The 72,089-nt window shown below is 35.9% G+C and overlaps 4 protein-coding genes across 4 annotated transcripts; 3 read left to right on the top strand and 1 right to left on the bottom strand.

The window, feature by feature from the left end:
- Positions 1–6,247: 6,247 nt before the first annotated feature.
- Positions 6,248–7,701, bottom strand: LOC133800248 (uncharacterized). The gene is made up of 2 exons (XM_062238202.1): positions 6,732–7,701; positions 6,248–6,354 (listed from the first exon to the last, which is right to left on the bottom strand). Exons 1-2 carry the CDS (start codon positions 7,699–7,701, stop codon positions 6,248–6,250), a joined length of 1,077 nt encoding a protein of 358 aa, XP_062094186.1.
- Positions 7,702–28,135: 20,434 nt separating this feature from the next.
- On the top strand, positions 28,136–31,407 carry LOC133800881 (serine hydroxymethyltransferase 3, chloroplastic). The gene is made up of 11 exons (XM_062238970.1): positions 28,136–28,538; positions 28,628–28,823; positions 28,912–29,086; positions 29,170–29,287; positions 29,395–29,507; positions 29,625–29,747; positions 29,976–30,080; positions 30,169–30,255; positions 30,333–30,440; positions 30,605–30,677; positions 30,800–31,407. Exons 1-11 carry the CDS (start codon positions 28,313–28,315, stop codon positions 31,072–31,074), a joined length of 1,599 nt encoding a protein of 532 aa, XP_062094954.1. The 5' UTR covers positions 28,136–28,312; the 3' UTR covers positions 31,075–31,407.
- Positions 31,408–36,756: 5,349 nt separating this feature from the next.
- On the top strand, positions 36,757–40,310 carry LOC133800880 (glycine cleavage system H protein 2, mitochondrial). The gene is made up of 3 exons (XM_062238969.1): positions 36,757–36,943; positions 38,136–38,395; positions 39,948–40,310. Exons 1-3 carry the CDS (start codon positions 36,865–36,867, stop codon positions 40,074–40,076), a joined length of 468 nt encoding a protein of 155 aa, XP_062094953.1. The 5' UTR covers positions 36,757–36,864; the 3' UTR covers positions 40,077–40,310.
- Positions 40,311–45,211: 4,901 nt separating this feature from the next.
- LOC133800247 (uncharacterized) lies at positions 45,212–54,003 on the top strand. The gene is made up of 8 exons (XM_062238201.1): positions 45,212–45,270; positions 45,442–45,644; positions 45,787–45,904; positions 46,449–46,602; positions 52,602–52,628; positions 53,008–53,094; positions 53,182–53,234; positions 53,631–54,003. Exons 1-7 carry the CDS (start codon positions 45,212–45,214, stop codon positions 53,230–53,232), a joined length of 699 nt encoding a protein of 232 aa, XP_062094185.1. The 3' UTR covers positions 53,233–53,234; positions 53,631–54,003.
- The last annotated feature ends 18,086 nt before the right edge of the window (positions 54,004–72,089 follow it).

Here is a 72,089-nt window from a genome sequence, read left to right as displayed (position 1 = left end):
CATAAGATAACATATAAGACATATAACATATGCATTTCTATCATATTTTCCTTACCAAAGTTACCGGGATAAGAGGACAGCATTGGGACTTTTGGAACACTCCTAAAACCATATATAACAGGGTGAGTAGATTGAAGAAAAAGTAATGAAAAGAATGGAAGGCATGGAATGACTAAACCTTTGAGAAACATACTTACCAAAAACTTATGAGCAAGTTCTTAGATTTCCTAACCAAAATAAGAATAAGGTTAGAAGACTGAGTAGAAGACTATGAGAAGGAAAGATAATATGAAACCAATGAACTAGAGAGTGTGGAAATACCTTGAAGACTTGTAGACCAATCTAAACCTCGAACCGAAATACTATGAAATCTTACTTCCCAAAGTGTTTGATAAGCTTATGGTGATCAAGCTTATGATTCCCCAACCCAGGTGTTTACACTCTCACACTCACTTAGTACTTGCAGCCTCTGAACTTAGAGCAGAAGATGAATAATGGCTGGGTACTAGGTCCTATTTATAGAGTTTAGGAATGAAAAGATCTAAATTTTACTTGAATAAAAATAATAGCTTTTTAGGTGAAAATAATTTGAATAATCGTTCAGCAGAGGCTGAAGACTCGTTCAAAAAGATGATGGACTTATCAAGAGGTTGAATGGCTGAATGGAAAAAGAATTCAAAAACTTTCAAAACATACTGAAGGAGGCGATATATCGCCCCCTGTAGGCGAAATATCGCCTGGGCCAGTATGCCCGAGGCAGTCGTGCATCGTCTCGTGTTTTCTGTATCTACGTGCTGCGATATATCGCCCCCTATAGCTGCAATATATCGGCACACGCTGATTAATTAAACACGAAATTACACATTTTTAGCTAAGTTTGAATGGAGTAAACAGCCTTGACTAAGCCCTCAACGTATTCAAAGCTGCTGACTGACCTTATAGCATTCAAACTTTTACCCTTATTAAATTAAATCCTCAAAATACTGAATCCTTAATCACCCATTCATAACATGTGCTTAAAATCCTATTGGTCATTATCTAAACCTTATAGTATAATAAATATTATCCTTAATATCAGTCATATAATCAAACCTTAGGTTAACATTAATATTCTTAAACTATAGGTTAAACTTAGAAAATCTATAAGTACTACTATGAGTGTCCAAATAATTCCCGGTCTGAACCAAAAATCCACAGTTACAAAGATAATACTATACATACTATAATACTACTAAATAATTAGCTAAGTAAAGTTCTTGGACTCTACAGAAAAAGAACATGAGGAACATCTAAGATGTACGCTGGAAACTCTAAAAAAGGAACAATTATATGCTAAATTCAAGAAGTGTGAATTTTTGCTCGATAAAATTAACTTTTTGGGACATGTTGTGTCAAAAAGTGGGATTTTGGTGGATCCAGCTAAGGTAGAGATAGTAGAAGGATGGTCCCAACCAAGGAATGCAATTGAAGTAAGAAGTTTTCTAGGCTTAGCTGGATATTATTGACGATTCATAGAAGGATTTTCCAAAATTGCAACCCCACTTACGACGCTCACTAGAATGAATAGTTGATTCATATGGACGGAAGCTTGTGAGGAGAGTTTTATGAAATTAAAGAATCGACTAACTAATGCTCCAATCCTCACCATCCTGAATAGTGCAGACGAGTTTGAAATTTTCTGTGATGCTTCAAAGATGGGAATAGGAGCGGTGTTAATACAAGAAGGGAGAGTAGTAGCTTACGCCTCCAGACAATTAAAGGATTACGAGAAAAACTACCCCACACATGATCTGGAGTTAGCTGCAGTAGATTTTGCCTTGAAAATTTGGAGACATTATCTCTACGGAGTAAGATGTAAAAATTTTACTAATCACAAGAGTTTGAAGTACTTCTTTACCCAGAAGGAACTTAATATGAGACAAAGAAGGTGGTTAGAATTAGTCAAAGACTACGACTGTGAAATTTTATACCACCCTGGTAAAGCTAACAAAGTAGCGGATGCATTAAGTAGAAAGACGTCAACAAGCTTGATGTTCCTTCAAGCCTTGTCCAACCTGCTACAAGAGGAAGTAGTAAGATCGGGCATAGAAGTAGTAGTCGGAGGATTGTCCAATCTGATGTTGGAGTCGACTCTACTGGAGGAAATAAAAGAAGGTCAAGAATCAGATCCTCACCTAACCAAGGGCAAAGAAGAAAAAGTGAAGAATTTTAATATTTCTGACTCAGGAATATTAAAATTTAATGGAAGAATTTGCGTACCTGCAAGAGAGGACATTAAGAAAAAGATTATGAATGAAGCTCATAGCACTCCATACACAGTACACCCAGGCTCAACAAAGATGTACAGAAGTTTGAAGAAACACTTTTGGTGGCCTGGCATGAAGAAAGATGTAGCCCAATATGTAGCTCAGTGTTTTACGTGCCAAAGGATTAAGGCAATTCATCAACGACCTGGAGGAGAACTGCAGCCTTTGGAAATACCAGAATGGAAATGGGAGCAGATTGCAATGGACTTCGTTATTGGACTTCCACGAACACGCAAAGGATATGATTTGATATGGGTCATCATTGATCGATTAAAAAAATCTGCTCATTTCCTTCCGGTAAAGGTGACGTACACAGGGGATCAGTTAGCAGAAGCTTATGTGCAAGAGATAGTACAATTACATGGAATTCCAATTTCCATAGTGTCAGATAGAGACTCAAAATTTACTTCGAAGTTCTGGCAAAGCTTGCACAAGGCTATGGGGACAAGATTGAAATTTAGTACAGCTTTCCACCCACAAACAGATGGACAAACAGAAAGGACTATACAGACCCTGGAAGATATGTTAAGAGCGTGTGTCCTGGACTTTGAAGGATCGTGGAGTAAATATTTATCGCTGATTGAATTTGCCTATAACAACAGTTATCAGGAAACCATAGGGATGGCACCCTATGAAGCATTATATGGGCGAAAATGTCGACCACTAATCCATTGGCATGAGGTGGGTCAAAGAAAGTACATAGAGCAACAAACTGGACTAGATATTGTGACATCGACAACAGAAGTCGTTCGAAAAATTCAACAGAAGATAGCAGCAGCCCAAAGTCGACAAAAGTGTTATGCAGACAAACGAAGAAGGCCATTAGAGTTCCAAGTCGGAGAAAAAGTATTTCTACGGATAACACCAATGAAAGATGTTATGAGATTTGGACAAAAAGGAAAGTTGAACCCAAGGTTCATTGGACCTTTTGAAATATTAGACCGAATTGGAAAAGTGGCCTATAAATTGGCACTGCCACCAGAGTTTTCGGATGTACATGATGTATTTCATGTGTCTGTGTTGAAGAAATATATTCCTGATTCCAGTCACATGTTGCAACATGAAGTTATCCAGGTGGACAAAGACCATACCTGTGAGGAAAAACCTGTCCAAATCTTGGATCGAAAGAATAAGGTCTTAAGAAATAAAGAAATACCTTTGGTCAAGGTATTGTGGAGAAGCCAGACAATTGAAGAGGCTACGTGGGAGCGTGAAGATGAGATGAAAGCTAAATATCCTGATTTACTCTAGATTTTTGTGGACGAAAATTTGTAAGGAGGGTAGATTGTAACTCTCACTTCTTTCTACAAATGCATTATAACAATTATGAAAAATAAGACAAGATATTTTATTCATACTTTTGAGTGCATTACAATGTTAATCGAAGGCTATAGCTATTAAGTAAAGTGGAAGAATAACTAATGAATACGCAACTATAATATTTATGTGCATTTCATTAGTATAATACCCATAGAATGATGCTAAATACAAGCAAACAATCACTAAAGTTATGAACAATAAAGAGAAATTCATGATTTGATGATGAATTTTATTTAGAAGGTTAAGAGATGAAGAAGTTGTGCAAGTAAATGGTTTAAGGAACAAGTATTTATAGGACAAAAACTAGTCGTTATGACCGTTGGTGAATAGTGATTCAACCATTGGAAACAGTAACCTGACCGTTGGGGATATAGTTGTATACTATTGTGGGATTTTAACAATTCTAAGTTGTTGAAGTAGCTAACACATGAGAATAACTAATTTATGGATGTTAGATAAACTTTTTCAGAAAAGTTTGTGAGTAAAAAATGTTGGACTAAGTAATATAAGAAGATTGGAAAGTTTTCATTTTTTGGTTACTATTCATCGGGTACTATTCATAGTGGGGTCCACAAGGGTCCCACAGTAGGGTTCACATGGGTCCCACAGCGAGGTCCACCCCATGGTTCCCACATGATGATGCAGTACTGATACAATAATGACTTTAGCAAACCACCATGCTTAATATTTTGAACATTTTACTATTCTACTATGCTTGATATTTTAAATATTTTATTAGCATAATAACTCAAGGTTTTCCTATAAATAGCTCTTCCAAAAACTCATTTTGAATCACAAAACCTCATTTTCTTTCTCTCACTCTACCCAAAAATATTCTTAACACCCTTTTAAAGTTCTAAACCTCGAAGATCTATGCGAAGTTCTGTCCGTAACGCTAGCCTACGAAAACCTTTTAGGTAAGCTCTTTCCTGAGCCTTTCATTTCAGTTATTTAGTTATTATATATATACAAATTATTTTACTATGTTGTTATAATGCCAAAAGTTATATATAGATTATTTTACTATGCCGTTACAATGCCAAAAGTTATATATAGATTATTTTACTATGCCATTACAATACCAAAATTTATATATAGATTATTTTACTATGTCGTTATAATGCCAAAATTTATATATAGATTATGTTATCATGCCGTTATAATGCCTAAAGTTATATATAGATTATTTTACTATGGCGGTATAATACCAAAATTTATATATAGATTATTTTACTATGTCGTTATAATGCCAAAATTTATATATAGATTATGTTACCATGCCGTTATAATGTCAAAATTTATATACAGATTATTTTACCATGCCGTTATAATACCAAGATTTATATATAGATTATTTTACCATGTCGTCATAATTTACAATGCCAAAATTGAAATATAAACTATTTTTTTATGTATCTTTATAAAACTAAACTTATATAGGCTATGGTCACACTTTTGACTATTATGGACTTTTATTATATGACCTTATTCCCTATTATTATGGACTGATACTATGATTTGGACATTTCCGTATGACCACGACCACGACTTTTAGATCGGGATCTTGCCATGGAAAATTATAGTATGACCATACGCCTAGACATAAAATAAACAATAAAATAAGAAAAATAGAATAATAACAATTATAAACTAAAATTACATCATGTAAATTTTATGTAAGTTAATATTTTGTATTTTATCAACAAGCTAACAATTTCGGTTGTTTTATCAAGACGCAAGGTAAGTAGAATCTTCATCTACAACACAAGTCTTTTATGTGTCTTATGTGCAATTATATGCTTTACATGTTATTCTACCATATTGTATTCATGCGTAAGTTATTTCAAGCATGTTATAATTATTATGCATAAGCATGCTTAATGTTTACATATAAGTTATTGAAAGAGTTAAAATAGAAGTGCTGCTTGGGAGACCTATGTCCCAAAATGTAATAAGAGAGACGTACTTCCCTATATAATGAATGTTTATGAGGGAAAAATTACCTATTATCATGTTTATGTTCAAGTGGGAATGTGATTCCCTATGTAATGCTGGCAGTAGCATCCTCTAGGGCCCAAATGAAAGGAAAGTAAAAGAAAGAAAATACATAACATGTTGCACGTCTATTTTAATGCATGTGAGGCAGTTATTCTGCTTACTGAGCCTTAGCTTATCAGATAATGTTTGTGTTGTAGGTAAGATGCCCCAAATATAAATTGTTGATGAGTATACGTGGAGCTAACGTGATTGTACATATGGGGCTGACTTGAAGGGAGTGGAGTTCTGCTATGCTATATTATAAATAAACGAGAAACTTGATTTTATATTTATATTTCATAAAAGGTATTTTGTGAACTTTATAATTTACATAAAGCTTTAAAAGTATTTCATGAACTTTGTAATTTACATAAAGCTTTTCAATTTATCGGTTGGATACATCTCTAGTTCTACGTTAATGTGTAGTAATGCCACGAAAATTATTTATAAAAGTATTAAGATTTGTATGTAAGATAAAGTTTTTATTTAGTTGTGGGTATTTTTTTTTTTATCAGAAAGAAAATATGTTGCACCAAAACAGATTACAAACCACAGTTCTAGAAACTAAGACTCAACAAACAGCATTACAAATGATGAATATAATCAACCAATCTCAACTCATCAGCTTTCATCTTAGATCTAGCTAAACCAAACAACCTGGCTTTAAGACCCATAAGAATCAGAGAGTCCACTTTCAAAACAGAAAAAGAATAAGAAGAAAAAACACAACAATTTCTGTTAATCCAAATATAATAAACAGCAGCTGCAAGGACAACATCAACAATCCTTTGGTGAAGCCCCCTAGGTCTCCCTTCCATCCAACTCAGCCAGCTTGAATACTAAGAAGGCCAAATCGCTTGACCTAGCCAAGATTGAATCTGGTGCAGCACCTGCTGGGAGAAGGCACAATCAAAGAAAAGATGGGCATGAGACTCAACTTCCATATCACAAACAGGGCATAAACAAGTCTCAACCTATACATGGCATTTAATCAAGTATCTCTTGTAAGAAGATGGCCTAAAACCGCTTGCCATATAATAAATTTGTGTTTTGGGATAGACAGCTTACACCAAACCACTTTAGCATAATGAACCTTGTCCTTTTGAACCAACTGATTATATAAGCAAGAAGGGTTTAATTTGCCTTTGTTAACCGAAGCCAACAAAGAATCATAAGAGAAATCATCTCTCAGCTTAATACTCTTCCTCCAATACCAGCTCACATCAGGTTTAAGGCTGTAGGCCCAGAAATTTTGCACTTTGAGATAGATGGCTGCTACCCATTTGACCCATAAGGACTCCTGCTTAGTTGAAACTGCCCATATGTACTTGGCCATCAATATTGCATTCCATTTAGACCTTTCTTTAAAACCAATACCCCCCAAGCTCTTAGGTAAACACACCTGCTCCCAGGATGACAGATGCACCTTACTCCGGTTGCCCTTTGCTCCCCAATGGAAGTTCCTGCATAATCTATCAATCTCCTGAATAATTCTAGGAGGAAGCAAAAAAATACTCATCCAATAAGCCCTAATACCTAGCAAAAATGATTGAATAAGCTGGGATCTTCCAGCAAAAGAAAGGTGCCTACTAGACCATGTATGTAATTGACTTTGAATTTTTTTAAGAATTAGACCACAATCCTCAACCTTCCATTTAGTAGGTCTAAGAAACATACCCAGATATTTTAGAGGGAAAGAACCCTCCTCAATCTTTAAGCACTCCATGATTCTCCTCTTTTCATCCGAATGAACACCACCAAAATAGATGTGAGACTTAGATAAGTTCACAGTGAGACCAGAATCCTGACTGAATTTGCTTAAACCAGCGTAAAGTATTTGAACTGACTTAAAGGAACCCTTGCAAAAAAGAATGAGATCATCCGCAAAGCAAAGGTTGACAAGATTCAGCTTTTTACAGAGTGGATGAAATCTGAAGTCCTTGTGTTGAGCAGCCTGAACAAGCAATCTAGTAAGATACTCCATAATCAATACAAATAGAAGAGGAGAAATGGGGTCTCCTTGACGCAGACCTTTCATTCCACTGAATCCCCCATGTAATCTTGTTGGAAATGTGCCCTGGAAGCATATGTAGTAGACATTGTTTTTTGAAATAAATAAATTAATTAAATTTGTTATGCATATATTTTATGGACTGTATTATTCTATGATAATATTATGTAAATATCAGGAAAATTCATAAGTTCATATATGTGATCTCAAACACGTATTGGTACGAGAGGATTGTGTTTGAGATAAATGAACTTGAATAGTTCGCAGTAAAATAAAGTTATGGAATCTTTAGATTAATTACTGCAAGTACGGTCCACTAGTATTATGAATACATGTAATCTAGATCCGGATCACTAGTGTGGTAGGACACTTTAGTGGAGGTGCTTTATATATTAGAGAATATATAGAACTGGACCAGATATGTTTATTAATACTTAGTTAATAAATACTGTTTCAAAGTATTAATTAAATATATCAACTGATGATCATATACAAATAGATCTTAATCCTGAAGTTACTATGAACTCCTGTTTATGTTATATGAGTTCTTTGATTCACTTGTTAGGGTCTGTCAGAATGATTAGGCTAGAAACTTTTGTTTTGGGAACTCATTAATATAGATGGCTGGGGACATAGTATACAGATATGGAATCTATGCCTTCTCACAAGAGATTGAATGATGGTTCTCTTAAGGGTTGACTTTTGGGACTGAAAGGTTATTGAGCTCAAATTCATAATTTAGTTATGAATTAACCTTCACTAGTAGAGTCAATGGTACTTAAGGAAACAAGAGATAATTAAAAGGGTAAAACGGTAATTTTATTCCCGATTAATTATGAACCATTATTAGAGGGTCAAGTTGTATGCAATGATTATATCAATGGACGCTTTATGAATATAAAGTACTTAGTAAATGAAATGTCTATAATTACAAGAGTGCAGTCTCATATTTATGGTGGAATAATCATGAGATTAATAAATTAAGATTATTTAATTAAAGAGTTTAATTAATAATCTCAAATTTATTGGAGCTTGGAATTATAGGTCCATAGGTCCCCATAGCGGCTCTATCAACAGTGTTCAAGATAAGAGTTGATATGAAGGGAAAATAGTTTAAAGACATATTTAAGAAGAAATTTGTTCTTCAGGCCAAATATGCAATTATATGATAATAGTGATTAATTAATTAATTACAAATTAGTTGTAGTTAACAAAATTAATTAATATTTAATTATTGTATAATTTTCGAAATTATATTAAATAATTAAATTAATTTTCGAAATTTAATTAAATAATTAATTAATTATAATTTTCGAAATTATAATAAATTAAATATTTATTTTCGAAAATTTTGGATTTAATTAATTAATAGAATTAATTAAATATCTTTATTTGAATGGGAGATAATGATCTGATAAGTTCAAATTGGATTTGAATTTAAAAGATTTATATTTATTCAAATAATTAGTTATATTTGATAATTAATTAAAAAGATAATTAATTTGAATTCAAATTTGAATTAGTTATCAGTTGTTAGATCTTATCTGACAAAGTAATTTGAATAAATAATTAAATAAAATTTGAAAAACCAATATCCCTAGGAAGCTACACGTTCACACACAGTCCAGGACTGTGTGTGGCGTGTAGGGCCAGTATTTTTCAGGGATGGGATTTTCAATTTTATTTATTTAATTAATTAATTAATGGATAATTCAAATTTGGTTTTTGGATTTTTTTCATTAATAGAATAATTAATTAATTAAAAAGTAAATTGTAAAATGGTTACAGATTTTATTTTTTTATTTTTTAAATTGAATATTTTCTTTTAAGTATGACTAATCAGAAAATTATTCAGATAAGAGTATGTAAGACAACTCTGAACATTCGCTCTGTGAAAAAATAGAACGATAGTTTTCTCTCCCTGAAAATAAAGAACCAATTCTCAGGCCCTATTCTCTTGATCTCATGAGTTGAGTACATCAAGTAGAATCACAAATAAACTATCCTTCATTCTCTAAGTGCCCACACATTTCTTGAGGTGTAGAGAACGCTTTGGAAGATCTTGGTGTGAGTACGTGGGAGCGACTTGGATAGGAAGATCGTTCTAAATACGAAAAGATAGCAAGGACACTTGATAGGCTTCAAGAGGTATGATTTCTATTATTATCTTGCTTATGATTAATGTATGTATATTAATGGATCCGCATATTTAAAGGTAGTTTAAATATGTTACAAAAAAAATTTGTTGTACACTGGGCCAACCATACCACCATTCCGCTGAATATTAGGAAACTCGTTCCTAACAATTGGTACCAGAGCGGTCATTAATCTCTGCATACATTAATTACTGTGTGGGCATAATATGCATTCTTATGTTATTGTAATATATGTGAATGGATGGATGTATGTATGATAATAGTTTATTCTTAAGGGTCGTTAATTATATGGTGTTTTCGATTTAGGAATTGTTCTTAAAATTCTAGATGAAAAATGTAAGCCATTTTGGGGCATAGGAATTTTTGTAATTTTAATTTTCTGTGTTAAAATTATTTGAAAAATTCTGTAAGGCCCGAGGCCCGGGTTCCGAGCCCTGAAGCCCGAGCCTCACCCAGCTAGACTGTTGCGTGCCCAGCCCCTCCTGCGTGCCCAGCCCATGCTGCGTGCCCAGCCGCTGCTACGTGCTGCCAACCCTGCGCCCTGCACACATCACCAGGCCGAGAGCCCAGGCGCCCCTGCGCCATGCCCAGGCGCCTCGCGCCCATGCACACCTGCCCAGCGCCTCGCCCAGCAGCTCCCCAGCCCGCGCCCCTGCCCAGCCTGTGCACCCCAGCCGCATGCCCCATGCCGAGCCACCATATGCAGCTGCCTCTAGGATTTCTAAACCCTAGGGCTTGCATCCAAAAATTGTCCATTTAAATTATGGGCTTAATTAAGTTAACCCATAATTAAAAATTGTTTTATTTTGAATTAATTGTATGAGCCCAAATTCAAATCTGGGCCTAATAACTTATCGGGCATCAAACCCAAGTTAATTATTCTTAAAATTTGTTTAAGATAATTAAAAGTTATTTTAATTCAAAATTAAATGGATAAGTGGCTTAATGGATCAAGACTACTTGTGAAGGCCCTAAGTAATAGAGAGAGATCTATTTAGGTCTTATTTAGTTTCTTACATTTTTGTGTATATTTTTGCAAGTGTTGTAATTTTTCTAGAAATACCCAAGACACCCGGCCCGCATTTATTTATTTATTTAAATGTTTGAATGTGATTAAATTGTTTAATACTTTATCATGCATTTTTTGACATGCCATACATATAACCCACACAGTATTTAAAATTGTGCATGCATCTCATATGAGTAGAAACATGCCTTAGGATTGTCCTATGTGATTATATGCTGGCACATATAATAATAAATCTAGTTTTTAACTAGTTCAAGAGCGGAAATAGATTTTAAAAGTTGTTTAAATTCTAGTATTTAATAAAATTGTTTTATTAAATTATAAATGATATTCTTAGTAATTATGGCAAAATAAAATTGAACTAATTAGGGCATAGTTCTATAATTTTAATTTTGCTTAATTTGATTAGTAATTATTAGAATATCATTTGGTAAAAATAGATCACTTTATTTTTACAACCAATTAAAAAGCATAGGATGTTTTGAGAAAACACATGTTCTAAAACAGTGAGTGGGAGAGGGAGTTATGACAATAAGTCTCATGGTCTCCATTATTAGTTAGCACAGAGGTAACATGGAGAGGGCCTCGCGACACCATTGCTTGTGTCCCCCTAAGGAAGGCTTCCGACTGTGTTATTCTCAAGGCAAACTTCTTTTTCAAGAATAGGATTTAATGATGTATTTCAAGTTTGACTGACCCTAAGGCACACTCTTGAGTTAAGTCATTGATCTAAAATAATGGGTTACACTCACAAGGTACATTAGGCTTTCGAGCAGACTAGTGTATTCTTGACCAAAAAAAGCGGTTGTTTGTAAGTCAAAAGAGAAATATTGATTTAAGTTTTAACTTATAAATTTGAGAGCTGGTCTCAAAATTAATTTGGAATTAGTCTGACCTACCCTAAGGCTGGTCCATTAATGTTCAAATTAATTAATCGTGGAATTAGTAATTAATTTTTTATGTGTTTTTTTTTTTGCATTCATGCATCACATTTACTATTCCGAAAATAACTGATATTTATTATATGCATAAATTCATTTTATTTATTTATTTATTTTCAGCAATTATGTTTAGCTCAAATCCTGTATCTTCTTTACTTGCTAATGAAAAGTTGACTGGTGAAAACTACAAGAAATGGAAATCAAACTTGAACATTGCATTAATATGTGAGAAGCCTAAAAAGTCATCCAAAAGCAAAGAGAACAAGAACACTAAAACCTCCAAAAGGAAGACCCCAAAAGGGACTTGCTTTCATTGTGGAGAAAATGGTCACTGGATGAGAAACTGTTCAAAGTATCTAGCTGACCTCAAAGAGAAAAATACAAGTAAATTTGATTTACTTGTGTTAGAAGCTTGTTTAGTGGAAGATAATTGCTCATCCTGGATAGTAGATTCAGGAGCCACTAACCATGTCTGCTTTTCTCTTATGATTCTTAGTTCAACGAGGAAGCTTGCTGATGGAGAGGCATTGTTATACCTTAACGTAGAGCTATGACTCAGGTCTAAGGTTTCCATCCTAAAAACTTAAAGGCTTCATATATCATAACAGGTAACAAAATCACAAACATAGAAGGTAACCCATATATTCATCGACATGAGAACACATACTTGTACATAACTTAGATCAAACTTAACCAATTAAGACAACTTTCACATATCACGAAATTCATCTATTATATGCCATACAATCCATTATGGTATTCATACCACACATAACTCATATAATCATTCATCACATACTCATCATATGCATCATCATCCCATACTTAACACATCAGGCATACACAATCAATGTAGTCATGCATATCACACTTAAGCACAAAAGGTGAAATTTACTTACCTTAGGTCCTTAGCTTATTTTAAAACTGCTCACCAATAGTCAATCAATCTAATCCATACAAATCCTATTCAATGTACATCATTTATTAAAATCTATCAAAATCGTAAATATACACTATTGATAGTGTATATTAACAATACCAGAAACCACATAAATGATAATAATATTATTATCATTATAATGCTAATAACTTTTCTACAGCACGTCTATTATAATATTAATAACAAAATACTTCAATAACAATATGTATGTGAATGTATATATTTTTAACATAAAATAATAATAATCGATATAATGATAATAATATAAATATAAATATTTATATTACTATTATTCAACCATAAAATCGATTACATTGATAAAATAAATATAATTTCTATAAAATTTAATGTTCTTACAAATATCAATAATTGTATGAAAATAATATTTTATATTTTCTTAGTATTCAAATATTAACAAAAATATTAATACACCATAATAAATGTTAAATAATAGGTTAACCACAATCACAATATACATATAAAAATTATACTTTATTTACCAAACAAAATAATAAAAATAAATTATTAAATTTAACCATTTATAATCATTTCCATATTAATAGAAAATCAATTAAACATCTCTTTTTACAATATATTAAGTGTCTATTATTTTCTAGAAAATTTGGATAGCACAACAACTATAAAATGGACAATCCCAAAATCAAAACCTCTATAAAAATACATGTAATCCCAGACAACCAGTATAATCATAGAAAATACCCAATGCATCAAGAATATATAAATATATATTATAAATACACATAATAATAATTACTCTAATTAATCACAATTAAATCACATATTGGTCAAAAAAATTATACCACAATGATCGGGGTTTCAAAACAAGCTAAACAATGATTTCTGAAGCTCAAAACGAACTCTGAAACCTCGAAACTAAGTTTTGACTGTCGGTCTATGGTGGATCGAGGTGGCTCGTGGTGGGCACTATAGTAGATGTGGGAACAATTTATTAGGCTTTGAAGCCCACAACACGAGGAACACGGTGGTGGTGACGGATCAGCTAACAGATGCTCGAGGTGGCCGGATATCAACTTTGAAGTCGCACGGTGGTCGAACTTAAATCGACTGGTTGAGGTGCTTAACCGGCGAGTGAGTTATAGATTCCCGCGTGGTCGATAGTTCATAGGATTCTGCGCATTTTGGTCAGGTGCGTGTTTATATGTGGCGGTCGAAAAGTGATTGTTCGTCGTTGGCAACAGTAGCATACAAAGAGGAAAAAGAGAGAAAAATAAAAAGGAAGAGAAGGAGAGAGAAAGAAAGAGAAAAAAATTTAGGAGAGAAAGAGAGGCTACGGGAAAATAAGGCTGAAGTCTTTTTTTTTAAATTACGTTTGGACCCAAAATATTAAAATTCTTTTTCAAATAAGTCCTTTAGCAAAACTTTCTTAATTTTATAAAAATCCCCAATTAAAATTATATGGCATTTAGGTCTAATACTTGACTACTCAAGTCTCTCTTTCCCTTTAATCTCGTTAATAACATAAAATCATGTTTTAAACACTATTTTTCCATTACTATTTCTTATATTTGTAAACTTGTACATTTTATGTATTGAAACTCTGATTTATAATAAAAGTGTATTATGAAAATGTTGGGTGTTACAATCGATAACCGCATAGCACAAACTAAGAGTCAACGAAAAGCAAGGAAAATATGAATGTGAATCTAAATGTGACAAAATCATGATTGTAACTCTATATAAAGAAACATGATGATACAATACACAACAAATGATTCTGGTTTAGTATTTTAAAGCAAAGTTTAGCAACAACAATATTTTTCTTGCTAATCTTCCCAGTCATAGAACAGTATACAAAACAAAATAATGAATCACAATCAAGGAAAGAACAAGTACCTAATAGATGTTCCAAGTATCAAAGGTTCAATAAAGATATGACCAAATCTGAACATGAATACAGAGATTTGGGTTATAGTTGGGAAAAAATGAGTGAAGATGGAAGACATGAAATTAGAGAAATACTTACCCATGCCGATGAGAGCTTGCGATGGAGATAATGGTAGCCAGAAGTCGATGTTCCAAGCATCAAAGGTCAATAAAAATATGAGAATACCAAAATCAAATTATATAAAAATAAAATTTAAATATTATACATCAAAGCCCAACACCTGTTGTCTAGAGCCGAGAACCTCTGTAACGCCCCAACACCAGGGACCGCTACAGTGCACATTGCAAACAGTGCTAAACTCGCTAATCGAGTCGTTTGGCCATAAACGTGTAACTAAGTATGATTAGCGGTTTAGGGATTAAAAACTTTGGTTAAGATATAACGTTTCACTAGAACGTTTACTGTATACATTGGGATCCCAAATATATAATTTCAGGGTTTATTACACGAAAGTGTTTACAACAGGCCGTTCTAAGCGGCAAAACAGGGTTCAACCTTAGTTCCACTTTAAACCTCGGCCGTGGTGGACGAGCAGCTGCATATGTACACATCATCACCTAAGCTCTCCAACTCAAGGATGGTTCAGCTTCCTTTTGCCTTTACCTGCACCACATAACACCCGTGAGCCGAATCCCAGCAAGAAAACTTAATATGCTCATGAACAGTTATAACATGTCATCAGATCATAAGGCACACGCCTAGCAGAGATAGCCCTATTCAACAGGCAAATGAGTTCACGTAATGTTGAGTATAACACATCAACCAATGATCATAATAACCATCCAGGGCTTTTAGCCCCAATATAGAAGAGTGACAGTGGTACAGTCACTAAAGTGGGTTTCGCTCCCAACAGCCTTGTGACGTTAGGGTCACTAGGGCTTAAAGATAAGTGATCCTTTCACTAGCTTAGATAGGATAGGTGCATGATGATTAGTCACCAACATAACCTTCCTCATGACCATAAAGTCACAACCCTGGAACATCGTTCCCTAGCCATGTGACAAGCAGTCACCTAGGCCTTAGGCCCTGGCTCTCAGTAACTAGTCTTAGACTAGGCAAGCGCTTATAAGTTCATCGACCTTACGGTCGGTCTAGCATTAATGTTGTAGAGCCATTCAATGCTGATATCGATTAGATCTAATCTCCCGACTCTAGAGTCGTAACTATGGACAGCGTCCCCTAGCCATGTGACAAACAGTCACCGGGGCCATATGCCTTGGCTATAAACATCTGGTCTTAGACCAGGCAAGCGCTTATGAATTCTTCGACTTTAGGGTCGGTCCAGCATTAATGCCATAGAGCCATTCAATGCATATTCATCGACTATAGGGTCGGTCCAGCATTAATGTCATAGAGCCATTCAATGCATATTCATCGACTTTAGGGTCGGTCCCTGACTAGTCAGTGCCATACACAAGTAAGCCATGCTCCAAACATATATCACATGTTCAATATCCATAAACAAGGTATTCAGCATGCTTACTAAATAGGTACTAGTACAATTAGGATCATGCATAAACACAGAGGCTCAAGCTCCGAACGATAACATACTCAGTATACAAAGCATGTCCTAATCACATGTTTCTCATGCATCATATGCATAATATTCAACAATCCAACATGCACCAATAACAGCCATGCATGTCACGTTTAATAATCAACCAACATGCATCAAGAATAGCCATGCATGTCATACTTAATAATTAGCCAACATGCATCAAGAATAGCCATACATGTCATACATATACACAGGGTGCAGTTTTCTTACCTTTGGTCCAAGCACAGGTTACCAACAAGCGAGCAACAAGCACGATCCTGATTCCAAGCCTCTAGTGATAACCTAGTCACAACCACAAATGGTGATCCAATGAGTTCAAGTTCTAAAACCAATCCCGGAACCAAGACCTAGCCTCCGAGACATCAAACGCCACCAATCCGGGGTAGTAGGAATGATCCCGAGGCCTAAGGTTTGAGTTCCCATGACTAAAAACCCATTTTGGTCACTTTTCCTCTTTTGAGCCGCGGCCCCAACCCTTAGAGCCGCAGCCCCACTCAAGTCAGGCCCAAAAATCCTCTCTAACAGCAATTAGAGCCTCAGCTCTACCCCATAGAGCCGCAGCTCAAATAGCCCAGCAGCACCAAATCAGCAGCTTCTTCAAGCTTGAGCCGCAGCGCCCAAGAACAGAGCCGCGGCTCAACCTCGAACCCAGCCAAAAATCCTCCATTTCTTCATCTAAAATCCTTTCATAAACATATCCAAACATCTCCAAACTCAAAAATCAAAGTTCCCAAACATCCCCATGATCCAAAACCCATAAAACCCAAGTCTCAAATCACCCAAAAACACATTAAAACACAAAATCCAATTCAAGCTTAAAAACTTTAAAACTTAGAACTTGAATTACCTCCGATTGAGTTGTTTCCAACTAAATCCTCCGGCTAATAAGCTTCTAATCTTTCCTAGGATCTCTATGCCTCGATCCTCGCTTGAATCCGAGTCCTAGAACTCAAGTTATCTTCGAAAAAGCGATCGGGAGACAAAAAGGGAACTTTTAGGGAGAGAGAACGTATAGAACGTTCTTTTTATTCTTTTAAAAGGTTACTTCAAGCTTAAGTAGCCTCAACCAAATCCTAATGCTCGGGGTCCCGAAAACACCCCCGGGGACAAAATAGCCAAAACCTCTGGAATTTCCCCCTGATCTTACTAACTCCCAATTTATCACCAAATATTAATTCCCATTACCCAATAACCCAGTAATGCTCTAAATACCCCTTGACTTACTCCAAGTCATGCTTAAATCCCGTTGTGACTTTCCCACTAGCTTACCTCCTAGGATCATCTTGTGCTGGGTAACCCTGGCATAACCAAATAATAACAAAGCACCATGTCCATGTCACATATATGCCAAAAATGCCCGAAATGGCCAAAATATGAAAAATCACCAAATTCATCACAAATGGGTTCGCATGCATATTTAATACACCTAAACATGCATATTATCATTAAATAATACAATAAAGCAATTATGGCCCTCCCGACCTCCTAATCAAGGTCCTAAACCTTATTAGGAAATTTGCGGCATTACAACCTCCCCTACTGTCGTTGCCGTGTTCAAGAAATGCAGGTGCTGATAATCTCCCCTGCCTCCACCGTGGCCGAGGAATGCAGGTGTCGAGATCCCCATGGTTGAGAAATGATGGCGCATAGAATCCCTACAGTGCCGCCACCATGGACAAGACACCCTCACACCAAGAACCCCTGCAACTCCGCCGTGGCTGAGATCCGAGAACGCCTGCAGCTCCGCCGTGGCCTAGAACCCTTGCACTGCCGTGAGAAGCTCAGCCTCAGCTCCTTCGTTTTCTTCTTCTTTGTGTGCTGATGAGAAAAATGAAGCCCTAATCCTATCCCCAATTCAAAAAATGATGTATATTTTTATCCCTTTATACTTGACATTTTTTAGAGCACGCTTTAGGGGCCCTTAATGCTCTTTTAGGACACCCAAAGTGTGCCCTTAAAAGTCACCATTCAAAGTTCCCTCCTCTAGTCTTTTTAGGACCCACATATTTTGTTAGGACACTCATTGTGTATCCTAAAATATGGTTTTTAAGGACTCTCAATGAGCGTCCTAAAAACTCAGGGACTTTTTTAAGGACCTACATTTAGGTGTGTGTCATAAAAAGGTAACACATAAAAGGTATTTGTAGTAGTGCTCCATTGACCACCGCCAACGTCAACATATGCCACCCAAATGTGTCCGCCAATCACTGAAACCTCTACCCCCTATGTAACACCCGACGTCACTATGGCTGCTTCCTGGAATGATGACTGGCCCTACAAACCAACACGAGTCTTTCCAGTGTGCTTTGTCCTCACTTGCAAGCTTCTTGGGAAAACTTCCCAGGAGGTCACCCATCTTGAGATTACTCTAGGTAAAACATGCTTAACTTTGGAGTTCTCAAGTGATGGGCTACCGAAAAGAAGATGCATCTTGTTGATATAGGTAGTACCCATCAATCCATTTAAGCCATCTTCAACTGTGTAGTCCCATACCTACACAGTCTTAGAATCATCACACTTGATCTTCCCCAGGCAGTGCGGGATTGCACAGCTTTACCCGGTCTTTCCCCCTACAGATCACGGGATATTGACTGTCACAATCACCCCCCTTAGGAGTCCGACGTCCTCGTCGGCCACACTTCCGGTTGGGTCAAGGCTCTGATACCATCTGTAACGTCCGACGTCACTATGGTTGCTTCCTGGAATGATGTCTGACCCCACAAACCAACACGAGTCTTTCCAGCGTGCTTTGTCCTCACTTGCAAGCTTCCTGGGAAAACTTCCCAGGAGGTCACCCATCTTGAGATTACTCCAGGTAAAGCACGCTTAACTTTGGAGTTCTCAAGTGATGGGCTACCGAAAAGAAGATGCATCTTGTTGATATAGGTAGTACCCATCAATCCATTTAAAACATCTTCAACTGTGTAGTCCCATACCTACACAATCTTAGAATCATCACACTTGACCTTCCCCAGGCAGTGTGGGATTGCACAGCTTTACTCGGTCTTTCCCCCTACGGATCACGGAATACTGGCTGTCACACCCTAAGCCTCATCGACCCACTCGCTGCCAGTAGTTGCGAGTGGAGAAGATGAAAAATCTTAGTCTTTGTAAACTTATATCACAAATCTAGTAGTTTTATGCAATAGGGCTTCTATAAACTTTAGTTACATGTCTAGTTGTTTTATGCAATATAATGTTTCTGTAACTTTAGTTTTAACGACGTTTAACTTAATTCACAAAATATTTTTGTAAACTTTAGTTACAAATATGTATTTTTTTAGTTATAAAATTAATTGTGTAAATCTATGTTACAAATAATGTGTTGATTGAAATCTTCATTTATGATTATTTTATATAAAAAAATGATTGTAATTATAAAAAAAAATAAAGAGATGGAAGGTATATAGTGTTCGACCTAGAGAATATAGTCTACATCCATTGGTGTCTTGATAATTCTTTCTGTTGTGTGAGTTACAATTTTGATAACATTTTTGCATACTCAAAATGACTAGCATGTTTCATCATGACTCTTATTTATAGAGTGACCGATGTAGTAGGATTTCCTATGGTCAATGAGAGTAATTAGTTGTTTAATACAATTTAAATATTCATGTTCATGTAGCAAAATTAAATAAAATAAGATATCTTAAAAGATGTGTCCTATTTTGTACGCTTGACTAATCAACATTTATCAAATTCTTAAATGGCAATTATACTATGTTTCTCAAAGACCGAACTCATCCTACTTAAGCCTCTCCCTCATTTAGGAGTTTCCTGGGCACTCCTAAGGGCTAATCATTTCATATGTTATTGAGCGAATATGGGTATCAAGCCTTCATATGTCCAAACCTCTCCATCGATTAGAAATAACATAATGTATTTTTTAGCTATGAATTAATTCGAAAATGTTATTTACAAAAATATATTTTTGTAACTATTTTTTTTTTTGTAAATATTTAATATAAAATTGTCCATTCATATTTATGAATTTTTAAATAAAAAAATTCTCATAAGAAAATGGAATTTTTACACCCTGTACCATTTTAATTAAAATATTTACAATAATAACGTGGACAATCATATTTACAATTGTACCATTTTTTTGTATACCGTATATAAATTTAGTTTGTCTTATATTCTCTCACTTCTTAGTCTATAGTGTCGTTTTCACCTTCTTTTTTTAAAGGTTTCTTATTTCTCTCTATTCTCTTTAACTTCAAAAATATTTTCCGGCCACACTACTAGTTGATTGAGCTCAAGAGTGGTACCATCACGACCTACTCTTCAAGGTGGTCATTTTGATATAAGGGAAGCATATGTTTTTTCGCCATTGCTAGAGAAGATGACAAGAATAAAAAACAACTTTTTAGTTTATTTTTCATATTTTGTTAACCAAAAAGTAACGAAACTGTAAACTTAAACAAAATTTAATATACCAAAATTTGTATTCTTATTTTACATTTAAAAGATACCATATGGTATCTAAACAACTTTAAAGCTATTTTATAAACATTTCAATTAACTTTTTTAAAATAGATTATTTATGATATTGTTTGGTAACTTTTAAATAGAATATAAGAAGACTATTTTTTGTAACTTACTAAGTTTGTTGGTTGCTTTAAATTTATGGCATACTAAAAAATTTAATCATATATCAAAATATAGCTAATTGGTATCTTAAATGATTTTAAAAGTAACAAAAATATAACTTTTAAAAGTAACTATGTCGTATACTAAATAATATCATTTTCTAATAAGCTATTCATGATAACTTGGAATTATAAGAGTAAATTTTTATTTTATATGATAACTAATTAGTTTCTAAAATATACTTAAAGGTAACTATAACGTCCCAAATTCCCTAATGTGGCTTAGTGTCTTGATTAAGGTGTCAAGAGGGCAATAACTGGTTAATTGTATTATTATGTGATTATATGCATGATTATGTGAGTTGTATTATTATACGGCTGTATTGGCATGCAGGTGGGTCGTTTCTTATTAGAAGAGAATTTTAGTAATTTTGGCCCGTTGATGGCATAATTGTATATGTATGCATATATGTGATATATGTGTGAGACCACATTATTGTGTGGATATGTTTGAGATACTCGGCACAAGGTGATCCTAGGAAGCAAGTTAGCGATTTAGTCATAACGGGGTTAAATATCGGGCTCAGGGTGAGCCTAGGGGTAATTTGGCACTTAGTACATTACCATGATTAAGCGAATAATGAGAAATTATTTGAGGATATTGGAAGTAACGGGAATTGTGAAACGTTAATTATGATTAACAGGGTATGTGGCGAATGACAAAATTTCCCTTGAGGGGCTTTGAGAGAGAGAGTTGGCCCTAGGGGCATTTAGGTCTTTTGGTATATTAAGAGATATCTACAAATGAGTTTTGGAGGTAACTAAAATGTACTGAAATAATATGATCTAAAAATAAAGCTTTTAATAAAAAAAGTGACTAACTGGTATCTTATTGGTATCGTAAGCAACTAAAATGTAACTTTTTACAAAAAAAAAAAAAAAAAAACAGGAAGGAATTTTCCAATTTTTTTTTTAAAAATTCAATATGCTATGCTGATGTAACGTCCCAAAATTTTCTAATAAGGCTTAGAGCCTTGATTAGGGGGTCAGGATGACAATATATGGAATTATGTGCTTATTTGTTGTATTTAATTGTAATTATGTGATAATATGACTAGCTATACATGTTTAGGAATATTAGACAAGCATGTGAGCCCGCTTCTTATTAGAAGGGCAATTCTGTTAACTTGGCCCGTTGCGGGCATAATTGTATATTTATGTGATTTATGTGAAGACCATATTATTATGTGGGTTTATTTGCGTTACTCGGCACGAGGTGATCATAGGGAGCAAGTTAGCGAGAAAGTCACAATGGGACTCAATACCTGACTCGGGGCATGTCAAGGGGTATTTTGGTTATTAGACATTAATTGGGTAATAAAAATGAATAATTAGAGATATATTTGAAGTTAGTGAGTTTAGGAGGGGATATTGGGAAATTTGACAATTTTTCCCTCAGGGACATTTTTGGTACCCCGAGTCTCGGGGTTAGCTTAAGTCATTTAAGCCGAAGAAAAAGAAAGAAACACTTAGAAGCTGCCACTAAACCGACTCTCTCTCCTTCTCTTTCACGTTTGTGCTCTCAAAGCTTTCCCAAGCAAACCATTGAGGAACTAAGGAATTTTTGGGCTAGAAATCAAAGAATTGAAGCTTAAACTTGGGGGATTAATTCTATTGTAGATTGTGGGATTAATCATCAGTGGAGGTAAGCTCTAGACCATGTTTTTACCATTGAAATTATGTGTTTCCATGGCTGTTTTAGTGTGTTCTTGAGGTGTTCTTTAACCATCTAGCTTATGAATTGAATTGGTGAATTAATGAGTTTTAGGACTGAATTTTTATTAGGTTTTGTTGCTGGGAACATGTTAGAACTATTGTGGTAATTGAATTATAGCTTTGGAGTGAATTTGGGTTAGTATGAAGTGGATTTAGCTGCTGAAAATGGATGAATTACTGGGTTCGAGGGGCCAAGTCGCGGCTGTGTTCTTGTGAAGTCGCGACTTAGCTTGAGCCCAGGGCCTTGAGGAAGCCTCTGCCTGGGGGGTGCGCCGCGACCCGTTAGGGCAAGTTGCGGCCCGTGCCCCTTGACAAAGGGGAGGAGGTTGCTTATAGGAGGGGCGCGCCGCGACCCACAGGGCCAGGTCGCGCCCTGCCTGGGCATTTTGTCCTTGAGGAGTTTGTTTTAAAAGGGAACCTTGTTCTTAGGGCTTGGGATCGATTCCACTACTCGGTTTAGTGGAACTCGAGGCCCCGAAGGCTAGGACTCAGTCCGGAAGCGTTTATTGGTTACCGCTAGAGACTCGGAACCGGGATCGTGCTCAAGGGCCGTTCTTATTTATGCTTACTCGGACCTGAGGTAAGAAAACTGCACCCAATACGTGTTATATGTGATTAGGGCTTGGCTCGATTGTTATCAATTATCATGATTAGGGCTTGGGCCCCAAGAACATTTATATTTAAGCTAATGCTTCATATGTTGGTTGATATATGCTTAAGTGCTTTATTATTATTGTATACATTTCGTGGTTAGGGCATGAGGCCCCGTTAAATAAGTATGACTAGTATCGCAAGAATGGTTATTCGATGGTGTTATGTGATTAACATGCATACGTGCTTATTCTGTTGGGATATGCCTATCCATATCTATTTCTGTATTGTGGTCTATATTCCTGGATCAGGGCTTGACTCTTTAGTCAAGGACGACAATAGCGCGTTGCGCGCTGGGCGAAAGGCTTAGGCCTGAACCAGCAACGTATTATTACGTTGGCCAACCCTATGGTCAATGAAACATTAAAGCGCCAGGTACGCTGGACTAACTCTACAGTTAGTTACTCAAGGCTAAGGGCAAATGTAACGCCCTAGTTACCTCAAGACCGTTGCAGTGAATGTTGAACCGTGAATTTAACTCGCTACCCGAGTTCTTTGGTTAAAAATGTGCTTCTAGGTGTTGTTAATAGGCTAAGGTGGAAAACCAATCAAAAGGAAATGATATATTTTATTTAAAACATAAAATTGTTCATGGGCCCATCAAAACATGTACAAGTTATTTACAACTCAAAATTGTCATTACAGTTTAAATTTACAACCCGCCGACCTAAGCGGCAAAAATAGGGTAAACCCCCTAGTTCCTCTAAGAACTCCTTGGATATGGTGATCAAGCGGCCGCATATGTACACATCACCACCTAAGCTATCCACTCAAAGCTGGGTGGGCTTTTCTTTCCCTTTACCTGCACCACAAAGCACCCATGAGCCAAAGCCTAACAAGAAAACACAATATTGCATGAATATAATATCAACAATGATCATAATAATCATTTAGGACTTTCAGTCCAAAATAAAGGGGTGACAGTTGTAAAAGTCACTAAGGTGGGTTCCATTCTCATCAGCCATGTGATGATAGGGTCACCTGGGCTTTACAAATAAGTAATCCTTTCACTGGCTTATCAAGATAGGTGTTTGATGAACTAGTCACCAACATAACCTACTGCATGACCATAGAGTCACAACCATGGGATTCCGCTCCCTAGCCACGTGACAAAACAATCACCTAGGCCTTAGGCCCTCGCTCTGAGTAACTAGTCTTAGACTAGTCAAGTGCTTATAATTTTCATCGACCTTAGGGTCGGTCCAGCATTAATGCTCCTAGAGTCATTCAACACTGATATCGATTAGATCTAATTTTTTATCGGCTGTGCATTCATGACGCTTATGTCGTTTCTGACTCCCAGGTCAGTAATACGTGACCAATGCTGATTCTGAATAATCAGTGCCATACACAAGTAAGCAAGATTTGCTAAGCATTTAATATGCAATCAATGTCCACATTTAATAACCAACATGCCTCAACAACAACCACGCATGTCATATACACAGGGTGCAGTTTTCTTACCTTTAGTTTGAGCGAGAAATAGAACAAGTACGACCCCTGAGAACGATCGACCTTTTGATTCCTTAGCAATTACCTAATCATAACCAATTCTAACCTCCATTAATGAAAATCAACACTAATAGGGTCTTGAACTAAACCCCACTCTCGGGACCTCGAAATGTACCCACACGGTGAGTAGATTCAATCCCGGGCCTTAAGGATTGAAACCCCGAGCCAAAAACCCTTAAAAACACTCAAAACGGGATTATGAAGGAATAGAGTAGCACCCCAACGCTACTCACTAGTGCCCCAGGGCTCTACTCAGAACCAAAAACGCCCAAAGCCAACCCTGGGTAGCGTTGTAGCGCCCCCTTGTGGGCGCTATAGCGCTACACCCAGCCTGATTTGCCCCTGAACCTTTCTCCTTCGACTCCTTCATTTCCAACTTGATTCCAATGCTTCCAAACATCAAATTAAGTGCCAAATGAACCCAAAAACCATCCTCACATGTCCTAGGCATCACAACCCCAAGAACCCTAGCCAAAAATCCCAAGCAAAACCAATCAACCAACCTAGAAATCTCAACTGAAATCCATAACAAAAATAGAGCAAACCAGAGATTTAATGGCTAGAATCTTACCTTAAGTTCAGATTATGATGCTCTTCAATGGTGGAACACACTCCCAAGCCCTCAAGACTTACTTCCCAAGCTTGAATCCTCAAGTTAGGCTCAAAAATCCAAAGAGAAAATGAAGGGAAATGGTGTATGGGAAAGGTATTTTCTATGCTCTATTTTCTTCAAACTTCCACAGCCTTCATGGCTTAAATCAATCCTAGGGGTGAAAAGACTAAAATACCCCTAGGTCAAATAAAGGTTTCTAAAGGCTCCCAAGGACAAAACCGCCATTTCCCACCTATTTCGTTAATCATAATTAATACCCTCCAATTCCCGCTATTCTTGATATTCTCAAAATACTCAAACACCAATAATTCATATCATGTTACCCTTTAATTCCCAGCAACGCTCAAATTTCCAAATTACCCCGAGACTCGCCCCAAGCCCCGAACTTAATCCGTTATGACAAAACCGCTAATTTGCACTCAAGATCATCTCATGCTGAATGGCTTGAACAAATCCGCATTATAATGTGGCCTCAACAATAGATCACCGACATGCATACAAATATACAATTACACCCTCAACGGGTCAAAATACCAAAACACCCCTGTAATGAAATGTGGACCCACATGCATGCATTTAACATCATATTATAATATAATTCACATAAACATGCATATAATAGTTTAATGACATAATAAATCAATTATGACCCTCCCGACCTACTAATCTAACCATTAAACCGCATTAGGGATTTTGGGGCATTACAGCAAAGGCCCTAGGTGACTCTATGGTCACGTAGCTTGGGCATAGGGCCCTAGGATTGACTCTATGGTCAATTATTTAGGGCAGCGACCCCAAATTGGTCCAATGACCACTTATTTGTAACTGAATGACGTTATGTGTAAGTTATTACTGCTGGACGTGCTAGATAAGTATCTGGAAGTTTATATTGTCTGTTTATGCACTTGTTGAGTTTCCTTGCTAAGCCTTGGCTCACGGGTGCTTTGTGGTGTAAGTAAGGGAAAGGGAAAGCTTGACCAACCATGAGTTGGAGAGCTTCGGTGGCGACGTGTACATATGTGACTGCTCGACCACCACGGTCGGGGACATCTCAGAGAAACTAGGGTTATAGCCCTGTTTTTGCCGCTTAGATCGGCTCAATGTAATTTTGATGAATATTCACCTTTTTAAAAGCTGGTTGTAATGTTTTGGGATCCCATGTTTGTATGAAACTTTTTATATAAAAGTCAACGATTCTATTGACCAAAATTTTTAACCCTGACCCTTTACATGAACCTTAGTTACACATTTTAAATCAAATGACTTGGTTAGCAAGTCTGACACAATTTTAAAGTACACAGTATAACGGTCCTGAATTAGGAGGACGTTACAGCTGACGTTGCACCAATATTTGTGTAAATAATTTGGTTGAAGTGTTGCAAAAATTAAGCTACGCAAGTATACGTAATCGCTTTTGTAGTTTATTCCGGTAAGACTGATATCGTTCTCACGGAGACTGAATTATCAATTACCAAATAATTATTTTTTAGTTTCTATTTGACTAATGAAACCTAGATTTGTGAATTTTTAAAACAAGAAAATAGAAATAAATAAAAATTGCAAAAATCAAATAATAACAAAAACACAAGATTAAATTAACTGTAAAATGATTAGGAATCCTAATCTTCTCTACTATCCACTCTATTATTCTTTAATTTAATTATTACTGAAATTCTTCTCACTGAAATGATAGGCATGCAAAAGTGTTAACTATTCGAATTAAGAAATAGAAAAATCGACCTAATGTGAATTCCCTATATTTCTATAGTTGATTCAAACAATAGGAAGCAATGAATCCAGCCATAAATCACATAAACCAATTTGATACTCTCGTTCTAAATTGAAATCTATGTCTATTCAATTTTAGCATATTCAAATCTCACTTTTCGAATTTTGATTCAAATTCATAAATCATATGTAAAAAGGTGATCAATCAATTACACAAACAATAAACACAAACTGAATAGATTTCAGATGAAGAAGAAATAGATAAATGCATTAAATCATAATAGAGTTTCAAGAGAGTCAATTAGAAATCCTAAACAGAAATTTAGTTCATGTTTATCATTAAGAAATCCATAAACATGAAATTAACATAAACTAAAATTAAAAAGAAAAGAAAAGAACTCTAGATGATCAATCCAAAGCCTCCTTAGCCTCCTCTCTCAGTGCAGATATCAAAAAAGTGCCTCATTCCCTCTCATTTATCGTCATTTAAACCTAATTAGTGTTTTGTTAAACATGAAATGACTAAAACGCCCTTAATTAAAAATCTGCGTTTTTCTCTTTTTCAGACATATCCTGCGGTCGCAGGATGCCATTCCTGCGGTCGCAGGAATGCTCTAGAAATGCAAAACTCCTCTGAAGTTGCGGCCGCAAGACACACTTCCTGCGATCGCAGGAAGTACTCCGAAACACATTTTCCACCACTTTTTGTCATTTTGTCTATGTTTCCACCATGTTTCCACACCTAAGTACCTAAGTCATTCGACACCTGAAAAACATACAAAAACAAACGTAAAATAGAATAAAACAAAACAAACACCTAATATTTTTCCTAAAAAAAACCCATAGATAAATGAGTCTAAAACTCATTTATGATGAAGTTATTTTTATATATTAGATCTAGGTATATAATTGTAAAATTCCCCTAAGAAAAGCCCTTGTATATCCCCATCATTCTTAGGCTTGGGCTGCTTAATTTTTTGGGCCCAAATCCAATCCAATCTCACGTCCACTATCATCCTATAGACCTAAAAAATTCACTCTTCCGCCACGACCACAAGTCTTTCTCTCTCACACTCAGCCGTGTCCACTCTCAGCCACCGAACCGCCACCACTGCTTCACGAAGTCTCGGACAACCGTTTACCGGGGAAGACCACACCAACCTTCCACCACCACACGGTATCAGTAACATCTTCTTCTCTTTGGCAACTTCACCACTATGCCGGGTTGTATTGGAGCTGCTTCAGTTACAGGTTCCCTTCAACAACCTGTTTGGGGCAAAGGAGCAGCTTTTTCCCAAAAGGGTTTTTCTGTCAATGAATTCCCACAACAAATAAAGTTCAACTCTTTGAAACCTTGCAGACTTTCCCATGTTGAAGGAATCTTGGTTACAGGGAGACCCTCCTCATCCTCCTCAGTCTCTGTTACTGCTCCTGATATTACCGGTAACCCTGCTTTTAATTCTTCATTTTCAACACCCTTTTGGGAGCACACTCACCCTGATATGTTTATTCTGTGCTGTGTTTTAATACAGATGATGGAAGCAGCTTTATTGACTATAGCCTAAGTGAGGCTGATCCTGAGGTGCGTGAAATTGTTGACAAGGAAAAACAGCGTCAGTTCAAAAGCCTTGAGCTTATTGCTTCGGAGAACTTTACTTACAGGGCAGTTATGGAGACAGTCGGGTCTTGTCTTACAAACAAGTACTCTGAAGGGCTACCTGGGAAAAGGTAAAGCTTTAGTCCACTCCCAAAAACAAAGTTTACATTTTTATTTTTATGGTGAGTTTTAGCTTTTAATATTGGTATACGTGTTTAGATACTATGGGGGCAATGAGTTTATCGATGAGCTTGAGATTCTTTGCCAAAAGAGGGCTTTAGATGCTTTTCACTTGGATGCAAACAAGTGGGGTGTTAATGTTCAACCCTTGTCTGGTTCTCCTGCTAATTTTGAGGTTTACACTGCAATCCTTAGCCCTCATGATCGAATCATGGTAAGATATAGTCTTGTTAACTTTTATGGTCATTGAAATGTTGAACAAAGCTTGAATTATCTAATATTTTGTATTTAACTTAGGGATTGGACTTGCCTCATGGAGGGCACTTATCACATGGATTCATGACACCTAAACGACGAGTTTCAGGAACATCAATTTATTTTGAGTCCATGCCTTATAGACTTGATGAAGTAACAGGTTTGTTTGTTTGTTTATGTGATGATTTTGGTTCAAAGATTTTCTAAGAATAGATAGGTTGTTGATCTCTTGTTTGATGGTATGTGTTAATTCCAAATTTGAATCAGGGATTGTTGATTATGATATGCTTGAGAAAACAGCAACTCTCTTTAGACCGAAACTCATTATTGCTGGTGCCAGTGCTTATCCTCGAGATTTTGACTATCCTCGGATGAGGAAGGTTAGAATTTTGTTATGGAGTTGCACATATTCGTACTAAATAGTTTGTTTTCTTTATTTCAAAAAACTCGTTTTATTCATTGGAAAACAACTGATTGCATTTGTTGTGCCTTGGAAGATCGCTGACTCGGTTGGTGCATTCCTCATGATGGATATGGCTCACATAAGTGGACTTGTAGCAGCTTCTGTTGTTGCAGATCCTTTTGAATACTGTGACATTGTGACTACAACAACACACAAGGCAATCTATTCTAACCAACCTTTGTTTTGGCAACTAAAATTTGTGCTTTGTTAAGGTCTACGGATTAGGGCCTTTTGATGTTAATGGAAAAAATGGAAAACAGTTTCTTGCAAGAGTTCTTTGTATCCAAAAAATTATATTCAATTTGTATTCTAAATCTCTTAATAGTAACATGTATGCTTTTTCTATGTTCTTTTGTTCTGACAAAGTTGGATTTTCTCTATTCAGTCTTTGAGAGGCCCAAGAGGTGGCATGATTTTCTTTAGGAAGGAACCCATTCTAGGGCTTGATTTAGAATCTGCAATCAACAATGCTGTATTTCCAGGTCTACAGGTTTGTATTTTTTTCTGATTTGTCATAACAGTTGATTATTTTGTTAAGGCGAGTCATTAGTTTAAATTCGGTTTGGTTCTTTATGCAGGGTGGTCCTCATAACCACACTATTGGGGGGCTGGCAGTGTGCCTGAAATATGCACAATCACCAGCCTTTAAGGCTTACCAAAAGAATGTATTGCATTTTTTCAAATTTATTGTATCATGATCATTCTAGACATGCCTTTATTAATACAGTTTCTCTGCCTTTAGGTGGTCTCTAATTGTAGAGCTCTTGCGAGTCGATTGACAGAATTGGGGTACAAACTTGTTTCTGGTGGAAGCGATAACCATTTAGTTCTTGTTGATCTTAGGCCTTTGGTAAGTTTCTTTTCTTATTCTTTTTCTTTATTCATTCTGCTTGTTGCTGCTTTTTGCAGTAATTTGTATTGATGTTTTGTACCATGCCACTCTCTTTGTAGTGCTTAGAGACATCAAATCTTATTTTGTATTAATAAATTGGAAATGTAAATCAACTTCTTCAGGGAATGGATGGAGCTCGTGTGGAGAAAATTTTGGACATGGCATCTATCACTCTCAACAAGAACTCAGTACCCGGTAAGTATATCTTTGTTATCCTTTCCTCATATTCTTTATTTTTCTATTTCTCCATGGTTTAATACCTTAGTTTATGGTTATTTATATGTCAATCTTACACTACAAATGTTTGAATGAAAAAGGCGATAAGAGCGCACTGGTACCAGGCGGCATTCGAATTGGATCGCCTGCAATGACAACAAGAGGATTCAGGGAGAAAGACTTTGTGGCGATTGCAGACTTCATTCATGAGGGTGTGGAGATAACCCGCGATGCTAAAAAATTAGCTTCAGGTACAAAGCTTCAAGATTTTATGAAGTTTGTTACTTCACCAGATTTCCCTTTATTGGATAGAGTGTTAGATCTGCAAACAAGAGTTGAAGCTCTTACAACCAAATTCCCCATTCCTGGAGTCTGAGGTATGTTACCACATATCATAGATCTCCGAAGTTAGAGTTCAAAAGAAATTGTCTGCATGAATAATTAAGTCATCAGATGCAAGCATGGTGACAGATTTTGGGACACCAGGGGGAGTGAGTGATCAAGATAATTTATTCAATGTGGATGAGGAATGCCTCATCTCTACACATGATTTTGTATACAAACATTTATGGATATTTTTTTTTCTTAGAAGCTGATTCTGATAGGTCACCTCGTTGTATTTTTGGTGACACTGATTGGTTGTGGAAGAACAACTTTTTTTGCATTTTACTTTGGGAGAATACTACGTAACTTGACCCTCTTTTTTATAGCCTTTTTTTTTTTTTACAAAATTTCTGTTTTTTGTCAATCAATGTGTTCAATAAGATCTTTTTGTTTTTGTTTTATAAAATTAATTTTTTATAATTAATATAATAATTTTTTTTATTACATTATATTAAAATTTTCTATTTTTATTATTATTTTAGTTCTTTAAAAAGCAAACAACTAGAGGGTTCATGGCCTTTCTTTTTGCACACCCATCTCTAATGGAATTTACAAAGTTTGTAATCCAAAAAATAAGTTAATGCCATATTTGAACTAAATTTTGGTATTGAGCTCCAATGTAAATGTTAATTTACTCAAAAAGTTAACAAAATGATTTAATTTTGTTTTAAAATGTATAAAAAAAATTATTTAAATAAATAAAAAGTTCAAAAAACTCTTAATTAACCAATGGTATTTGTGGCAAAAGAATAAATAAAAATATAAAAAATATTGATTAGTGGCAAAATAGTAAATAAAAAGGTAAAATTTATTGTGTACTAAATTTGGCACATATTATGTAATACTAATAAAAAAAGTGCCAAAATATAACAATACACCACTATTATAAACACGCTATTGGGATCCCATTTTATAATTAATTAATCATGGGTGAGATTAATGAGATCCCATCTTATAAAATTAAAAATTGTAAGTGACTTTTTTCATTCTTATTTTTTTTTAATTGAGTTAAAAAATCTTATAAATATTTTAAACGATAAATATTTATGTAGGTGTAATTTATTTTGAATTTACTAACAAGTAATTTTGTACTAAATTTTTATTAGGTGTGTAAAAATAAATTTATAAAGGAGTGCGGAGCATATAGACTAGTTATAATTATTATAAATATAACCTTGTATAAATTAACATAAATATCTTAATATGATTTTAAACTATAAACCTATCTCTTAACATATCCTCTCTCAACACAACACAACACATTAAGCATATAAGTTCTTGCCATTGACCAAAGCACGATCCATATTTGGATTAACTACAAAGACCACCAGAGGGGAGGGAACATATAGGGTTGTCGAGAAACTGGGAAATCTCACAATCTAATCTAAGGCTTCTTCATCAAAGGTTACATGTAGCTCAATGTTTACAAATTTTGGCCCCTTTAACCTAAACTCTGCCTTCGTCCCTGGCTCTATAACATAATCCCCATTAACTTAAAGAAAAATTATTGGTTTGTATGATTAAATTGATAAAAGAAGAAATACAGATAAAAGAAAAGACAACCAATAACTAATTTAGTTTATGTACAAATTGATACATTTAATTATCAAGGAATCACTCTAACTTAAAAAACTAAACTGTAAGTCAAAAATAAAATAAATAAATTTAAAAAAATAATAATTAAGGATAACTGCGGTTAAAATAACCAAATTTTCAAATAAAATTGATTTTTTGGTCGCTAAATTACCCAAATTCTAATTTTGTTTGCATTTAGAGATACACTCCGTTAAATATAAAGTTTGACTAGTTAGACGGCACATGGTACCATATAATTGGAGGTCTACTGTGTAAATTTTTTTAAATTCATTTTTTATTTGCAATGGTTTGTTAAATTAAATAAACATAAAAATTAAAAAAAAAAAGAAATAATTTTTTTAAACATTTAAAATATAAGTAATTAACTTAAGTTAAAAATGACTTAGAAAACAAAAAGAGAAAGAAACGATGGCAAACCATCGGACTTAGAAGTAGAGCAGACCACGATTGGAGCCCTAGAGCTCATATACTTTTCGACAGAGAACCCTGCAAACGCCGCGGGCATCCACCTGGAAAATGCACCCCAGCCAACAAGGACCACCTAGAAACGCTGCGGCCGACTAAGACTGCCCACAAACACTGCTCGAAAGAACCCAGCAGCAAAGCTATCAAACTGACCCAAATACGCCAACATTGGCGAAGACGAAACAATCCCGTCTCCCATTTGTGCCGCTGGTGAGCAGTGGCTCCAAAATGCTGCGAATATTTGAGGGAAACCGTTGGGGAAAGGTAAGTACTAAGTGATGTATTGCATTAACTTTTTTTTTTTGTTTATCAAAAAGTGTAGACTTTTGGGTTTAACAATTGTGGGTCATGTTTGTGGTCACTGACATGATTTTCAAAGTGTTGATTCTTTGGGTTGTTTTCAATGCTTGTGGTCCTTCATTGTTTTTTTTTTTGCTTTAGATGTGATGAAAAAGCTTGTTTTATTGTTTAGAGATATTTAGACGATGGGTTTGTTTGTTTTATTTTTTTTGCTCAAAATATGTAGCTGATTCTTATTAAGCTTTACTATTCATATAACAGTTTTGTTTTCAATGATCTTATATTACAGAGGGGGTTGCAGAGCGAAGGGATGAAGGCCTAAATGAAGGTCCCAGCTAGGGTGCACACTGGTCAAGTTTTCGGGTTTCAGGTGGTTCAGGATTTGCGAGTTTTGGTGGAGGAAAGTTGTACCGAATCCAGTTTTGGGATGATTTCGGGTTTTAGGTTTAGTCGGGTGAGGTTTAGTCGAGTTTTGGGTGGGATTAGTCCAAAATTGAGCTTTGGGCCGAAAATGGGCCTTAGCAAATTTTTTTCAAAAATACTATTTTTTTTTACACTTTCTGAATTTTTGTTTATTTTTTACATGTTTTTTTTTTTAACTTTGTTGTTAGTTTGATAATGTTGATTTTTTACAAATTGGGTTTTGGTAATTTTTTTTTAATTATGTTCGGGTGTAACCCAAACCCGTATACCTTTAATTTCAAAATTTGAACCCGATCCGAACCATGTTAGGTTCGGATCGGATTTCACCCGAATTTGATGGGTTTGCAAAAAATCGTGTTTGGTCGGTTTTTCGGGTCATATGTTCACCCTTTAGTCCTAGCCATGCTTTCTTTCTCTTTTTGTTTTTCTAAGTCATTTTTAAGTTAAGTTAGGTTAAGGTAATTACCTTGAACTTTAAATGTTTAAAAAGTTTTTTTAATTTTTATATTTTAGAAAATATTGCACATAAAAAATAATCTTAAAAGAATTTATACAGTTGAATAGTCAAATTTAACACTAATCAGATTGGCTAGTGAAATTTGATGTTATATGAAATTTTTGATGGGTAGGTACTATTTGTTACCTTGTGTTTTTGCAAAGTATCATCTTGGTACTTTGTGTTTACAAATAATATTTATTTAGTATCCTGCATTTTGAAATCGTACATATTTGGTATTTTGCATTTTAAAATCATACATATTTGGTACTCTGTATTTTAAAATTGTACATATTTGGTACCTTAAACTTAAATTTAATTAATAAAATTTTATCAATTTAATCAAATTACTCTCAATCATACGAGCTACAAATTATATATAATTGCTGACAGTTTGGTCATATTGACAAAATTTTATCAATTAAGATACCAAATATCTATGTTTTCAAAATACGGGGTACCATATGAGGATTATTAAAAACAGAGTTATCAGAATAATACTTTGCAAAAATAAAGGATACCAAATGAGTAAATTCCCACTTTTTAATAAGCCAGCATAATTTATTATCCCAAAATATGACAATTTCAATTTTTTAGACAAAAATACTCCTAACATTTAAACACTCATTTTCTCTCTCAGTTCGAATTCTCTTATTCTAATCTTGTAGATCTTGAAAAAAATACCAAAATTTTAAAATAAAATCATTTGAAACGGACATTTGAGTGAAAAAATATAAACCTCCAAAGTTTTCGTCAAATTTTTGTGCAGAGTATCGAAATTGCATCGAAAAAGTATTGTTTTGGCCAAAAATCAAGTTTTTATGATTGCTTCACCAAAGCATCGAAACATTATTGATTTTGCATCGAAATTGCATCGATTTTGCATTAAAAAACATCATTTTGCCCAAAAAACAAGTTTTCATGATTACATTGCAAAAACATCGAAACACTATTGAATTTGCATCGAAAAGCATCGTTATGGCCAAAAATCAAGTTTCATGATTGCATCGTGAGAGCATCAAAATTGCATTGAAAAAATACCGTTTTGGCCAAAAATTAGGTTTTCATGATTGCATCGCAAAAGCATCGAAACACCATTGATTTTGCATCGAAAAAGCATCGATGATGTTTTTTGGCCATTGCGATGCAATCATGAAACTTGACTTTTGGCGAAAATTATATTTTTTTCGATGCAAAATCGATGATGTTTCGATGCTCTTGCGATGCAATCATAAAAACTTAATTTTTGGCCAAAACAATGCTTTTTCGATACTCTTGCGATTAAATCATGAAACTTGATTTTTTTTGAAGCAAAATCGATGATGTTTTTGATGCTTTTGCGATGCAATCATAATTTTTTTTTTGCCAACATAATGTTTCTTCGATGCAAAATCGATGATGTTTTGATGCTTTAGCAATGTAATCATGAAAATTTGATTTTTTTTTTAGCTAAAATGATACTTTTTTGATGTAATTTTGTGCTTTGCACTAAAATTTGACGAAAATTTTAGAGGTTCATATTATTTTACTCAAATGTCTATTTCAGATTTTTTTTTTAATTTTGGTATTTTTTTTTAGATCTACAAAAATAGAATAAGAGACGTTAGAAAAAAAGGTAGTTCAGACTGAGATAGGAAAGAAATGTTTGAATGTTAAATGTATTTTTATCAAAACAATTAAAATTATCCATATTAAAAAATAAAACATCAAATTTCCCTTTCGCTATCCCTAATAATTATTACACGTTTTAATAGGAGGCATAAAGAAAGACAAAGTAGAACACAGTAATACTTTTAATTTATTATTTTGAAGGAAAAAAAAAACATTTGTATTTGCATTAGGTTAATAATAAATATATTATATTCTCACTAATTAAATTATAATAAATATAGTAATACCGTTCTATGACTGTGGCTCTTCTAGCTAGCCAGAGAGACCATCACGTGTCACGTGACGAGGACGACCATAATAACCTGAAATTACCATATTGGCCCCACTATTGTCCCTCTCTCATTCTCACCAACTCTTTTCTCAATGGGTTTGTTGACAAATTGACCCATCACCTTAGAAATAGATTATGCCAATTTTTTGTCCATCTATTCCTTTTATTAATTTTTTTTATATAATAATAAAAATCTTGTGTATGTTTGAAATATTATATTTTCTAAATTCACCAACATTCAAAAAAAATAAAAAGTAACTTATAAATTTTGTAATATTATTTTGAAAGATTAATATTTTTATAAATTATTTGATTATTATTGGATGTAATAGTGGGATCCAACTTTACTACAAGAAAAACACTTAAAAAAAAATTAATAATATAAAAGGGAGTTCTATAAAAGAATCAAAAAATATTTATAATTATGAAAAATAAAATAAAATAACGCTACCAGTACCAACCAACGTAGTAATATAGATTAATAACCTAGTGGAGTTTATAGGGAAGCACCCATATAAACAGTGTTTTTTTTTTCGGGGGGGAGAAAAGCTGAAACAAAAATGGCTGCAAGGATGTTATGGGCTTCAAGGGCTGCTTCATACCTCAGAATCTCTGTCTTCAACCGAGGCTTTGCTTCTGGTAGATCAAACCCATTTCTTATTTTCCATTGTTCTTGTTTTTGTTACTCTGTTTTTCACTTCTGCTGTTGAGCTGATCACCACCAACCTTTTGTATATATATATATACATGTATATAGAGATATGTGTTTACATATATTTGCCAATGAAGTATTAAGGTGTGTGATAGTGATCCTTGAGAAGATGATTCTTGATGGGGTTTGTCGGTATCGGTGGAGTTTTGGATCTATTATGTTTGTTTGTGAAAATGCTTTGATCTTCTTCATAGCCTACAAGATCTTATTTTTAGATTTAGCTTTTACCATTTCATATATATATATATTCATGGTGGAGTTTAATTCTTGATTCAGGAAATTTCCAACTTTGTAGTTCAAGGGTTCTTACACCTTTGTTATAATTATCCTTATTTTGGGTATCTTCTCCTAGAAATGAAGTTGTAGAATAATCTTGTTGTGGATATATTTGTTTGATCTTTATCAGTCGGTAATGGTGTTTTAAGATGAATAAAATACCATAAAAGCTACAATTTCTAATGAGATTCTCATCCATGTTACAGTGTTTCATGTTTTGATTAACATGAATATAATTTATGGTCATTTGGGTGCATAAGTTTATTATTTACATCTGCAATGTACCTATATGCTTTCTTAAAATTTGCTTTATTGCTGTTTTAGACATTGATATCACAGTATCTTTGGTTCTCATTGTTTAAGGAAATTATATAAGGGGAAAATTTATTTCATTGAGTTGTTCAAATTAAGACAAAGATTCAAAATATCGGATGAATAATCTTATTTTTGACATTGAAAATTAGCACCAACATAAATTAATCACAGAACCATGTTTTCTTACTGTAATTTGATTTCACCACTTATTCTTTCTTTCTTTTCTTTTTGGAAACATAGATATTTTTGACACGGAGGTTTCTTTACAGAAATAAGATTGGTTGAAATAGTTATTCTTTTGATTGCCATGTCCTTTGCTGGTTACTGCTCTCATGTGTGTGTGAGTGTGTATATATTGTTGGGAATGCTAAAGTTTTGAAAGGGATACCAAATTCCAGGCAGTATTGGGAGTTATTACATGTCGAATAATTTATTTATGGGGACTAGAGGATTGTAAATTGCTATCTAAATTTTTCAGTTACTAGCTTTTGTTGTTTTTGACTTACTTATCTAATTTCTGTGATGCAGTTGTGAAGGATTTTAAGTATGCTGACTCCCATGAATGGGTGAAAGTGGACGGAAATTCGGCTACTGTAGGCATAACCGATCATGCTCAAGATCATTTAGGTGATGTTGTGTATGTTGAATTGCCAGAAGTAGGAGCTTCTGTAACACAGGGTGAAAGTTTTGGTGCTGTTGAAAGTGTCAAGGCATCAAGTGATATTTATTCTCCTGTATCAGGAAAGGTAACTGAAGTCAATGAGGAGCTCAGCACCTCGCCTGGTTTGGTGAGTACATACCTTTTTCTGCTTTATTGGTTATACATTGCTGTGAGAATTACATTGATGAGAATGTGGTTGCCTAAATGAATTTATGTTTCTCCGTTATTCTTGTTGTTTTTGTTTCCTTTGCTACATTTAGCTCATAAAAATCTCATATTAAGTTAAGGAACCTATTTTTTTTTTTTCATAATATAATTTAATAAAGATGTGCTCTAGTGCTAGACCATCTATTCTTTCTCTGTTAAAAAATGGTATAAGCCCTGAAGGTTATATGTCCAGTCTAAATTTTAAAGTTTGTTCGAGTAGATATACGATCCACTTGCCACATTGGTACTATTTAATAGAGTTATGATCTGAGGATATGTATACCACAGCCGTGCTGAATAGTTTCTTAGTTGTATGGCTCTGAGTAGTTGCGGTTTTCAGACCTTGCAGGAGCAGCATGTAGAATTTTTCCCTCTTGTTTTGGTTTTTAGTTTTTGTGTGTTTCTCTCAACTGGATAAAATTACTTTTGTTATTCCTTCTGCATTGATTGTCTCTTCATGTCAAGATCATATGAATTACCTGAATGCTTCTTTCTGCTTCTGTTTACATCTTAAAATCTTATGGAGCTTTTCTCTATGTTTTGTTCCTGACCACAGTTAAGAATGAATGCAGTCATCTTTTTTTTTTCCCTCTTCTGGGTCTGTGCATGGTAGATTAAGTTCTTACATATAGCTAGTTTATGCCTCAAATAAATTTATTTGAATGGTTTAGAGAACATCTAATATTAGTTAACAAAACAGAAGGGGATAAAGTTTAATTATTTTAGTAATATAATATATTTTATTTTATTGACAAGTCATTCAAAATTAATTAAGTCCATGCAATTCTTTTCAGGCTGAGATACTTCTGTGTCATATTTTAATATCCTTATTATTTCCAAGAATTTTTAGGGTTTTTTTCCCAACAACAACTTACATCATTTTAACTTAAATATTTTCAATATTGATCGACACTACCATGAAAATAGAAGTGACAGGCAAGATATATTTGGAAACTGGTTTCTGTTTCTCATTGGGTTTCACTGACTTGCTTACTTAGGCTCACTTGTAGTAGAGTGTTAATAGAGCTAATCCCTTCACCCCTTATATTTGTTTTTGTTTCGAATTTCGATTCTTTGGAGTAATTCAGCTGTGCCTAGCAAACAAAGTTTTTATACCACAGCCACAGGATATTTGTTGTGTTCTTGTTTTTGTCATGCACTTTAATGATGAGTTTCAATATTTCACCAAACTTAAAATGGTTAAAATTAAAATTGCCATGGCCTACTGGCATGAAAGTCAAAACTAACATCAACATGAAAGTGCCTTGCTGCTTATATTATTGAGGTTAAAAAATACAAAACAATCTCTGCAAGTTATGGCCTAATTCATCGTATGACTCTCTCCTCGAGTATCTTTCGGGTGAAAAGGCGTTACACAGCTTCTTTATATTCAGTGTACCACCTAGAATATTTTCACCACCCTTTTCTACAATCGTTTTATTTCCTCTCTTTTATCTGGGTTTTGGATGTAGGTCAATGGAAGTCCATATGAGAATGGATGGATAATGAAGGTTGAGATAAGTGAATCGAGTGAAGTGAAGAACTTGATGGACTCTGACCAGTACTCAAAGTTTTGTGAAGAAGAAGATGCAAAGCACTGATTAATGCCATGCCATGTTACTGATGCATTATGCCAAGGAGGTGGAGCCAAAAAGTGGAGTTTTTCTAATTTTTATCCGTGTTTTCATTTCATTACTTCCCTGTGGCTGTGAGCCATCATAAAGTAAGCTTAGTGTTTGCATCCAGATTAAGAGTGAATCTGTCCTTGTAACATTTATAAATTTTTATTGCATAACATTTTAGCTTACCTAAATAATATTTTAAAATTTAAAGCATTTTGGATGTTTAGAATACTATTTCATATATGCATTTTTATACATATACATATACATATATATATATATATCAAGTAGTGTTTGAGGTAGGAGTGTAAGAAAATGTGATAGGAGAGTAACTATTGGGTATTCAAAACACTACTAATGTGAAAGGGAGTAAGGCCAAGACCCTCCAAAATTGTAATGTGTCTATCGTTAAACTTATCTTAACAATAGGAGATCAAGAATCATTTATTATTATTGAATTGTGATATGGTATTTTCATAATCACTACATTAGGAGTTGCTTGCACATTAACCAACAATTATGATCTAACACTTGTGCTATAAAGTGCAACAACGAACATGAGGTGATCTTCTATATGTGGTTGATGGTGTACAACAAACTCCAATGGTCTGAAAGTTGTGCCAATTTTTGCCAAAAATTTGGCACAACAATATATACATAATTTTTATTTACAATTTTGTTATCAATTATTAATGAGAGATTTTAATACATATTTCATTTAAAATATTTTATTTATTTATTATTTTGTTATTTTTTTTATATCAATTTGTATTTTAAAATGCTATTGTGTATTGGAATACAATTATAAATATTGTACTAAATATAATATTGTGTTGGTTTTGTGTCAAATTTGACACATAATATAGGTCATGCTTTGGAGATAATCAAATTAGTGGGTTTTGGTTTTAAATTTAACTATATATAAAATATCATTTCATGTGGTATTTGATACTTTAAAGTTGCCTTATAGCATTAATCAATTAAAAATTAACTAGTGATATTAATAATTGAATGTCAAAAGTTGTACAAGTTATGAGAATTATAAGACCAATTACTTGATATCTGTTTACTTGTACAATAATGAATCATTCGTTCCAATTAAATCCCCACTCCAATATTTTTAAATTAATATAAATTTTAATTAAAATGATGTAACTTTTTAAGTGTAAAAAATGTGTAGTATAAGTATGTATTTTTTGCATGTAAAATGTATGTATTTATCATTACTTTTAAAACAATATTGTCGCGTATACAATACTATTCATTATTTCAAAATCAACTATACAATTCAATTGGAGTAGTATTTACTTGTGGATTTGTACAAAATAAGAGTGTTAAGGGCAGTTTGCATTGGTTAATAGTCCAATTTACATTGCAAAATTATGATGAGATATGGTTTACTTGTGTAGTTTGGTGATGGACTGTAATTTTTTTTTTAAAGTATGTAGCTCGGGTTCCATATAACTTAGTCTCTCAAGTCTTCCTAGTGGTGGCTCTTGCTATCTTGTTCCTCGAAAGGAAATTAAAACAGTCTATGCACTCATAAAAATAAGTTTATTATTATAATTGATATGCTGTGATTTGAGAAAATTAACTAGTATTATCTTCTCTAAAAATATATATAACTAAATGGGACATTTAAGGTGGCATGAGGTGATCATATTGATTTTTTGAAAGAAAAAAAAAATCATAGTTAAACTCCTGTCTCAATCAAAAATAAATTTGAAGTGATCACCTAATGAGACATTTAAGGCGGCATGAATTGACAAATGACTTTAATTGGTGTAACCAGTCAAATTCTTCACTTCTTGAGACTGATCCCATTTTAAGTTTAGGCCTATACTGATGGGGTGCACTCTAATTTGTCTCATAATTTTTATGGCAAGTTTATTTAACCTCATTCTCAATGAGAACTTAATTTTTATACAATTTGGAAATGAAAAAAAGAAAAGGGCAATGCGGTCCCATATGTCATAGGCAAAATGCCTTGCTAAACAGATGGGGAATATAATTACATCATTTTAAAATATAGTACAACTCTGCATTTATAGCAATTAATTCATTATATTTAGTGTAACAAATTTAATACAACCATTATTAACTCGAAACTAACCAAATTAGCCCCAAGGTAATTTGTGCAACGTTGGTCATGTCTTCACCATGTCCTATCAATAAATTTGTGATAAAGTAATTAAAATATCAATTGCAATAAACAAAAATGATTATTTTTAGTATTTTTAGTATATGTATAAATTGTAACTTTATTTTTTTTTACGACGGTGTATAATATAATTACAGGTGACCTTTTATAAATTTTCAAAAAATTCAAAATAATTTAAAATATCGAAATCATGATTCAAATAACTTATTATACCGCATGCTTGTTTCTATATTTATACACATATGCAATATGTTGTTTGAATCCTGATTTCAACATTCTAAATTATTCGAAATTTTTTAAAAATTTGTGGAAGTTCTCTTATAAATACATTATACATCATCATGTAAAAACAAATTAAAGTCACAACTTTTCAATGTACTAAAGATAATAAAAGTAACTATAGGTAATACTGTAGTAATACCCAACAACCTTACAAGTAATATTAATTAAATGTAGCTGTTTTTTTATATAAGTTATCATTACTGGTAAGACATGGTAGAGACATAAAAAATAGGAACAAGAGATTTTTATTCACATACTAGTTTATTGATATTTCATTATTGTTTTTATCTAACAAATTAAATATTAGAGGTGCCATTTTATAAAATAAATAAAATATAGATGTTTATTTTATATTAAATATAATGCGCGTTTTCTTAGTTTTATTTATAAATTTTATTAATTATTTTTATTAAATTTATATCATTGACATATAAATTTTAAATAAATAAACAATATTATATATAAAAAATGATATAAACATATTAAAAAACACTAAACCAATTATTTATGAATTTTAAATATATATAATATAATAATTTTTTAAAATATAAATAATAATTTTTTAATAAAAATTAAGATTATGTATTATATATTATTGATATAATTATATTTTATAATATTTAAATTTATATTAATATAAATATTAGATATTTAGTTTTGTTTTAAATATTATTATAATAATATTTGAATTTATATTAATATAATTATTATTTATATAAATATGTAGTCTCATATTTAATATTATTATAATAATAATATTTTATAATATTTAAATGTATATTAATATAATTAATAAATATCTATTTTTAATTAATTTTAAAAGTATATTTTATTAAATATTTAAAATATTCCCTTAAAATTAGAAAAAAAAACGTTAAAATAAATTTTTTTTATTACCTCCACACTTTTATATAAATAAATGTTAATTTTTAGTTTAAAAATAATTTTGGAAACTCAATTAGTGTCTAGATAATCATTCACATTTTAGTTTAGATAAATATCCAGAGATAATTATCTTCTTTTTTTTTTTTTTAAAAAATGGAATTTGAGATCTTAGCTTTGAATTTATTAATTATGTCTTAAAATAAATACTCCCTAAATTTTTGTTATCGGACAATTAAGTTCTTGAAAAGAAAAAAAAATTAAGGACCTGAAAAAACAAATTTAATAATCAAGTTTTGACTTTTAAAACTACTAACAATTAAGTGCTAATGGTCAATTCTTTAACAAAATTATACTTTTTTTTAGGAAGAATTGGTATTTTTTTATACATAAAAAGCATCATCATCATATATAGAAACTAAAAAAAAATCAAATTAAAAGTTTAGTGAAAAAGATAAATAACGAATAACTAAAGCTGTTTATAGAACGAAACATTTTGAATAAAAAGGAAAAAAAACTAAACTAAACTAGATTCAATCACAGAACTGGGCCCTGGAAGGCCTGGCCCAACTACAGTATGTGGCCGGAAAGTTGTGGGCCCAATAGTATCTTTTTTGGTGCTGACTGCTGTATATGAGAAAAAAAAATCAGAAGAGGAATCATTGGCATCAGTGTAGATCAATCAATCAATCACTAGTATAAATTTACCTAAACCTGAACCACAATTCAGCAGAGCAAAAATAAAAAATTGTAATCTGAACACATAGCAGGCTTAGGGCACTTTCTTGACTATTTTATAACTTGTTTGCTAGGTTTACACAACTTTTTCTCACACATTGCCTTCAGAGTAGTCAAATCAAACAATTTTGTGTCTCTCCGTATTAAAAAGAAGAAAAAAAAATTAAATGCAATTTAATTTTCTAATTTGAGAAATATATTAATTTTGTAAATTAGTTAAAATTTATTTCTTTAAAGTTTATTCAAAATATTTATGAGGGAATATAATTATTTGGTAAATTGTATATTATGGAAATACAAATTTGATATCCTATATTTTTAATAATGTTAATCTAGTGTCATGTAATTTGAAATTGTACATATTTGATATACTAGATTCAAATTTGAACAATAAAATTGTAATGCCCTGGTAATTAGGGTCTATTACCAGGTGTGTTTTGAAACCAGTGCTAGACTTACTAACAAGTCATTTGGACTAAACATGTGATTAAGCCACTAAAGTTTGGGTATTAAAAACTTTTGATCATCTCATAAACATTTCCATTAAGTTAAAGATAAGTTTTTTTACATGGGATCCCAAAAACGTTAGTTTAAAAGCTTATTACAAAACTCAGATTACACAATAAGCCGTCCTAAGCGGCAAAAGTTGGGTTTAACCCTAATTCCTTTGAGCATCTCGGCCGTGGTGGTCGAGCGGACTGCATATGTACATACCACTGCTAATGCCCTCTGACTCATGGCTGGTTGAACTTCTCTTTACCTTTACCTGCACCACAAAGCACCTGTGAGCCAGAAGACTCAACAAGAAAACATAATCAACAATTCAGTGAATAAAACAACCATCAAACAGTAATAACTGAATCCAGCGCATTCATTAAACTCAATTGGAGACTATAGAGTCACACAAGTGCATGTCGAACTTTCTTTCAAGTTGTTGGCATCCGAGCCAATCAAGTGCATGTTGCACTCCCAGGGTGGCCCAGCCATGGTGGCCTGCACTCCACGTGCATTATGCCAATCTTAGCTTATAAACTAAGGGCCCGTTTGATTGATGGTAATGAGCCAGAAAGGAAAGGAATGGAATGCTAATGGGGCATATTCTTTTGTTTGGTTGGAAATAACAAGTTTGGAAAAGAATTCTATTGTAATCCTTATTCTCCCAAACTAACGGAATAACTTTTCCAATTTTGAGTTAGTGGAATTATAATTCCATTCCACTTCTTATCATCATCTGTCTGCGTCTTCTTCTCCCGCTCCTTCGTCACGGACTGAGTTCCTCAGGTACTTATTTGCTTTATTTATTTTGATATCTCACTCTCCTCTTGCTCAACCCCTGAAAACCACAAGCAATCCGACACAACCATCTCTCATTCTCACTCTCAGCAAGCAACACACCCAGTCGAAGGTAGTGCTCGTCCCAGTCGAAGGTCCGTGTCAGAGACACTCTTCTCTTCTTCCTCCTGCTTTTCTAATCTGTTGCAGAGGTACTCTCTCTCTATCTCTCTTTCTATGAATTCAGTAAGAGCACCAAATGTTTGATGGAATGCCTATTTGCATATTTTAGATTTTTTTTTTCTTTTTTTTTCGTGTAAAACAAAATGGATGGTAATGTCGAAACAATGGCAGTAATATCTTCTGGAAGTGGTGATGGTTCTAGAAGAAGAGATTCTATAATATTGAGCTTTCGAGATGCCAAAATATATGTTTTAGAGTTTGATGATTCTATCCATGGACTTCGCACAAGGTGGGGAAATGTGATCCCGGTTAATAGGGGGCAAAGTGTCTTTCTTTACTACTGCATTTTTCTTTTTTTGGTTTTGAATCATGTTCTTGAGATTGATATAATTTAGAAAATTAGCATTCGGGAATATATGTTATCGAAGCTTTTTCTGTCCCCATAGAAAGTATTTAGCATTAAGAGATCGAGGTCAAGCATTGGTGAAAATAAAAGCCTCTGAGAATTTGTTGACTTTAGCCTTTATAATTATACTGGTTCGATACTTGATGTTGTCTAGTGGTTTCTTATTGGGTTACTCATTCCACTTGAGGTAGATTATGTAACTTGAAACTGAACCATCAAAATGTTTGTAGTTATATATCTTTTCTGTTCCTTTGTCAAGTTAGTAGGGCTGCAGTATTTATTTTATTAACTTACATTTCGTCATTGTTTTTAAAACATGAGAATGCCACTTGGTGTAATCTGACTTTTCATTTTTGGAACAAAGTGCTATTATGGTTTTTATAATTGTTTTTGTCCATGATGCTTAATTATAATGTTGACTTTTCAGCTCTATGCACTGTTTTGAGGGTCCAGAGTGGCTTCATCTGAAAAGAGGCCGAGAATCATTTGCAAGAGGTCCATTGGTAAAGATTGATCCTCAGGGAAGATGTGCAAGTGTTCTTGTGTATGATATACAAATGATAATGCTCAAGCCCACTCAGGTTTTTTCTTTTTTGTTCTCTGCTTCAACTTAGTTACTTGATAATTATTATATTAGGTGGCGTTTGGTTGGAGGTAATGAAATAATGGAATAGGAATGAGAATTGGAATAGGAATAATAATGGAATAGAATAAGAAAGGAAATGTGATTATGTTGTTTGATTAGAATAATGGAATCAATGATTGAATACTTATTCTTATGTTTGGTTGATTATGGAATAGAATGGAATAAATTTATTTTGAACAAAAATACTCAAAGTGCTTAAAATATGATTAATAAATTAAAATAAACATACTATATATATATATAGATTTACCAACAATGACGTTATTTTTTTTTTTACAAAATAATGTTTAATAATCCTAATTTTTTTAAGCATAATAATTCCACTTTTGAACACTACAAAATATTAAAATTATCAATAAGAATTTATTTTTGTGAAGTATTTTTTTAATGTCAAATGCAATTTACTTTAATTATCACTAAACACTATTTTATATTTTTTAAAAATAAAACAATATAATAACATAAAAATGTTAAACTAAACATTATAACATATTTATATTCTAATAATCAAAAGAGTATCAAACTTTGTTCATGCACATGAAATATCAATAGAAATAGCATAAATATTCATGTCCAATAACTCAGATCTATGCTCAAAGACAATCTAGTTTGCAAAATTATGAGCATAAAACATTACATCATATCCAAAAGATTATAATTTGTATACTACTGAATGTCAAAGGCAATATAAATTGTCCTGCAAATTGTAGTAGAGCAAAGTGGACTAAACATGATTTAGAGAGAGCCATCAAGAATAAATGTCACCCATTCATCATTCTCATTATCTGGGACACTGAAAAAGTAAGAAACCAGAGTATTATCTTCACCAAATTGACAGAAAAATCTTCACCAAAAAAGAAAAAGACGACAAAAATTCCTATGCTTTGATTGCTTTCAATCATTTAGAATGAGGAATGGCAACTAGTATAGTATTATACCTCAAAAAATGCCAGTTACAGTGTTTAAACTAAACAGCTACTGTCATAAATAAAACAACAATTGGACCCAAAAAAAAATAGAACCCAGACTAGAGCACCTAAAGCTTCCTCTAGTCTAGGTACCAAAACAACAATTTGGAAAGTATTGTGTTGAGAGTTGTACGGTACCAAAAGTCCATCCTTCAATGCTTCCTCTGCAAATGAACAAGACTCATATTACATTTGAATAAAAAGAAAAGGACAGACAGAAAAGAAATTTAGATTGCATGGACTCTGCAGAAACGAAAAGCATTGCTATTAGACACCACTGGTGTCCAACACAACCATGAGGTGGGGACTTATGTAGAACTTGATATTAAAAACAGAACAAGGCCATCCTATGTTTTGGGTTTTCTAAAAAACCATGAAACAATCTACAAATTATTCCAATGTTTTGTTTAAATATAGTCTTAAAGAAAAGGGAAAACTATAATTTGGATTGGGAAGAGAAACAAAGAACCTACATATCTACATATCAAATCTACTCAGCTTTGGACAAAAACTAAACAGGTATAGGAAGTGACAGTATAACACCTCAATTGGACAAAACTAAATGTGCCAATTTCTATAACTTTTAGATTCACTGGTTTGTACTGTTAATCAAACTGGAAATCATTGGTCATCCACCATTATCAAACAATAACTTATCTATCAATTCTGCCAACACCAATGCTTTATCTATCAGAAACATTTTTCATAAGATACAGAAAATTATTCACAAACATTTTGATGAATTTTCATACTACATTCATACTGATTCCTCAATAAGACAATAGATTGCTTAGAAGTTCTCGTATAAACAACTCAATAGCCAACTTTCAACATTAAGCAGTAACATAACTAAGAGACAGGTAGAACAAATAGAAAAGTGAAAGGTCCAGAACAAATATAAAGGAATAACAGACCACCAAAATAAAAATGTTCAAGCCCACAAAATAAGAAACAAGTAAAAATGCACTTTTTACAAGAAAAAAAATTCAAGCATTTATAGTAAAATTTCTGGAACTATCAACCACCTTAATAAACCAAAACTAAAATCATATAAACACAAGTTTGAAGGAAAACCCAGTACAGATATAAGTGCAAGAGAGATCCCAGATACAAACGATGAGGACCCATCAAGGGAAAACGCCATACTAGACCCTAAAACTAAAAGAGGAAAATCGTCTGATTTATATTGCCTTTGACATTCAGTAGTATACAAATTATAATTTTTTGGATATGATGTAATAATTTATGCTCATAATTTTGCAAACTAGATTGTCTTTGAGCATAGATCTGAGTAATTGGACATGAATACTTATACTATTTCTATTGATATTTCACGTGCATGAACAAAGTTTGATACTCTTTTGATTATTAGAATATAAATATGTTATAATGTTTAGTTTAACATTTTTATGTTATTATATTGTTTTATTTTTTAAAAATATAAAATAGTGTTTAGTGATAATTAAAGTAAATTGCATTTGACATTAAAAAAATACTTCACAAAAATAAATTCTTATTGATAATTTTAATATTTTGTAGTGTTCAAAAATGGAATTATTATGCTTAAAAAAAGTAGGATTATTAAATATTATTTTGTAAAAAAAGAATATGAAAAAAAAGTAGCGTCAATGTTGGTAAATCTATATATATATATATTTAGTATGTTTATTTTAATTTATTAATCATATTTTAAGCACTTTGGTATTTTTGTCCAAAATAAATTTATTTCATTCCATTCCATAGTCAACCAAACATAAGAATAGGTATTCAATCATTGATTCCATTATTCTAACCAAACAACATAGTGGCATTACCTTTCTTATTCCATTCCATTACTATTCCTATTCTTATTCCTATTCCATTATTTTCATTACCTCCAACCAAACGCCACCTAAGTTCCTTATGCCCTTGACTTATAAGTCAAGCCACCACGTGCCTCCAACTTATAAGTTGAAGCCTTGGGATTCTCAACTAATAAGGATCACCTAGAGCCCATCATATTCTCAACTAATAAGTTGATCCCCACTTAACATCCTAATAATACCCTAGTTTATAAACTAAGCTTCACAGTCATAACAGACAGTGACATGTTTCATATAGCATACTTATCAAATAGTCACACAATGCATTATAATACATTCACTCAACAGTCGTAAGCATAATCATAATTATGCACATTACAGCGTACCTAATCAAACATTCGCAACATAATTATAATCATGTTCATCACCTTAACTAAGCTCTAATCAAGCATTCACATAACATGTGCAGTTTTTTTACCTTTGGTTCGTATGCGGGTTATAAGCGACGACCCTCTGAGTACGACCCCCGATTCAAGCCCTTAGCGAAAACCTAGTCACAACCGCGATAAGGAAGTTCCCATCTATAACAGGTAAATAACAACTTCCAGACCAATTCCTAGCCTCCGGGACATCGAATTCCACTTAACAAGGAAGTAGAATCGATCCCGAGCCCAAATAGATAAGTTCCCAATCTAAAAATCCCATTTAAGCCAAAATTCCCCTTAAGAGCCGCGGCCCCTCACACCTGAGCCGCGACCTGCCTCTAATTCTAGAGGCTCGGCCTCCCTGGAAACCAACGCGCGCCGCACTGCGCCCCTGAGGCGTCGCGGCCCGCCCCTGCTGGTTCAAACTCCTCTTCGCAGGCCGCGGCTCATCACCACGAACCCAGAAATTGGGTTTCCTTCAGCCGAACCCAGCCAAAACCCACCTAATTTCATCCCAATCCTTCAATTCACTTACCACAACTTATATATTCATTCCCACCAGTAAAATCCAACTAATAATCATGATACAACTCATCAAAATCCCCAAGATTCAAACCCAAACCTAAAGTTCTAGAAAAGCTTCAACTAACTGAATTTAATCTTAAAGTTCAGAGTAATTCTTACCTCAAATGGTTGTCTTATGCTCCCAAGCTGCTCCTAGTTTAGTCTTGAACACCAAATCCCCAACCTCCTATGTTTTGCTCCTTCAATTATCCAAAATCCCCCAATTTTCCAAAGAGAGAAAGAGAGGGAGAGAGCTACGGGAAAGAGAGTTTTCCTTCTTTGTTTTCTTTCTGAATAAGTCTAGATTCCAGCTGCCTAAGTCATATATCCCTTTTACCAAAAAGTCCAAATTGCCCTTCCACCAATTTAAGTCCTTTAATGACCTCAAGGGAAATTCCGTCCATTGCCACTTCCGGTAAATCCTCAAGTGTTTCTCTAAATCCCCAACTTCCACAAAATAGTGACCATTAAATCTTCCATTACCCACTAGTACCTGGTAATATACTAAATCAATAAAAGACCCCTAAGCTTACCCTGAGCCGGGTATTAAAACCCCGATGTGACTTTTCCGCCAACTTGCTCATCGGGATCGCCTCTCGCCAAGTAACCCAAATATGTCCACATAATAATGTGGTCTCAATCACACAAACACATATTAGCATTCATACTCCAAACGGGTCAAATTACTAAATACCCTTCTTATAAGAAACGGGCCCACATACACATATTTAATAACTCTAACATACAAGTATGATTATATTATAATATAATTCACATAATAACTCAATTATTGCCTCCCGACTCCCTAATCCAGGCACAAAGCCCTATTAGGAAATTTGGGATGTTACAAAAATTATATCAATATAACCAAACTGTCATAAATAATATGTAATTAAGTAATTAAATTTGAATTTGAAACTCATATAATTGAAAAGAGTTTGGTCATATTAATAAAATTTAAGTCCAAGGTATAAAATATGTACGATTTCAAATCACCAAGTACTGGATGAGTATTATTAAAAACATAGGATACTAAGTATGTATTTCAATAAAACACAAAATACCAAATGAGTATTTACCTTATTTTTAAATATGACTTCATTAAAAGTTTATACATTTCTCATATCAATGGCCTGGTCAATAAGATTTAAGAACAAAACTATTTTGATTAAAATCAGATTTAAGAAACTATTTTTTAATCAATTTACAAAAGACATAATCTATAAAAAAAAAACATTTTTTAAAGTAGACAATCTAGCAAAAATGAAAAGTTTAAAATAGTATATCCAAAAACAAAAGAGCTATGATAAGTGGTGCATGAACATAAAATCTCAAATTCTCATACTAATAATATATCTAATTAATATTCATTTTTTAATAACATATAATTGATATAATTTTTTTAGTAACTACTGTCATATATTAATAGTAATGAAAATTTTTGAAATATGAAAGAAACACTTACTTGGATTCACTTCAAGTTTTTTATTACATATGATTTTTTTTTTTAAAAACACATGTAAAATTGTTATCTACACTATATATAGGGAAATACTTCAGTGCATACAACATTTTGTTTGCACCGATGTTGACAAATCAGAGTCGTACATGTGTCAAAAAAGAGAGTGAGGGTGATGTAACTAAAGTAGTGGCACAAAGTAAATGTGTGCTCTGGAGAAAGGCTTAGTGTAGCCAATTTACTTATTTCTAATCATAACTTTCTAATCACAGAGAGAAAGATGATGAGGGAGGGAGGAAGTACTGTTCATATGGTTTTATTTTGTTAACAAGTGAGAGGGAGAAAGGAAATGTGAGGAGATCTGAGATGATCTTGTGAGTGGGCGGTGATAGTTTGTTGGGGAGAGAAAGGCGGTTTCGTTAGGTAGCCATAGCAGGCAGGCTTGAGGGAGATTTGAGGTGATATATATGGTGAGTCAGCGGTGAGAGTTTGTTGCAGAGAGATAGGCGGTTTCGCGAGGTAGCCATAGCAGGCGGAATGTCTCTGCTTCTTCTATTTATTCTGGTTTGGCAAGTACTCGAGATAGGTTGAGTGGCTGGTACCCGAGCCACATTTTTTGACCCTTTGTTTCTTCTATTTTTTCTGGTTTGTGTTCTCCATTCTTTTAGGGTTTCTACGATTTTCTGAATCTTTGTTATTGTAAAATACATTTTCAGGTGAGACGCCAGAGCCACGGCATTAAGGTACCTTTGTTTGGCCCTGTTGAAAAACTTACTGCATAATGTATTGGTAAGGAATTCTTGTGTCAACAATTTGAACAACTTTGTTTCCACACTCATTTGTGGTTTATCTAAACAATGAATTTTGAAATTTGTTATCTAAATCCACAATTGACTGTCTATATAATAGGCTTAGTCATGTTAGAACCTCAAATCTTTCTTTTTAAAAAATGTACAGGCATTATAATGGTTTTATTGAATCTTTTGATCCAATGAAAAATAACCATAAGGTGAGATGTGGAACCAAGGATTTTCTGTGTTTAATTTAAGTTGCTAAGGTTTTTTTTTTTGTTGGATGTAATGTTACACTTTAGTTATTGAATTAAATGATTAATTTTTATAGGTTTTGTATAATGATGGTGATGAAGAAGTATTAAATCTTAAAAGAGAAAAGTGGGAGTTCATTGAAGGTGATTGTCGGTCCGATGAGGTAACTAACTTTCTGTTTTGTTAAAATGGGAGTTTATTTTGGTTCTTGTATAATTTCATTGCTGTTAAAATTCATGAGGCTTCACAGGTTTTTGAGGAAGTTAAAGTTGATCGATTAAGTCTTGATGCTTCCACTTAAATGTAAGTTGTTATTAATGTAGTTATTTTAGGTCTGATTATAATGATTACTGTTATTTGTTTAATCTATTTTTCTCAAATCTTGATAACTACATTAATTTTTAAGACAGATAAAATAAATTGGAGATATGCGATTAAATTATTGATTCGAGTTGATAAATTGTAGGTAAATTTGAGAAAGCTCGTATGAATACACTTAGAAAGTTAGGATTGTATATGTTGTTGAATTCGGTAGTAGTTGTACCATTTTTTAACAACTAAGTTTAATATAAAATCTAGGTTTGCATTAGTTACCTTTCAAATTCATGGTAAGTTGAGGTTAATTTTTGTGGTCTACCTTATATTCTTTTTTATCATTTTGTCTAATTGTTTGTTTGGTGTGTAATCCATTTGTGGTAGGTACATGATCTATTTAAATTGGAGCGCTACACCATCCAGCATAAGTGACATTAATGTTGAAGACTTGGTTTCTGCCATGACTAGATTTTGATTTGCTCTTTTTTCTGTTGTTTTTAGTTGAGAGTTTATGATGTGTTGAAGTGTGAAGTTGTATTTCAACTTCAATGTGAAGAATCCAAATGTATTTGAAGAGGTTTGTGAGACAATGCTTAGTGATACTGATATTTTTTATGTTATTTATTTGGATTTTTAGCCTTTGTAGTATGGAACTTTTGGATACTCGTTTAGTGCTTTTAAATTTATTTTAAGTCCATATGGATTTGTTTGATTAAAGTTGAAAATTATATGTATACGTGTTGATTTTTCCTTTAGATTTGCATTGCATGTAGAAATAAATTACAATATGAAAAGCGATTGGATACCTATAAAATAATTGAATAGATTTTGACAAAAATGAGGACATTGAGAAGTAATTGAAATGGAGAAGCATGTGAAGATAAATGTGTTCAACCATTATTTAAAATGGAAAAGTAGGGCAACATAAATATCTTTGAACATTAATTAAAATGGACAATGAGAACATAAACATCTTCAAACATTACTTAAAATTGAGATGGAGAGAACAAGATAAATGAATTAAACCATGACTTAAAAATGGAGGAGGACAAGATAAATGAGTTAAAGCAGTACTTCAAATTGAAAAGTAGCACATGAAGATCTATTTAAAACATTTAGGCTACATGTTCAGTAAGTAGTTCATGGGTTATGCAATCCCCATAAGTGGCTTGTATCTTGGGTCAGATTTCTCTTGACCAAATTTGCTTCGAACTCCATTGTAAAATCATATGCATTTGATTGTTCAACTGTATTACTAATACCCGAAATGTCCCCATAGAATCCATCTGTTTCCTCGGTTATTTGGTCTTCTGTGTTGTAAGAAGCATTACCATTAGCATTGTCTATATCAATTTCTTCATCATCTTCCCCATATTGGTATTGTTCCTCATCTTCCTCACTATTGTTGTTTGAATTGTTGTCATTGTTATTGATTTTTCTCCACTTCCTTTGTTTATGAACTGGGCAAGTGGCTTTGTTGTGATCGACCCGTTTGCACTTGCTACACTTGCAGAGACGTTTTGGGCCATTAGTTCTGACCTTTGTTGTGTCTTTTGTTCGGGTGGAGATTGTATTTTTTAGTAAAAGCGAACTAGCTGATTGGGTGACTGCTATTGTTTCTTTTTGAACTTCTAAAATGGTCAATATATCAATCAATTTTTCAATCTCCTTCTTTGCATGATTGCATCTCATGTCACTCTTACAGACAAGCGAGGCCAATTGATTGCATTGTTGTATCAATCAACTATACCTTTGATCTTGCTTTGATAATTGGAATGTTTTTTATTCGGTGATATTTCTTTCTTCAGAATCTAGTTGCATAGTTTTGAGCCATCTTGTTTTAATGAGGGAATTGGGAAGCTGAGTGATATGTTTATGTTTCATGACAACTAATATGTGGTAGCATGGGACTCCCCAGCTTTGGAATAACATACATTCGCAATTAAGGTGTGAATCAGACCTTTGAAATCAAACAATCGTCTTGTTACTTCTATCCCTATACTTAATGACTAAATAAACTTTCTCAAATTGGTTTTTTTCTTGCCTAATGACCAAATATTTACCTTCCTTACGAAGTTGATCTCTTATCTTCCAGAAAAGGTTTCTCGTGAATAGAGTGGCAACTTGCTTCTCGACAGAGTCCATGTTGATCTTCCCCAAATCTGGCATCGTGTGGTTAGATTCATGCTCATCTTGCAGCTGTCTTTGTCTTATCCACAACAAACCATGTATAACCGTCTAACAAAGTCATTCAATTTCATTGTTGCAGAAAATTTTGTTTCAATGAATGCGTTCATTCCTTCGCACCTCTGTGTTGTCCCCATATAACCAAAAGAATGTCCCCTTAGAAATGTCTCTGCCCAAGTTTATTTCTTCTCATACATGGATTACATCCAACCATTATGATGGAGGTCATATTGTTCGAAAAATTGTCTCCACTCCTCCTCAAATTGAAGAGGAGACATGTACTTAGACATTAACGTGCGAAATGCTTTGACAAAATAAGTGTCCTTACCATTGGTCGAAGCATTTCAACTTATATGCCAGCTACAAAGGCAGTGACTTATTGGGATCAACTCTTCTATTGCCACTTTCATGGCATGATCTCCATCTGTGAAGACAGTCTTGAGAACTTTATTATTCATGCATTCCAAAAAAGAACCCAAAACCCACAAATATGTTGCTTCTTTTTCATTGTGCAAAATAACATAAGCAAAAATGGTTGTCTTGAAGTGGTTGTTCACTCCCACCAAGATGAGCAACGGTTTACCTTACTGGTTTGTCTTGTACATGGTGTCAAATGCGAGTGCATGACGATATTTGTCGTGGTATCACTATCTACAACCTATTATCTTTATCAAAAGTATACTTACAGAAAAAATATTCCTCAAGATCACACTTATGCTCAAGGTAACCAATTGCTTTTGAAGCATCTAACTCAACCAATTCAACCTTGTCCTCCTCTGTGAATTTGTTATATAAGTCTTTCAAGAGAAAATGCACTTTCTCATACCCACCGTATTGAAGAGCAAAAATTGACATAATTTTGCAAGTTTGAATCCCTGATTTTCTCATTGACCTTGTTTGTTGTAGTGTACCATCGGGGACCTCCCTATGCGATCTTAAGAAGTTAACATGAATCCCATTCAACAAAAAGGGTGTGAATGATCGGGTCTAAAAGCCTTCACTATCCACCTTCCGCCATCTTTTTCTTTTTAAATACGTAACTCTGCTTTGCACCTTATTCGGTAACCTTCTTCAGCTCTTGTTTCCCTTCATTCAAGTTGGACCATTTTGGATTCCTGTGTCCCTCTATAGAACAAATCCAAGTTCTCTTAATAATATCACTGTCCCTGCTTGTCCTTCTTACACCCTTCCTCACACCGAAACCCATTATTTTAGAGTAGGTGCTGTAAAATGATTCAACGATTTCAACCGCTTCAAATGTCTATCCAACTAGATCTTCCCTAGTTATTTCAGTTGTATCCTTCATAATACCAAATCCTTCTAAAATAGATTTGAAAATTGCCGAATTAAACATCAAAAGCATCTATATTTTATATTAGGGCTGCAAAATAATTATTTTAAAATATTATATCTCCTATAATATAAGACCATAAGATTGAAAGTGAATCAGATTAAAGATGTTTGGGGAAAAAAATAACAGATACATGATGGCTTAGTAAGTCACAAAAGGCACTCTTAAGATATAGTAAATAATGAGGGTCATACAAAAATAGGTCTTACTTGTCCGATATTTGATCCTATGAGGAGGATGTTGTGTATGAGGATGAGCAGAGTAGTAGTATTTCCTCGTACTGCATACCCATGGTTATTTGAAGTCAAACTATAATGTTAGTTCTAAACTGATTGTTTGTTACTGCATTAGCTTAAGATTCATGGTCATTATAAATTTATTATAGAAATACCAATAATAGATATGAGGAAGGGTAGATAGAGACTTACATTATAGTAGAAGATGACCTTGTTATGGTTGTTTTACATCTCTGTGTAGAGAGAAAGAGAGGTGATCCACTCTCATGAAAATGAACCATTCTTTTCATGTACAAGAATACGAGTGCAGAGGCTTCTCATGAAAATGAACCCTTCTTTTCATGTAGAAGAATAAGAGTGCAGAGGCTTAGTTTTATGATTCATGCACTTTCAAAATCACTTTTTTTTTTTTACAGAGATACCCTTTTAAGGGTTTTATTTGTATTTTTAAAAAAAAAAAAAATTAGTTCTATTCCTCTAATACCTTAGCTTTTAGTACGAAGTATGTTGTACAACTTATTTGTTTTATTTCCCCCCATTTGCAATTTTACTTTAGTTATGATTAAATTAGAAAAGGTATTCTCTTTGAAGTACTGCTACCACATTTTCTAGAAAATTGTCAGGATGTGGTATTAAAGAAGACAACTTGTGTCTTGTTTTTTGCTGACAAGTACATATCATAACAGTATATGTGTAACGCCCTGGTTACTCCAAGACCGTTACTGTGAACTTTGAACCGTGCTTAACTCACTAATCAAGTTCTATGGATATAACCGTGCATCTAGGTGTTATTAATAGGTTAAGGTGAAAACCAATAAAAAGGGAAGGATATATTTTATTTAGGCTATTTAGGATTTTTACCCCCCGAACTATTACCACTACCGTATCGTGCCCCCTAATTTTTTCAGGCCGTTAAAAATTCTCACTGAAATATTCACAATAATGTAAAGAAGGACTTCCGTTAACTTTCAACACAGAATGTTGACATGGCTCTTTACATGCTGATGTGTCTTGGCCATGTCAGCGCCATGTGTGTAATTTTATTATTTTTAAATATGGTTTTTATTTTTTTTAATGTATAAAAAATGGTTTAATTTATTAATTATATTTTTTAGTGTTTAATTCATTAATTTTTAATATGATTATAGATTTTTTAATTTTAAAATTACACACATGGCGCTGACATGGCCAAGACACATCAGCATATAAAGAGTCATGTCAGCCTTCTGTTAGCCACATGTGTTGAAAGTTAACGGAAGTCCTTCTTTACATTACTGTGAATATTTCGGGGGGAATTTTTAACGGCCTGAAAAAATTAGGGGGCACGATACGGTAGTGGTAATAGTTCGGGGGTTAAAAATCCTAAATAGCCTTTTATTTAAAACATAAAACTATTCATGGGCCCATAAAAATGTTTACAAGTTATTTACAATACAATATGGTCATTACAGTGTAAAATTTACAACCCGTCGACCTAAGCGGCAAAAATAGGGTAAACCGCTAGTCTCTCTGAGATACTCCTTGGTCGGGGTGGTCAAGCGGCCGCATATGTACACATCACCACCTAAGCTCTCCACTCAAGGCTGGATAAGCTTTTCTTTCCCTTTACCTGCACCACACAACACCCATGAGCGAAAGCCCAACAAGAAAACTCAATACTGCATGTATATAATATTAAATGATGATCATGATAATCATACAGAGCTTATAGCCCTGAATAGATGAGTGAATATCACTTTGTGGTTACGTTAATCATGAAGGAGCATATAACTCTAATCAGATGAGTGATTTAACACTTGAGATTCTGTTAAACCATAATGAGTGACTGACGAGCAAGTCACTACGGGGCTCAACACCGCCAGCCATGTGACAATCCAGTCATCTGGACCTTCTAGCCCTGGCACCAATTAAATGAGTGACTGTTGGGTAAGTCACTTCAGGCTCAACACCCATAGCCATGTGACGAAGTAGTCACCTGGGCCCTCTGGCCCTGGCTCTAAGTGACTAGCCATAGGCTAGACAAGCGCTTTTAGTTTTCATCGAACTTGAGGTCGGTCCGGCATTAATGCTCATTTAAGTCATTCAATGTAGATGTCGATTAACACACTAAGACCGTTCTTGACTTATTAGTCAATACCATGTGACCAGTGCTCAGTACTACTGCCGAACTTGACAAGTAAGTCACAGCTTCACAGTTAACACTGACACCATTGCTAATTCTGACTATTTAGTCAGTGCCACGCACAAGTGAGCAATATTTTCTAAGCATTCGATATGAAAACAATGTCCACATATACTGTGGATCAGTATGCAGAGTTGTATGTGAGGGAGATCGTACGTCTCCATGGGGTTCCTAAGTATATAGTGTCAGACCGGGATCCTATCTTTACCTCCAAGTTTTGGGGTAGTTTGCAAAAGGCTATGGGAACTCAGTTGAAGTTCAGCACAACCTTTCATCCTCAGACTGATGGACAGTCTGAGAGGACGATTCAAGTGTTGAAGGATATGCTCAGAGCGTGTGTGATCGACTTTGAGGGATCGTGGAGTAAGTATCTCCCGTTGGTTGAATTTTCATATAACAATAGTTACCAATCAATTATTGGAGTGGCTCCCTACGAGATGTTATATGGAAGGAAGTGTAGATCACCCATTCATTGGGATGAGATGGGTGAGAGGAAGTATTTGGGGCCATATATGGTTCAGAGGACAAATGAAGCTATAGAGAAGATCCGAGCTAGAATGCTCGCCTCACAGAGCAGATAGAAAAGCTACGTTGATCCCAAGCGTAAGGACGTGGAGTTCCAGGTTGGGACCACATATTTCTCCGAGTTTCACCATTGCGAGGGGTGAGGAGATTTGGAAAGAAGGGCAAGCTGAGCCCTAGGTTCATCGGACCTTTTGAGATCCTGGAAATGATCGGTCAGTTGGCTTACAGATTAGCCTTGCCACCATTATTGTCAGGAGTCCATGACGTATTCCATGTTTCTATGCTCCGGAAGTACATCTCAGATGCGACACATGTGTTGAGGTATGAAGACTTGGAATTACAAACAGATCTAGCCTATGAGGAGCAACCGGTCCAAATCTTGGATCGGAAGGAAAAAGTATTATGGAATAAGATGATTCCTCTTGTTAAAGTGTTGTGGAGGAATAGTAGGGTCGAGGAGGTGACCTGGGAGCTTGAGTCAGCGAAGCGGGATCGGTATCCCGAATTATTCAGGTAAATTTCGAGGACGAAATTCTCATTAGGAGGGGATAGTTGTAACGACCCAAATTTGCTAATAAGGCTTAAGGGCCTTGATTAGTGTGCCGGGAGGGCAGAACTGGATTATATGTGATTTAATGATTAAAAGCATGTTATATGATTATTTGAATGTTTGTGATGCATGACTATGTGTATTAGTATGCATGTAGGCCCTGATTAGGTTAGAAGGGCATATTCGTAATTGTTAACCGAGATTTTCGGCAACTATATTAATGAATACTATTTGCTAGTGATAATAATGAAAATGGGAAATCGACACGATGTTTTTACGTGGTTGGGGCGTTAACTAGCCTTAGTCCATGAGTCCATATATTAGAGCGAGAAGAAGCTTTTACAATGGAGTTTTCTAACTATATCTGGACAGAGTCTCTGCCCTTTTTTCTCTCTTTCCTTTCATGTTGTCCTCAGCTTATATTTATAAGCTGAGGGGGTCATCGGGTCTGGGCCACATCCGACCCAGGCCCATCAGAGGAAAGTGTAGAGGGGCCCTTTCTAGTGAAGGCCCAATACAAAAAGATATACAATGCACATAATACAAACCAGCTAAGGCCCAATTAGTTGACCTGAGACATAAGCCTTCGCCCGACAAAACGGCGCTTGGGCTCTGATCACTTCGAGTCACGAGGCTGATTTAGGAGACAAGACCGGTCAGAGTACTTGGCTGCGCAGTCCTGACAAATCAATGGACAATCCCAATGCTGCCTTTTCTGCAGGCGAAAAGTGGGGGGACAATGCCCACGCGAACTGAGGCGGTCTCAGGATCCTGGGCGCCCGGCCCTTCAACTGGGGAGGAGGCGATCCAGGTCCGTTTACCTTTGGCCTGCTACATTTACCTCGGGCCCGGATCATTCCAGGCTCCGGGACGGGGACGCGTAAGCCGCGACGCTCCGGGCGCCCCGGACATCCTCGGGACATTCCGAGCTGAAGATGAACCCGGAGGGACATCCCGGACCCTTCCAAACGGGCCCAATCTGGAGTTCCTGGGCCAGGCCCAAATGCCGAGTCGAACCACTGACCGCGGGCCAGGGCGAAGGCCCAAAGCCCTTCCAGGAAATGGGGATAACAGTAATTTTAACCCATTGATGGCATAAATTTAAATAATTGTGATAAATTGTGGAGACAACATTATTATGTGGATATATTTGTAATTTGTGACTCGAGGCGATCCTAGTGAGCAGTTCAGTGAAAAAGTCACGGCGGGGATTTATACCCAGCTTGGGGCGAGCCTGGGGGTATTTATGGGAATTTAGGAAATATGTTGGAGTCTATTGTGATATTGAGGAATATAATTGGTGATTAGTTAGGTTTCGGGAAGTAAGCGGTAGATAATAGAGACATTCGAGGAATTAGCGGGAATTGGATGTAATGACTAAAATGCCCTTAGGTTTAAATGCCTAGTTTTAAATGGGAGGGCAAATTGGTCATTTGAGTTAAGTAGGGATAAGTATTATTAAGCTTTATACCTTAGTGGAATGTGTAGAAGGCAGTAGAGGTCTGAAGGAAAGAGAAAGAAAAGAAAGAAAGAAAAAGGAAAGAAGGGAAAAAGCAGGACTCTTCTCTCTTGCACGGTTTGGGCATTTCTTCAGGAAATTTGGAGCTAAAATTCAGAGGAGCTTAAGGCTAAGACTGTGTACTTGGGATCTTGATCAGGTTGGGGAATTAGCTGAGGTTGTTCATTATTTGAGGTAAGGTTTTGAGGTTAATATCCAGTTCTTGGTTTGGTATTGAATTGGTTTTTCTAAGCAGAGTTTCTATGGGAATTCTAGGGAATTAAACCTAAGGGTTTGAGGAGGTGAAGGCTAAGAAAGTGTGGAAGACAACCTAGGCTGAGCACATCCATCAAAGGTAAGAAACTCTAGCTTTAGGCTTTGTGATTTCTGTTGTTTAGCTGAGTTTGTGAGCTCTAGGTTCAACCATGGTGGATGTTGTGTTTTGGGGTGCATGTGATTGAATTACTTGTGGTTAGGTTGTTTGGGATGAGTTGATGATGTTGGGAGGCTTGTTTTGAAGTTTGGTTGAGTTTTAGAAAGGTTTGGCTCGAGGAAATTCGAAGAGGAGAAAACTAGGTAGTGCCTGGTTGTGACTAGCGCTGTAGCGCTAGCCTTAGGGTGCTACAGCGCGAGGCTTGGGCGTCTGGGAGCCTGAGGGCTCTGCTTGTAGCGCTGTAGTGCCCACTTTAGGGCGCTGTAGCACTACCCTGTTCCCAGAAAGGGGTTTTTTCCCGAGGGCTCAGGGTTTGATTCCACCACCCCGTTTGGTGGAATTAAGGCTTCCCGAGGCTAGGTTTTGGAATTGAGGTTTGGAGTTGGTTCTAACTTGTGACCGTGACTAGGTGTACGCTAAGGCTCAGACGGGATCGTGCTTGAGGATCGAATTGAACAAAGCTATCGATATCTAAAGGTAAGAAAACTGCACCCGGTTATGTGTTTGTGATGGGACTAAGAGCTCCCTATATCTGTATGATGTCATAGATGGTATTATGCCATGAGAGATGTGATAAATGGCCTAAGGGAGCCGTAAATAATACTTGCGCATAGGGCGCGGCTCGGCCACTGGTAGCTGAGGACAGCTTAATATTCACTAAGCTCGGTTTAAGCAGGCCGAAGTCAGTGGGATAAATAGAGGGTGCGGCCTAAGGGCGTTAACTCGGGTTATCATATGTGAATTGATTGTTGATATGAAGTGATCTAATTGGTATGCTGAATACTTGAATGACATGAATGCTTGGACTGTTGAGTACATTTTATACTGTATGAGTTATCTGGTTGTTTGCTTGATGATTATGCTTTGTTATTGTGTTTTCTTGTTGGGCCTTGGCTCACGGGTGCTACGTGGTGCAGGTAAAGGCATGGGCAAGTTGGACCAGTCCTGAGATGGAGAGCTTCATGGCTGAATGTACATAATCAGCTGATCGGCCGCCACGGCCGAGGAGTGGAACAGGACAAGAAAAGCCTATTAGTCTGTTTTTCATTAGAGTGGCTAGTAACTGTATTTTAATCCCAAAATTTTGTAAACTGTCTTATAACTTTACTACTTCTGGGATCTCATGTAAAAGAAAATGTTTGATTACAAGAAATGTAACTTTTGAGACCAAAATCTTTTAACCCTAGTTCAACTGTAGTTTCAGTAGCACATTTCTAATTAAATGCTTGATTAGCAAGTCTTGCACATTTATAAACACACAGTGTAACGGTCTCGGCTATCCAGGGCATTACAATCAACCTCTTAGTTCCTTGACGGTCATCTGATCATAACCAATTACGGGATTCCATCAATAAAATGAATCACAAAAGGTTCCCAGACCAAAACCTAGCCTCCAGGACATCGAATCCTACTAAACCGAGTAGTAGGAACGATCCCGAGGCCTAAGGTTTTAATCCCCAAGCCAAAAACATCATTCTGGCCAAAATGCAACTAAGGGCCGCGACCCTACCTTACCATGCCGCGGCCCGCCTCCTCAACCAGAAGCGACCACACATCCATTCCCCAACACGGGCCGCAACCCTCCTTCTCCATGCCGCGGTCCAACGGCTTAGCAACTTCTCCCTTCCTCTTCATTGAGCTTGGGCCGCGGCGCTCTAGAACAGAGCCGCGACCCCACCTGAAACTCAGCCAAAAACCCATGTTTTCCCCCTTCGAACTCATTTCAAAACCCCATAAAATCTCTCCCAATATCACAAAGCAAAGTTACCAACTATAACCACAACTTATCTACCATATAAGCATCAAAACTTAAGCCTTACACCAATCAAAACTTCATCAAATCCCCATTTCAATAATCAAAACTCCAAACCTTAATACTAGCACAAAAACAGGGCAAGGAACCATAAAATGGAACTAAAACCTTACCTTAAGCTTAGGTTGAATCATCTTCAATGGTTGAACGCTAGTCTAAGACCTCAAGCTTCAATCTCCAAGTTCGAATCCCCAAACTTGCTTCAAAATTCAAAGGAAGGAGAAGAGAAATAGATGATCGTGAGGAAGGAAAAAAAGGCTCTGTTTTGGTTCTATTTTCTATAGCCTTCAGCTTATATATAGCCTAGATCAAATGACCAAAATACCCTCTGTAACGACCCGAATTTGCTAATCGGGCTTAGGGCCTTGATTAGTGTGCCTGGAGGGCAATAAATGGATTAATGTGCTAATATGTGGATTTATGTGAATATGTGATATTAATGCATGTTTAGTTGAGTTAAATGCACATTTTAAACTCACTTAGTAACGACTCTAGAGAAGTAGGGCGTGACAACTTGGTATCAGAGCGAGCCAAGGTTATTTTTTCTGGAGATTGACCGAACATGTACACACGCAGTCAGTGACAGGCTTAACTCAGGGTTGGTTGGTAAGATTGACTGATATGTCTGAATATGTGTTTGAATGCCCTGTTTGCCTGCTTGTTTTGCTTAGAGCATGATGAATGAATTAACATATGCATGATGCTAGGGCATGGCCCGCTGTGTGTTATATGCTATATGAGTTATTATTTGCGGATGACTGATGTGTTCGGGAGGTGGATTTTGGATGTTGTTATCATGCCTGGTGAGCGGCGTCGTTGGTTTTAGGCATATTTGTTGAGATGCCTTGATAATCAGCTAGACTCCGCGGCAGTAGGGTCGAGGATGACAACCAGGGTCAGGACCCTCCACCTGCCCCACGGAATTGGCAGGAGATGTTTGCCGAGATGGAAGCAAGACTGCAGTGAGCAGAGGAAGAGTTGCGACAGTTGAGGCAGTAGGCCTCACCTCAGGTTATTGGGCTGCCAGTGCAGCAGGTTGCAGCGCCAGTGTTAGTGCAGTCTACTGAGGAGAATAAGTGGGAACCTTTGTATGACAAGTTCAGGAAGCAGCATCCTCCCACCTTCGAGGGTGGATCAGACCCACTGCGGGCAGAGCAGTGGATGAATATGGTTTCCTCAATTCTGGATTTTATGAGAGTTTAGGGGAATGAGAGGGTAGCCTGCGCTAGCTGCATGTTTAGAGAGGATGCCCGCACTTGGGTGGGACGTGGTGGTTCAGAGAAGGGATGTATCAGTTATGACCTAGGAAGAATTCAAAAACTTGTTAATGAGAGGTATTACAGTGTGGCGGTTCGAGCTGCGAAGGTTGATGAGTTTATCAACCTGACTCAGAATCGATCGACAGTGACAGAGTATGTTATTAAGTTTGATAGATTGGCGAAGTTTGCGCCACATCTAGTGCCGACTGATGCGGCAAGAAGGGATAGGTTCGTGCGGGGATTAAATGTTATGATCGCCCGTGATGTGAACATTACCTTGGATCCAGAGACTACTACTTATGGCCAAGCTGTAGATAAGGCCCTTACTGCTGAGAGGGCTGAGGATCAGATTTGGAAGGATAGCGTTGTTAGGCGCAATGTTAGGAGGACAGTGCCTCCATTTGTTGGGTTTAGTCGTGGTGGTGGTTCTAGTGAGCAGAAGAGGAAGGCCCCAGATTCCTTTGTTCCTCCTAGTTCAGATAGGTGGGCACGGGGTGCTTCCACTGGCCGCCAGGGTGGCGGTGATAATTGGAGGAGTTTTCCAATGTGTCCGCGGTGTAGGCGTCGACACCAGGGTGAGTGCAGGGTCAGGACCTGCTTTGTTTGTGGGAGTGCCAGTCATCTGAGGAGGGATTGCCCGGAAGTTAAGAAGGAGGAGCAGAAGCAGAGTGACAGTCTTGCTCCTACCAGGGTATTCATTTTGACACAGACTGAGGCGGAGGTTAGCCCACAGTTGTGGCAGGTTAGATCTCTAGTGTTGGTTCTTTGTATACTGCATTGCTTGATTCAGGGGCTACCCATTCATTTGTATCTGCTAGAGTGATAGATCAGATTTGTAGACCTAGTGGTGTGTATGCTAGGGGATTTCAGACTTTGTTGCCAACAGGAGAATAGGTAGTCTCTAGGAAGTGGACTAGAGCATTGCTAGTAGAGGTAGATGGTAGGGAACTATCTAATGATTTGATTGAGTTAGAGATAAATGACTTGATATGACTCTAGGGATGGATTGACTATCCAAGTATGGGGCAACGATTGACTGCAAGCGCAGAATGGTGACTTTTGAACCAGAAGGGGAGGTACCCTTTGTGTTTGTGGGGTCAGTTAGTGGATCGCGTGTACCAATGATTTCAGCCTTAAGGGCTAGGGACCTGACGCAGGAAGGTTGCACAGGATTCCTAGCGAGCGTTGTGGATACCTCTAGGGGGGTGTTGGTTGGACCGAGTGAGACCAGATTAGTGTGTGAGTTTCTGGATTTGTTTCCAGCGGATTTGGCGGGGTTGCCGCCGCAGCGGGAGATTGACTTCATTATAGAGTTGGTACCAGGAGCGGAGCCAATATCTAGGACACCTTATAGAATTGCTCCAGCAGAGTTAAAGGAGTTCAAGATTCAGTTGCAGGAGTTGCTTAATTTGGGGTTTATCGGACCAAGTTTCTCGCCATGGGGTTCTCCAATGTTGTTTGTTAAGAAGAAGGATGGGTTCCTTAGGATGTATATTGGTTATAGGGAGTTGAACAAGTTAACCATTGAGAACAAGTATCCACTGCTTAGGATCGACAATTTGTTTGATCAGCTACAGGGAAGAACAGGGTTTCCAAGATAGATCTCCGATTAGGTTACCATCAGTTAAGGATTAAAGAGGAGGACATACCAAAGACCGCTTTCCGAATGAGGTATGGACGCTATGAATTCCTGGTTATGCCCTTTGGATTAACCAATGCCCTGGCAGCCTTCATGGACATGATGAATAGGGTTTTCAAGGATTATTTGGACAAGCTTGTGATTGTACTCATCGACGACATCCTAGTGTACTCCCATTCAGAGGCAGAACAAGAGTAACCTTTGCGGTTGGTTCTACAACGGTTGAGGGAGCATAAGTTATATGCTAAGTTCAGTAAGTGTGAGTTCTGGTTGCCACGAGTTACATTTCTGGGCCATATCGTCAGTAAGGAGGGGATTCTAGTTGACTCAAGTAAGAGTGAGGCGGTCAGAGATTGACCTAGACCGAGCAATGTTCCTGAAGTGAGAAGCTTTCTGGGATTAGTAGGGTATTACCAGTGGTTTGTTGAGGGGTTTTGCTGGATAGCTACGCCATTGACAGAACTGACAAAGAAGAAGACAATGTATGTTTGGACGGATAGATGTGAAAACAGTTTTAAGGAACTGAAGCGGCGACTGATTACTGCACCAGTGTTAAGCTTGCTGACAGAGAATGAAAAGTTTATGGTCTACTGTGATGCGTCTAGGCAGGGTTTGGGGTGCGTGTTGATGCAAGATTGCAAGGTGATAGTCTATGCATCGAGGCAGTTGAAGGAATATGAGCAGAGATATCCTATGCATGACCTGGAGTTGGCAACGGTGGTGTTTGCACTTAAGATTTGGAGGCATTATCTTTATGGTGAGAAGTGCGAGATATACACCGACCATAAGAGCCTAAAGTATTTCTTTACAGAAGGACTTGAATATGCGCCAGAGGCGGTGGCTGGAGTTGGTTAAAGATTATGATTGTGATATCCTTTACCATCCTGGGAAGGCTAATGTAATGGCTGATGCATTGAGTTGGAAGGGCCCAGGGCAGTTGTTTAGCTCGAGATAGATATCTGATAAGTTGGCTGAGGAGATGACCAGAGCAGGTATAGAATTGGTGGTTGGTCAATTGGCCAACATCACTCTTCAGTCTACACTCCTTGAGAGGATCAAGGAAGCGCAGGGGAAAGATTAGTCGGAGCGACTAAGGACTTTCCATTTCGGAGATGGGGTTACTGAGGTACAAGGGTCGGATCTGTGTTCCGTCGGATTCTGATATCTGGCGAGAGAACTTAGATGAATCGCATACCACTCCCTATTCTTTGCACTCGGGTACGACGAAGATGTACCAGGACTTAAGAGCTCTATATTGGTGGTCGGGCATGAAGAGGGATGTGATGGATTATGTAGCTAAGTGCTTAACTTGCCAGCAGGTTGAGGCTGAGCACCAGAGGCCAGCAGGGTTGTTGCAGCCTCTGGGGATCCCAAAATGGAAGTGGGAAGATATTACTATGGACTTTGTGGTTGGTTTACCGAGAACTATGGGACAGCATGACTCGGTGTGGGTGATTGTGGATAGATATACCAAGTCCGCTCACTTTTTGCCGGTTAGGACAACTTATACTATGGAGCAGTACGTTGAGTTGTATGTGAAGGAAATTGTTCGACTTCATGGGACTCCGAGGTTGATAGTAACCGACAGAGATCCCACCTTCATCTCCAAGTTTTGGGAGAGTCTGCAGAAGGCTATGGGCACGCAGTTACGGTTTAGTATCGCTTATCATCCTCAGACGGATGGGCAGTCTGAGAGGACGATTCAGATATTGGAGGATATGCTGCGAACCTGCGTGCTTGATTTTGGGGGATCGTGGAGTAAGTATCTCCCTTTGATCGAGTTCTCGTACAACAATAGTTATCAGGCGACCATTGAAGTGGCTCCGTACGAGATGCTTTATGGAGGAAGTGTAGATCACCTATTCATTGGGATGAGACAGGTGAGAGGAGGTATCTGGGTCCAGAGATGGTTCAGAGGACCAATGAGGCGATTGAGAAGATTAGAGCGCGTATGCTCGCCTCTCAGAGTCAACAGAAAAGTTATTTAGACCTGAAACGCAGGAGCGTGAAATTTCAGGTTGGTGATCATGTGTTCCTTAGGGTTTCACCCATGAGGGGTGTGAAGCGGTTTGGTGTTCGGGGCAAGTTGAGCCCTAGGTTTGCTGGCCCCTTCGAGATTCTGGAACAAGTTGGAGAGGTAGTTACAGACTAGCGATGCCTCCAGCTTTATCGGGGGTTCATGATATTTTCCATGTATCCATGCTCCGGAAGTGTATGTCAAATTCGACGCATGTTTTAAGTTTTGAGAAACTGAGCTTGATCAGGATTTGTCCTATGAGGAGAAGCCGGTTCAGATTCTTGACCGAAAGGATAAAGTCTTGCGAAGTAAGACCATCGCCTTAGTGAAAGTGTTGTGGAGAAACAGCAAGGTTGAGGAGGCGACATGGGAACTTGAGTCAGAAATGAGGGAGCGGTATCCCGAGTTGTTCAGGTAATTTCGAGGATGAAATTTCTGTAAGGAGGGGGTAGTTGTAACGACCCGAATTTGCTAATCGGGCTTAGGGCCTTGATTAGTGTGCCTGGAGGGCAATAAATGGATTAATGTGCTAATATGTGGATTTATGTGAATATGTGATATTAATACATGTTTAGTTGAGTTAAATGTGCATGTGGGCCCCGTCTGGATATTAGGGGCATAAAATGTGATAAATGCGACATATACGTGATATGTCTGCGCAGCACGATCCGAGACAGTCCTGGGGAGCTGTTAGCTAGAAAGTCACAACAAGGTTGAGATTCGGACTCGGGGCGAGTCGAGGGGTAATCTGGGTACTAGGTGTGTTATGGGGTTATCGGGACATGAAAATAAATATTTGGAGATATATTTGTGGATAGAATGTCTAGGCGGGAATATTTGGGAAATTTACCATTTTGCCCTCGGGGACGTTTTGGTACCCCGAGCCTTGAGGTAACCACATAGACTTAAGCTGAATAAAACAAAAAGGAGGAATTACTTAGAAGCTTTGGGGAAACTGACATACACATTCTCTCTTAACTAGGATAGCTTTCATCTACTTTTCTCTTTCACTCTCTAAGGAAAACTCAAAGAGAAGCTCAAAGGAATTGGCTAGGAACTAGGAGGATTTCAACTGAGATATTCTAGGGGCTTGAAGCTTGGGGGTTGAGGATCAAACTCAGGGACTAAGATCTGCAAGGTAAGCTCTAATTGCTAAGATTATGTTGGGAATTGTTGCTGGTTTGTAGGAGTTGCAAGCTAGTTAAGTTTGATGTGATCTTGAGTGTCTTAGTTGGGTTTTGGAGCAGATTTTGATGGAGTTTTTATGTGGATACTGAGCTGTAATGTGTGTGGTAATCATCTGGGTTTGTTGGATAAGTTTTAAGAGGGTTAGCTTGAGGAAAATGCAAGGAAAGTGATGGAAATTCTGGGTTCGGTGGTGAGGGCCGCGGCCCTAGGAAGGGCGCGCCGCGGCCCGTGTGCGCGCGCGGCCATGGGAGGCTGAGAGGTTCATGCGCGCCGTGATGCTTGGTGGGCGCGCCGCGGCCCGTGTAGGGATCAGTGAGGTGCTAGCCTCTGTTTTGAGGCTAGCCGCGGCGCCTGTGGGTGGGGCCGCGACTCTTAGTGCCAAATTGTGCTTTCAAGGGTATTTAGGCTTGGGAACTCATTGGGTAAGGCTTGGAATGGATTTTATCACCCGGATTGATAGAATTCAAGGTCCCGGAGGTTAGGGTTATGGCTCGAAGTTATTTATTGAATTAGAATTTGATGGATGAACATTGTTAATGTGTTGTGACTAGGGTTTCGGTGAAACTCACGTTAGAGGACTGTGCTCGGGGCATCGGTGCTCAGAAAGCTCGGAACTCAGGTAAGAAAACCCTTGTTCCCATAGAGCTTGTGTGCAGGGCTGAGCCCAATGTGTTGAAATAGAATTGGTATGCAGGGCCGAGCCCAATATGTTAGAACTGCGGGGTGTAGCCCTTTAGCTGAGTGTGCTAGAATTCTGTATTTGCTTGCTATGCTATGTATGCTATTATGTGAATGATCGGCAAGAGCCGGGAATGGTGTAGGCCTAGAACGGCTGGGGCCGGGATCGGCGAAGGGCCGAGAACGGCGTTAGGCACGTTGAGTGCGAGGCCGGGTACGGCAAGGGGCCGGGAGCAGCGTTGACCACGTGGAGTGCGAGTTGCCAGGGCGAGTCCCTAAAGGATACTTGGGATATCCTCACGGTGTGGACCGCGAACCCAGGGCTTGGTAAACGCCTGGGACGGCTAGGCCGTATGTGTTTAGCCCATTGGTGGCCTGTTTATATGCTTGATATATGTGTTGCATATGTTATTTGTTTGTGGGTTTTCTTGCTGGGCTTCGGCTCACAGATGCTCTGTGGTGCAGGTAAGGGTAAGGGGAAAGCCAACCAACCACGAGTGTAGCAGGCATGAAGCGGCGTGTACATGTTTGGCCAGCCTGGTTGCCACAACCAGTGGAATTTGGGAGATGTTTGTAAATAAACCTAGATTTTGTCGTTTAGTCGACTTGGTTCAGTTTATATGTTGTAAATGTTTCTAAACTGTAATTTGGGATCCCAAGTGTTAAATTTTTATGATTTTCAATGAAATGAATTTATTTCTAAAGTTTTTCCTCTGTTTATGGCTTAGTTACACTATTTGATCTAAAACCTCGATTAGCGAGTTAAATGCACATTTTAAACTCACTTAGTAATGACTCTAGGGAAGTAGGGCGTGACACCCTCCATGCTTAATTCATCCCTTAACAGCCCCCATGGGCAAAACCGTCCTTTCCCACCTATCTCGTTAATCATAATTAACACTCTCTAATTCCTGTCATTTTCAAATACTAATAAAATCGTATGCCATTACCCTATAATTCCCGGTAATGCTCTAGTCATCAAATTACCCCAAGAATCACCCCGAGCCCCAAACTTAAACCTGTTATGACCAAACCGCTAACTTGTTACTCAAAGATCATCTCATGCCGAATGACTCGAACAAATCCACATTATTATGTGGCCTCAATGATAATTCACCAACATGCATGAAAATACACAATTATGCCCTCAATGAGCCAAATTACCAAAATGCCCCTATGATGAAATGTGGACCCACATGCATGCATTTAACATCATATCATAGTATAATTTACATAAACATGCATGTAATCATTTAATGGCATAGAAAATCAATTATGGCCCTCCCG

The sequence above is a fragment of the Humulus lupulus genome, chromosome 9 (assembly GCF_963169125.1).
Source record: "Humulus lupulus chromosome 9, drHumLupu1.1, whole genome shotgun sequence".
In the NCBI taxonomy this organism is placed as follows: domain Eukaryota; kingdom Viridiplantae; phylum Streptophyta; class Magnoliopsida; order Rosales; family Cannabaceae; genus Humulus; species Humulus lupulus.
This window is presented reverse-complemented; position numbering and strand designations above follow the sequence as displayed.

Excerpts from the sequence above, each read along its gene's own strand:
- LOC133800248 (XM_062238202.1), bottom strand. The coding sequence starts at position 7,701 with ATGAAAGGTCTGCGTCAAGGAGACCCCATTTCTCCTCTTCTATTTGTA. Across the intron at positions 6,355-6,731 it reads TTATGCTAAAGTGGTTTGGT|TGGACTCTCTGATTCTTATG; the intron begins GTAAGCTGTCTA and ends CTGTTTTGAAAG.
- LOC133800881 (XM_062238970.1), top strand. The coding sequence starts at position 28,313 with ATGCCGGGTTGTATTGGAGCTGCTTCAGTTACAGGTTCCCTTCAACAA. Across the intron at positions 29,748-29,975 it reads TGACTACAACAACACACAAG|TCTTTGAGAGGCCCAAGAGG; the intron begins GCAATCTATTCT and ends TTCTCTATTCAG. Across the intron at positions 30,678-30,799 it reads CAACAAGAACTCAGTACCCG|GCGATAAGAGCGCACTGGTA; the intron begins GTAAGTATATCT and ends TGAATGAAAAAG.
- LOC133800880 (XM_062238969.1), top strand. The coding sequence starts at position 36,865 with ATGGCTGCAAGGATGTTATGGGCTTCAAGGGCTGCTTCATACCTCAGA. Across the intron at positions 36,944-38,135 it reads CAACCGAGGCTTTGCTTCTG|TTGTGAAGGATTTTAAGTAT; the intron begins GTAGATCAAACC and ends TCTGTGATGCAG. Across the intron at positions 38,396-39,947 it reads TCAGCACCTCGCCTGGTTTG|GTCAATGGAAGTCCATATGA; the intron begins GTGAGTACATAC and ends TTTTGGATGTAG.
- LOC133800247 (XM_062238201.1), top strand. The coding sequence starts at position 45,212 with ATGGTAATGAGCCAGAAAGGAAAGGAATGGAATGCTAATGGGGCATAT. Across the intron at positions 45,645-45,786 it reads TTTTCTAATCTGTTGCAGAG|TAATATCTTCTGGAAGTGGT; the intron begins GTACTCTCTCTC and ends AAACAATGGCAG. Across the intron at positions 46,603-52,601 it reads TAATGCTCAAGCCCACTCAG|GTGAGACGCCAGAGCCACGG; the intron begins GTTTTTTCTTTT and ends ATACATTTTCAG.